The 72,089-nt window shown below is 41.2% G+C and overlaps 1 protein-coding gene across 1 annotated transcript; it reads right to left on the reverse strand.

Annotated features, from left to right (window-relative positions):
* Nucleotides 1-3,403: 3,403 nt before the first annotated feature.
* On the reverse strand, nucleotides 3,404-46,313 carry R3HCC1L (R3H domain and coiled-coil containing 1 like). Its single transcript, XM_063306995.1, has 7 exons — nucleotides 46,267-46,313; nucleotides 20,910-22,768; nucleotides 9,633-9,808; nucleotides 9,145-9,215; nucleotides 8,904-8,999; nucleotides 7,831-7,971; nucleotides 3,404-3,954 (listed from the first exon to the last, which is right to left on the reverse strand). The coding sequence occupies exons 2-7, from the start codon at nucleotides 22,752-22,754 to the stop codon at nucleotides 3,899-3,901; spliced, it is 2,385 nt and encodes a 794-aa protein (XP_063163065.1). The 5' UTR covers nucleotides 22,755-22,768; nucleotides 46,267-46,313; the 3' UTR covers nucleotides 3,404-3,898.
* Nucleotides 46,314-72,089: the final 25,776 nt, after the last annotated feature.

The raw sequence follows: 72,089 nt of genomic DNA on the forward strand, positions 1-72,089 counted from the left end.
TCAGCGTGTGAAATCTAAACATGGCTGCCAATGATCAGAGCCTAGAAAAAAATAAATCTGCTGCTGGCACTGCTTTAGGCCTGTGCTGCTGAATCTTGCAGAGGGTCCAGCAGTCCACAAGATTCACAGTGGGGTTATGTTTTTGAGAAAGGATATGGAGCCAGAGTAAGGCCTTTTAGGGAGGTTGTATTTAAACTGTCAGGAAAGGTGGAGAGTAAGAGACCAGCAAGCTCCTCTAGCCCTTTCAAGAAAGTCCAGCTGACTAGGCAATGACTGACAGCAGGGACCCCAACCTGTTTGAGCCAGCAGCCATGCTTGAGTTCTCAGAGTGCATCATGGGACTCACACCACAGGTTGCCGCGAGGGGGAGGAGTGGGTGGGCCTGACTTTTCCCCAAGTGACTGTTACAGCAAGCACGAGCAATCACAAAGAACCCATTACCAGAAGGCAACTCTATAAAATTGCTGATTGTTACCTCCTCCAGCTCCCATGATACTCATACCGTTCCCAGAGTTTCAGCGGATTAGAGTGATTTACAAATATTGCAAAATAAGTAAGTAGCTCTTAGCTAGCCTTTTCTCGGCCAGATAGGCAGCCTTTTAACAAAGTACTGGGCTGCAGTAACCCACCACTTTTATTTTCTAAGAATGTCTATGGGACCCAGAGGAATTACTGTAAATAAAGATGATGCTGGAGGCTGGCGCTTTGCAGGATTCAATGTGTCTCGTTCCTTTCTCGCCTGCCAATTTTTTCCCCCTCCAGTGAGTTCTGCACGCTAATCGTTTATGTGCGCATACACATTGACACCCTAATCACAACAGTGATATCTCTGAATGCAATCTATATGATATATCTGTGAAAGTCGCTGATTAATAAAAATTGGCAGAACCTGCCGGAATTTTTCTGCCATTGGTCAGTATAACGGTCATTAACATATGTTTGAATGTACTCTTCAGTTTCTGTGGCTGGCAAAACATTTTTGGACATAAGATTTTATCAGTAGCAGAGGCAAAAAAGAACAAGAACCAACTCCATTTTCTTTTTATTCTTTCCAATCCAATGGAATATTGGAAGGAAATTTTATAGAGGGACCCAGGACTCTGCTGCCTTTCCTCAGCACAATAATTATCTGAAAACTGAATGGAGCAGGATCAAATTTGGTGATGGAAATGAAGTAGGCAAAGAAAGATTGAGTTCAAGAATGACCCAGATCAGGCCAGGGGCTACAGAAGGAAAAGATCCAGAAATCCAGAAAAACCTACCCCTGTGGAGATGCAATTGAGTAAAAGCTTAGTGTTGTCATCTCCAATTAAAGTCCCACTTCCTGGTCACATATCCCAGAAAAGAGCTATTTTTAATGAGTTTAAAGTATCCAAGAAGTCGTGTCCTGCATGCTTTCCCTGTCTTCTTTTAGAATTAAAAGAAACTAGAGAAAATTGAAAGGCAGGTGAGGCAGGGAACCTGATAAACCCTGATCCAAGGGGAATATCCATGAGCACATGGGTGCTCATGGATGCTTTCAATGCCTCCTGAACTCAACTCACACATTTTTTCTTGAGCATGCAGACTACTATGGAAGACCAGGGAAGGGCCTGTCTCCTTTAAGGAACTGCTGATGGGGGCCTATACTGGATCTGAAGCCTCTTTGCATAGTTCAGATCAGAATACTACACACTTTTTCTCAGGCTTTAAAGCAACACTGAGGAGACAAATCTTAAATCTGATTCTAGAGCTACTTAAACAGTTCTCAAATTCTATGGCATGTTTTGCAATAGAACAACTCTAACAAAAAATGACACAGAGTACAGGAAAAGAGGTAAGTAACAGACTGAAAAGACAAAGTCTGTTTGGAAATAAGGTACAGGATGAACTAAGCACAGGACTAGGGTATGGCAACTTAAATAATTTTTGCCTTAAAGCCACATTTACAAGATAATAAAATCCTACTAACTTCAATTCGATTATTTCTAAGCAAATGTGAAATTGCTTGGATGGCTAGTCTACTCTGATGCTCATAATGCTGGCCTTTCATGCAGGGAGGCTCTGCATGCTGCCAGAAACTAAACAGGAATGGAACCTAATTTAGCTGCTATAGTATATGAGATTTGAAAGTATTTAGTTGGACCAAGTAGACAGGGTTTGTTTCAGGTATCACTTGCGCGGCAGAGAATTAAATACTGGAATTGCCAGGAAAAGCAATCACTACCCATCCACTCCTATTCCAGAATGCTGCCCACATCACAGGCAAGCACCCCACCCTGCTCAAATGGAGACACAACAGACTGCTGTTCCAGGTAGGGAGATGGCTGGAAGTCTGGCTGGCCAGAAACAGGCAGCCTGCCAGAACATTCCAACTTTGAGAGCTGCCTTGGCCTACTGTGGTGTGATCTGACCACAAGCAGTGTTAAGCGGAATGTCCCATGGATAGTCTCTCCCTTCTCCCTCTGACTAAGTCAATGTGGCATGCCAGGCACCCCCCAGTGAACTCAGCCTCCTTCTTGCACTCTCTCTTCCCAAATGCCACTTCCAACATGACCTCTGATGCACTGTTCTTGACCCACAGCCTGGTCTGGGACAGACTGTGCTGCTCTAGTATTTGAGCAGCAATTACGTCTTCTGCTGTGCAGCAGCAAGATTGGGCTGATATGACTAGATCTTGACCCCTGCACCAACCAGGCAGGGATACAAAAAACTCTTGGTCCAAGCTTAGAGAGCTTGACCCCAAGCACAGCTGGGAGTGTCTGACCACAGGAATCTCCGGCCAAGTCTGGCAAAGGTGTGTTGTTGATGTAAGTTTACAGGAAGTGGCCAATCTGCCTGCTATTTGGGTGGTTGTAATACAGCTGCTCAGAACAGAAAGGACCTTGTTTGCTGGTCTCTGGAAAGCATTCCTGAGGGGGGAATGCCTGTAAAGTGAAATCCAACTTTTCTTGCAAACAGGCCAGAGCTGGCTTGCTTTCTACTTGTGCCTGCTTTCACAGGGTGGGAGTGACATGCTGCAAGAGCTGCTGCCAACATATTCCTGCCTCAAGGAGGGGAATCCCACAAGCACACAGAGCCTCTTAGGAATAGTTCTGCCAGCAGGGTCCAAAGTCTGTTTGGGTAGCAGGGCCTCCCAGATGGAGCCCTATTTCCACACTGGGAAGGAGTTGCTTCCATCTCAGCTCTTCAGCTGAACTTATGAGGGTTCTGTCAGCAATGGGTTTATAAAAGAGGTCCCTTTCTTCTGTGCATCTTATGTTGATTTCCATTCTGAAGAATCTGGAGGAAGAGGGTCTCAGTCCAGTCCAACCACAGTAACAACTCACTGAACTGCTGTCACAGCCTCTGCTTACTTTCCAGTGGTGAAGATTCATAGTTACTTGGAGGCAGTAAGGCTGCCTGCATCACACATGACACCAGATAAAATCAAATCAACTTTAATAGCAAACTCAGCATTGGGCACCAGGCCATCCTAGTGGGCCTGATCTAAAAGCTGTCACAGTTCAGTCCCAACCCACTGAGCACAACATGACTCAGTGACCCAGAGCACAGACTTCCTTGCTGCCTTAGACTAACATGGCATGTGCATTTGAGTTACATTCTATGGTATACAGAACAGCACTGGCAGGAGTGTTAGCAGTATAACAGCTCTTCCTGAGGTACTCCAGACTCCAGTCCCACTCTTTCAGGGCCTTCCAGTCAACTCAGTAGCTTGGGTTCACATATCCTATCCTGGCATATCTGGTTACTCCATGCACCCACAACTCCCCACATCTTATTGCTCACCCCAAAGGGGATGGTAGATTCCTTCAATGCTGCAAGCACAAAGTGCCCATTTGTCAGAGTCTCAGTTCCACTCCAGTGAGGTTTTCAAGCAGGTCTGATCGACTTTCCTCTTCTTGCACTGGCTGCTGACTCACTCACGGCCTTCCCAGGCATCTTCCTTTTGCTTGGCCTCTAAGAGCTTCCGCTCTGCAAGAGAAAATGTGATGGGGGAAGCAGCCATCATGTGAAAGAGGTGATCAGAGCAGCAAACAACAGGGCTTTGGAGACCCTGAGGTGCAGCCTTGGTGTGCATGCATTCTCTCTTGATATCCCCTCTCTTTACATAGAAGGCTGTTCTACCTCAGCAATCTGTCAACATGCTAATGTCATTGCACATGAGAAGCCTTTACTCAATTACCCTGCATGGTGCGCCTGAATCCTATCCCTTCCTACAGATTCATGCAACATGTAATGGGGCTGCATTTCATCTGAGATCAGTCTGGAGAGTTTGCTTGTAATCCAGGGGAGAGTCTAGTCAGCAGAGAAGAGTAGCAAACGACTGAATTGGTAGCTGCAATTAAAATAAATTAGCTATTCTTATGCACGTCTTACTCTTACTTTTTTGAAGCTCAGCCTGGCTCCCAGTTCTGTATTCTGTAGTAGTACTAATCAGAACTGGAGCACCACCTAGTGTCCATATCTGAACACAGAAGGCCTGACACAGTCATATTTCTCATATACCTTTTTCCTAGAGCAGTGTTTCTCAACCTTGGCGACTTTAAGATGTGTGAACTTCAGCACCCAGAATTCCCCAGCCAACCCCGTGCTGGCTGGGGAATTCCGGGCGTTGAAGTCCACACGTCTTAAAGTTGCCAAGGTTGAGAAACACTGTCCTAGAGGGACTGGATATACCACAGCTTTCTTCCCTCAAGGCATTTAATTAGAGCTATAAGCTGCTCTTGCTGCTCCAGGGGCATCCTTGTTCTCTTCCAATGCCCTTAAAGAAAAAGGAAAGGAAAATAAGAATTCCTAGTTCTTATATGGATTCGAAGAGGCACACCTGCAAGGATAGAGACCATAGTAAGTACAAGACAGACATTTAATTAATACAGTTACATAAACCTGGATAGCATGTATTTGTGAAATTTGTTGCGGTATTTTCCCCCCTAAAATGTCTTTTGCACAGAGCTTATAGTATCTCTGATCCTGATACTAGTGCTGCAAAGATGACAGTGATTATTGGATGTATATCCTATTCAAAGAGCCAAACTGGTAGAGAGAAGCAATCTTTAACAGCTAATTACAATAAGAGTGTCTGAAAAACTTGCGTAATCAATACTTACACTCCAGTTTCAAAAGAACAATTGAACAGGGTCAACAGATACTCTACCAAAGAGCTGCTTAAGAATATGCCACAGAAAAATGGTGAGGGGGGTAGAGAAAAGGAAAGATAAAGGAGTTGACTTTACCAGAATTATTAGGGAGAAGAGGTAATGCTAGAAAATGGAATCACCTGGAAATTTAGCACTAGAACCGACAAACAGTTGTCAGCATATTCCTGAGGTGCAAAGTGTGTTGTTAAAGACAAATACTACAACTAGAATATTTGCATTGTTAATGACCTGCACTTTCTCATCTGATTTTCAATGCTGCCTGAGGGATCAATGTGAGCTTGAAATATTGCACTGTCTTTCAGAAAGACCATGGCGCCAGTAAAACTTTCAGAGGAGAGGGCCCATAGCTTTTATATTTAATTTTTTCATCTTCATTTTTTATTGTTTATTTATTTATTAAATTTATGTCACCACCCATATCCCCCAGTGGGGGACTCTGGGTGGTTTACAATAAAATAACACTAAAAACATAGCCGTCTAAATTACCATTAAGATATAATAAAATGAATGAAAAATCCAAGTGGAGATGGAACACAATCACTAAGAGGTGCTATGGCACCAGCCATCCCCAGGTGGAGCTATCGCTCTCCCCCTCCCAAGCAAGGCGGCAGAACCAGGTCTTCAGTTCCTTCCGGAAGTCGGAGAGCGAAGAGACCCGTCTCAACTACGGGGGCAAGATATTCCAAAGGGCGGGCGCCACTGCAGAGAAGTCTCGCCTCCTGGACCCCGCTAGATGAAGTTCCTTTGCTGATGGGGTCCGTAGCATGCCCTCCCTGCCTGACCTGGTGGGGCGGGTTGATGTTATGGGGATGAGACGGTCCCACCAGATTATTTCTGGTGATTCTGCTGCATCTGGACAAAATTCAGCTCTGCCTTCATTATCCACCAACTCTGGTGAAAAACTTTTCAGTGGTCCTTCCTCAGACTGCAAGGTAAAGGTAAAGGTTTCCCTTGACGTAAAGTCCAGTCGAATCCGACTCTAGGGGGCGGTGCTCATCTCCGTTTCTAAGCCTTGGAGCCGGCGTTGTCATAGACACTTCCGGGTCATGTGGCCAGCATGACGACTCGGAACGCCGTTACCTTCCCGCCGAAGCGGTACCTATTGATCTACTCACATTTGCATGTTTTCGAACTGCTAGGTGAGCAGGAGCTGGGACGAGCAACGGGAGCTCACCCCGCCGCGCGGTTTCGAACCGCCGACCTTCCGATCGACAGCTCAGCGGTTTAACCCGCAGCGCCACCAAGACCAGGTCAAATTCAATTCTCAGCCCAACCAATTTCACAGGATTTCTTTTTTAAAAATGAAAAGATTTAGCCATGAAAGCCACTATCAGCTTCGATAGAATAGCTGGGCAGAAATCTAACAGATAAATAAAATAAATAATATATTTGTTCTAAAAACTCAGAAACTCTGGTTAAATTGAAAACAAGTGTAGAGCTTAAGTTTCTAGTTCCAATCTGCCCATGAATATGGAATGGAACAGAAGCGCTTCAGAAGACTTATCATTTCACAAGAGAAACAGACGAAGTGATTTGAGGAAATACATTTATGATAGCTTTTATAATCAATACATGTATTATATTATTTTCCTAGTCATTCAACATAGTTGTTCTTTACATCCCTAAAGGCAAAAAGCTGCATTGTCCAACATGTGGGGTTCAATTTCAGTTTCGGCCATCCAGGAGGATGAGGAGTTGGAGCTAAGCTAGGTGGAATCCTATTTATACCCATCATAAAAAGAAGACTGGCAGTACCACAGATACAGGCATCAACTAACCCTTCATTCAAGGGATTCTGGAGCTGCAAGACAGGAGAGTTCATTTCCAAGCATCCACAAGCTATTCTTCACTGACTGGCTGTTTTTGTTTTCTTTCTACTTCTACCAGGCAAACACACAGTACGAATCTGTAAAGACTGTGTTGATCTCATTTTCTCTACAGTTTCCCAGGCAGGGAAAAAACTCTGCTTTCCCCAGCCAGATCAGCAGGCTTTATCACTGCTATCTGGTTGGTACAGATGAAGGACAGGCAGATAGCTAGGTGCCAGAACACCAAAAAGGGACAGAACCATTAGTGGATAGTGTAATCATAAGCAGGGAAGTATACTCAGCCTATGGGATTCCTGTGCCCTGCAGCATAGTGGATAGGAACAACCCTGTGGTTTCCCTTACCTAGTAAGTTTTTTGCTACATTGCTATACCTTAGTAATATTAAAGGAAGGGGACTGAAGAGTTAGGGAACCCTCTTCCCAGAACGCAACCCCAAAACAAGTCGGTTCTTCCTTGTATATCCCTGCATATTTCAGGAGTCACAGTAAGTTTCTCTGCTGACCCAGAGACAGGGAAATTGCTGGCCGTCCAGAAGTTCCCCAGGATACTCAGGTAGATCTGGCAGTGTGATAGCAAGGAAGTTTTAGCTTACTTACTATCCTGCACTGAAGGAGAGACCTAGGCCAGACAGACTCCCCAGGGACTTCCAGAACGTGGACAGTGAGAACAGGGCAGCTTGGGGCTGAGACAGAGAGAAATCATCTAACTTCTCTCACTGCTACTCTACGATACTGCAGCCTGCATCTTTTCCATCTTAGACACTTGATGCTTCTGGAAGTAGAGTGTCCATTCCTCTCTCTACTTCCTCCACATGTGCACACATCTCCAACACCGCAGTGTCTCTACTCCTTTCAGCTTACCTCGAGCTGCCTGTAACTGCTTGCGTTCAGCTTCGCGTTCTGCCTTGCTCTGCTTGCTCCGCACACCAAGGGCACCTGTCACCAGTCTCCTGGCCAGCGCAGCTGAGGTTTCAGGACGCTCTTTGGCAGGTTGCAGGAATTCTAAGGGGAGGGAAGGGCAGATGTCTCAATATCTGGAGTTACTATTTGTTCCCACTGATCGAGTGGGACAATTAGCATATTTAAATATTAATGGATGGCTCTCTTCCCCACAACTTAGGTGTTCCTTTCTGCTTCAAACATAACAAGACAGTGTGAAAGGCTGGCAGCAACTTTAATGGACCTCTCCATGGAAACGAAGAACAACAGATGGACAAAGCGCACATGAATTTAAGAAACCACTGGCCGAATAAACAAGTGCTAGCAGAGCTATATGGTTGCTGTGTCTCCAGATCTATTGTCTCTATTCCATAAGGCTATATTGAAAACAGACCAAGTGACATGGGAGTGTCAACACTGTGCTATTCACCTTTCAGTTTCACAGATGTTGAACAACACAGAACTGGAAAACTAAAACAGTATTTGCTGTGCTTACTCCTGAAGTCATGCAGGAGCACTTCATGTTTGTCTGAGACCAGTCTTGGGAATTAGTTCAGCTAGCAACAACTCAAGAGGGGATGACCCAGCATTTCAGTAGGATTGATCCTTGTTAATCTTAATGTTGCAAAAAGCACGGCTTAATGCTAAGAGGACACAATCAACAGATATCAGTGCAGCTATTTCACTGGATAGCTGTGCACGGGATTCTAGAAACGAAATTTAAGTGGGAAAGATGGAGATTCCAATGGAACAGTTTTCATGACCAGAAGGCATTTTTATCAGCACTAAGAACCAGAACTAATCAATGTATGACATGTGTAGAGCAAAAGTGGATAGGACAGTTGAAGCCTCACTTCTATCTCTGTTCATAATGAGATGGCCTCAGTTAATATCTGTAGGAAGACAAGATGTATTACAGGTATGACTCAGCAGCTGGAAAATGTTATGCATGGTAGATTCTTGACTGGCTTCTCTTTGAATCTTTCTGGACTCACCCGCATAGGCTCTGGCTTTCGTCCTTGCAGCTCTTGTAGCTTGTGACAGGGGACGGGTTTTTACCATCAGATGTTTGGTATTGAGAGCATCCCGTGCTATGGTGAGTAAAGAAGAGGTTAGATGGGAAATGGGAGTGGGTGGACAGGAGCCCTGAGCCTCCCCACCCAATGAATGTTGTCAACCAGCATTTTCCATCCAAGGACCCACCCAGCAGGTATGATCCTCAGAAGCAGGTCATACCTGTGATGGGACTGGAGAAGATACCCAGAGCATGTGAGTCATCTATCCATTTAATGTCAAAGCCCTTTTTCCTGATGAGAGAAAAGAAGAAAGTTGGAAAATTGGCAGTGACCCAAAAAACATAACAAAAGCCACCAAATTATGTGCAGTTTCAAGGAAATACATAGCATGGGAGTGGACGTGTGTTCACTTGAATTTCTCAATGCAGGACAGGAAGAATGTTTAGAGGATGGGAAGGACACAGCATTCCCTTGATGGGCAGCAATAACACACCAAACTTGAGCATCTTTACAGAAAGCTGGTAATCATGGCTTTGAGGCAGGGGTGGCTGCAATAAAGGCAAGCAGCTGCGTCAATGGCTTTTAAATAAACAGGTCACTGAGAGGAATGCTCATTAAAATTCTAAAGAGCTTCATCACTAGCCACTTCAGCTCAGAGGACAGGCTACACTAGAAGATAAAAGTGAGAAACAGAACCAAACTGCTTACTGGTAATGGCAGAAGACACACAGTAGATCCTCAGTGCGGAATTCGGGTGGGAAGTCATAGATTTCAATGACATGTGGCAGCTCAGAGTCACTCATGTCCAGATCAGCTGGAGAATAGTTGTAATAATCAAAATGCGGCTCCTGTAGCCTTGTGCCATGGAGAGTGCAGGTAGACAGCTGGAGGGAGGGCAGAGACTAATTATAAGCCAGAAGCACAGGATACATAGCAAAACACTCTTTCGCTCTGATCAGTTCTTTGAAAGTAGCATCAGCCATAGGTGGATCCCAGATGTCATTTCGAGGATCTGCTCCGTTGTCTAATTTCATATCCCGACCCTGAAATGACAGCCTCTGGCTGTCTTGCCTCATTGCAAACTTTGGGCTTTATGTCAGCCAGGGAATGGGTGCACCAGCTGATCGATGGGGCCATAGGCTTAGCTCTGGAAAAGGATTGATCACCCACAGGAGATTGGGAGTTATTGATTAGGTGCCTCCTGCTGCTTGCACACTTTTTTGCCAGATCTAGGCAGATTCCTCCCTCATTTTTTCCAGAGGAGGAAGCTGGAATGAGCATTTGCTCCAGTAACCATTCATCCAGCAGGAAGGCATTAGTTGCATCCAAACCAGTGCTGAGATAGTTGCAAAATGCAGTTAATAAATAAAATATGGCAAGCTGCATGGTAACTGGATATGGATAGCATAGATAGGAGATAAAATGCTAAATACAAGACTGTGGCATGAGAAGATCTGAGCCTATGTATTTTCTTGGAATGTGTCCCAGTAAATGTCTTTAAATAAATAATGTGTTCAAATAAATTAACACATTAATGCATAACAGTTAATGGCAATTACAGCTAATAGTAATTAAATCTAACACGAGATGTTTATTTTGCAATTGCCCTTGGAAACTACAGCCATTTCCAAATACTTTCTGGGTCTGCTTTTCTGAAGACATTGCCCTGTTCTTGCTTAAACTGCACTGACTTCTGACTGTTTCTGGTCTAATACAAACTGCTTATTATTCTATAAAGCCTAAAATTATTTGAGATCGGAACACTTGAAGTTCTCCTTCCACTTGAATGTGCTTGTTGAGTCCAGTTATTCTGCTGCCCAAAGAGGGCAAATGGTAGAGATGCATTACAGGGTTTTATCAGTGGCAGCACCTGATTGTGGAACCGACTCCTAATGCAGGCTCTTCTTCAAAAAGAGAGTTAAGTTGTCTTCAGTATTTTTTAAATCTTGCCTGCTGCATAAATATTTAACCTGCTTTGTTTTACCTTTTTATATGTGCTCTAGTTTTGATTATAGCAAATTTTTGCCTTGGTGATCTTCTTGGGCAATGCAAAACAATGTTTTGTAAATACATTCATAAGGTGATTATATTTCACAAGGAAACTGTATGTTTGCCATGGTGTTAAACCCTAAATCAGGAAGGTCATCCAAACCTGACTCTTGCTTCTGCAAGAAAGGAACCACAGCCTCTACAAACATCCCTGAAGACTGGCAAGGCTTATCTTAGGAAAACTTTGATACTGTCACCAAACCTGCCACATGATAACCTGATGGACAACAATGATCCTTGCAACAACTGCCTTGTTCTGGCCATTCCATTCTGTTTCAAAGGTATGTCCCTTCCAATAAGGATGCCAAGTCATTCTGGCTGTGTTGAAATTGACAGATGGATGCTGACTACAGCTGCTGGTGATCTGCTGGTAGAACTCCTGTGCTGGGTTTTTAATGGCATACATCAGCACACACCCTGTTGGCAAGGAAGTCTATAACTCAGGCAGATTCCTGTCTGCTTTTCCAAGCACCTGTACCAAGACGAGCCATGGCTCCTCAGGGAGAGCCTATAAATTCCACTCTCTTGAGTCAATAAAAGACAGTAATTCAGATAATTCCTCCGGGAAAGTGGATTTGTGGTAGGAGTATGTAAGAAAAAGATGGCAAACCAGGGAGGAAAAGGTGGAATTGTAGCAATAGGAAGGTAAAGAAGGATGCATCTTGCTGGGTTTAATAAAACGAAGCTATGAACCTGAGCATCCAGAGTTCAAATGAACAACACTACATCCCAGCAGGATCAGGCCTCAGACATGCTTGATAGAGCAGAGTGCTCATAATATCAAGTGGCATGGAAGATTATCTGAGACTGTGTAATGCATACTGCATGAGCACCCCTGCCCTTCACAAACCACTGGGTGCAAGGAGGCTGACAAGTCAAAACAGGACAGTTCACAAAATTCAAAAATTAGAATTTGCCTCCAGGGACCACTGGAAATGGGAGCCAAAGTTTCTTAAAACTTTCCACATGTACAAATTGCAGTTTTAATTGTGAAATATGAGCCAGCCAGCCAGCTGCTCATGCATATGTGCATCAGGCAATACGGTGTGTATCTAGCTTTCTATTATTACAAGTACGTTTAAAAGGGCTCATACAAAATGAGAGCATGAGCGGCTCATACAAAATGAGAGTGTGAGCCCATTAGTGCTGGAATTCCCTATCATGAATTGCTTACAGGAACTGTACACTTAACTCATGCATAAAGCCAGCTGGAGGAGGAGGAGGAGGAGGAGGAGACTGGCTGCATGGCTCAGTGTTCTCTAAAAATTTAACTCTGCTGGTGTATCCAGGTTAGGAAGATGATGCGCTGACTCCTGTTCATTTACCTAACTTTTGAGTCAGAGAAGACAATTAATGCAAGATAGGGGAAAGAATTGAGTAGCAGAGGCTGCAGAAACCTCACTCCCATGGGGAGATTGAAGGTTTTGGTATCACTTGACATAAATTATCTTTCTTGAGCAAGGAAGAGAAGTAATTTTCTGGCAGCCAAAAGAAACAGGGTTGGATTGGATAGCCTTCAGATGACTGTTCTCCAAATTCAGATTTTGTAGAATAATAAAAAAATCCATCCAAAATTTTAGGACTCTAAGGAACAAAGTCTTAATTGTCCTTGCTAAATGAAAACATGGGTCTACCCAAATGCTAAGTGAAGTGAGTAGATCTTGTTGCTTTCACCAGACCGTCACTGCAGCCTTTAAACTCATACTGTACATGAGCTGTCCCTTCCACTACAGCCACTAAGCATGCTGGCTTGAAATGATGAGAACTGTAATCCAATACCACAGGAAGGCTGAGTAGAAGATTGAGAATTGTGTTCCCTCTTTTCACTTCAATACTCACAAAGGTGAAGAATAAGCATGGTGCTTCCACCTCCCTCGTATGTAAACAGTAGAGCCCTAACACACAATCTTTAATCACATGCAAAGTATTTCCTTTGGAACATGCCAAAATCTCATCACTAGGGCAAGGATTTCTATGACCTAAAAATGTTAGAAATATGCAAGCATTTATAACTTTAAAACTGTTTAAATATGACCAATTAAAGCAAAAATATGACTTTTAAAGCAAAAATATGACCTTATAATTTTTCTGAAATCAGCACCCAATTTTTAAAAATCTGTGCTTACACACACACACACACACAGACACAATTAAAAGGTTTATTCTTCTTCACTTCCATTGCAGAAGTGCTAGTACTGAAGGAATCAAATGAACATTTTGAGAGTAAAATGGTCATCCCTGGATTAGTTTTCATTAACAGCACAATTGCACTGGATGACCACGTGCATCTTGAGGTTACCAAACTCAAAACTCCTTCTGTTGTCCACCAGTATGTTCTCGTGTCTTGAGAAACTCCATTCGACATCACAAGAGGTTATAGGAACAAATTTGAAAAAAGCGAACTCATCTGGAGAAAATTCTGGCTTGAAGTCTTCAAATTTTGCTTTGAGTCCATTTAGAACATTACTTATTTTGCAAAGTGTTGAATAACCCAGATTAGATTACAGCACTCTTTGTAGTTTATCACTATTTTTCTCAGCCACTTTCCCCTTTGCTTGCTTTAAATCACTCTCACTTTGTTTTACAATGTTCAGTGCATCACTAAGTTCCATTCCTACAGTTTCAAGGCAAGTGATTGCTCTTGATAATCTGCTGAAGTTAGTTCCTATATATGCTAAGTTTCCAGCCAAGGTTTCAGAAAAGGAATCTTGCACAATCTTGATGGAGGAAGATTCACAACAGTCAAATTCTTTAACTATCTGCTGCAAGGAAGCATAATTTGTGAAATAATACATAGCCGCATCCAGCCAAGTCCCCCCATGTGTCATGACAGGTTGGGGAGGAGGAGCCAAAGTAGAAGCAATTTCTTTGAAATTTTGTACTCAAAGTGGAGCTTTAATGAACATTTTTCCCCATTCAAAATTATCTACATCAGGATAGTTGCTTCGAATCTCTTCGGCCACTCTGTGTAAACCATGTGCAAGGCATGTGATATGGATCATTTTTGGATAAAGAAGTTTAAGTCCCTTGGCTGCTTTAGTCATATATGGAGCAGCATCTGTTACAAAGAGAAGGATATTTCCCCTTTTTACACCATCGGGCCAGAGTAGTTTCATAGAATTGTCAAAGAGCATAGCAATAGTGGAATTGTTTACTTTTTGTAGAGTTTCACATGTTAGAAGAATTACTTCACAGGCTTGTCACATTTCAGAGTGCCAATAACAACATTGGCTACATATCTTCCGTTTACATCACTTGTTTCATCTATTGAAACCTTTATCTTATTGCTGTCAACAGCAGATCTTATCTTTTCTAACACATCTTCATAGCAGGCAGAGATGTAATTTTCTTTACAGTGGATTCATTTGGAATGAGGTGACTGGTGTACTTCTCCAAAAAATGGCTGAGGCTACCACTACTTAATTTCCTTAAGGGAATATTTGAAGTAACCATCATTGTACAGAGATCCTTACAAAATTCTGACTGGATATTTGATGAACCTGCAGTTGAAGAAACTCTCTCGAAAAGGAGACATTGCCTGTTCTCAGTGAAGGTAAATCTTGCTAAACAACTCTTGTGTTTCATGGTGTTACAATGTTGTTGAATATTAAAACGCTTTTGGGCTGATACCTTAACTTCACACAATTTATAAAACAAAATATCACCATCGCTACTGAAAATCTGCTCCCCAAATTCTTGAACAAGATGCCATAATTTCACATTCACTGAACATCTACTTTTCGGCATGTTGAAATCAGATTGCAGCTCTCACGCGACTCCACCACCTCAAACACACACACGCCTGAGTTGGGGAGCAAATAAGAAAAAGAAAAAACAGGCAAATTCTCACCTTTTTTTTCAGGCCTGGTCAGGGGAGAAGCCTTTGTTCCCACCCCTCCCTCCCTCCCTCCCTCCCTCCCTCCAACACACACACACCTCCCTGAGTTGTGGAGCGAATAAGAAAAAAAAAACAGGTAAATTCTCACTTTCTTTGCTGGCTCAAACTTGCTGGCTTATCAGGAGGGTTGCCTATGACCAAAATATGACCAAAATATGATGTTTGTTACAAAATTAAGCAGAAATATGACATAACACCTTTAAAAAGTCAAAATATGACTTTTCAGGCAAAATAAAAAGCATCTAATTCTCACCAGATTACTCTAAAACATGTTTTAACTTACTTATAAATTCAAATAAAGATTCCAGAAAAAATATGACATGTCATAGAAATCTTCGCCCTACTCATCACTTTTCTACCCCTATTTTGCTCTTACACAACAAAATGAGTGAAGACTGACCTTGGTGCAACAAAGTAAGCTCATTGGGGCAAATAATAGCCCGGATCCTGCTTTATTTAGATATGAGTTGTTTTCTGAGGATTTCTTCAGCACAAACAGGAAGATATGGATAAATGCACCTCTGCATTAAAAAGGCTACAGCTGCCGCAGAAAAGCCAAATCGTGCCTTTTAGCCTTTTATGGGAAATTAGCCCATTTCTCTGATATGGGAAATCTTCAATTTAAGGAATCATTTGGGATTAAATGTATAGCATTTTAACATGTGCAATGATCTCCTATAGTAACAAATGTAAAATGTTTTAAAGTAGGGGCACATCCCACAGTGAATATAACAGCAAGGTAGTGCTTGCTAGTGTGAAATCTCCCTTTGTTCAATCAGGTTGCCCACTAAGAATTTTTGGAATGTTTGCTGATGAATGCTGATTTTCCCCACAAGAACAAGGAATACAGATCACACGGATCCCAAGATCTGTCACTGTGTGAAACTCAAGTCCTGCTTTATCCACACAAAATCTTGTACCTCATTAAAGTGATACTATGGGTAATTGGTCTCAACAGAAACCTTACACTAACTTGTTTTCTGGCTATTGTCCCATATTCGCTCTTTTATTAACACAACTTTTTTTTTTGTTAAGGTAAATTTGTGGCATTGCACCCTTTTGTGAGGCACTCTTAAAAGAATCTTTGTAAATCCATCTGCTTCATGATCCTGGAGCCCTGTTAGTTCATAAGCCTGATGGAAGGTCCTTTCTTCTGGTAAGCAGTGGGGGAGAGAAATCAAATCTAGTAACATGGATTGTGAAAATGTCTTAAATATATTGATGCAATCACACACAGAATTCCATGTTCATTAGAGAAAATATGAGAAACCAAAACTGTGTGCGCGCACACACACAGAGACTTACAAACCTATCTGTCAGCAAGCAAGGGTGGTAGAGACACTCAAAGGACTGGCTCAGGCACAGTGAAGTTTACTGCTGTACATCGTAATCTGACAAAAACCCTGGTCTGGATGTACTGCAAAGCAGACTTCCACCATCTACATGTTTTGGGATGTACTTCTCACTCTGTCATCTTTGATGATTGGTCATACTAGCTGGGGCTGATGGAAGTTGCAGTTCAGTTTGGGCGGAAGTTGTCCTAAGTCAGTGACTTCATAGATTCCTCTATGACATCTTTCTAACAAAGAATCACTATACTGTTTTCACTTTGATCCTGCCTTCAAGTTTAAAACAAGATTATGTCCCTGTTTTGGTTTGCTTTTCCTTGAAGTGTCTATGTCTGAGTGCAGTGGTACAATTACTAGTATATTGAAGAAATCTGTAAGCTATAAGAGGAGCCTACTTCCTTGGCAGGCTGCATCCCCCAGTTTTTATTAAAGAATCGGTGTCATATTTCACCTTCACTTTCCCAGCTAGGGAGGATGCACTTTCTGCCAAGCAAAAGAAAGATGTAGAAGAAATTATTCCTAACTTTTTAAAACTGGTGATGTTTAATGCAGAAAGTGTATGGTATAATTTCTCCTATAAAAGCACACACAGACTTCATTCAAACAAGCAGAAATATTCTATAATGCTGAATTCATAATAATGCAAAGAGGTCACTAGCTTTGTGATTAGAGGAAGGGAAATCCTCACCTCCCATTCCTGGTTAAGTTTAGACAACAATTACTTCTGACAATAGCAACAGAACAAACCAAGCCTTACAGAAAACAAAGGACACGGCCCTAGGTTAGACAATCTAAACTGTTTTTCCTTTCCTGATGCCTTCCAGCATGCAAACAATTCCCCTGCTCATTTTTCAGCCCAAAGCAGTATGCGAGCTATCACAGCTGCAGAATAATGTAAAATGGATCCCTTGCACAAGGGTCCATTTGCATTTGCCTGGGCATGGAGGATGTCCTGTGCCTCTGAGCCCTGCCTATGTTGTGAATCAGACGCTCAATGCCACCTATGTAGGGCAATTGCATTCCTGTTGCTCTTCTGGTCCTGAGGAAGAGAGGTTGTGCTAGATGTGCTGGCATGTCTGCTGAAGGCAAAGGAAAGATATATAGTCCTTTTGTGCCATATATGCCACACGTGTGATCTGGCTTGGATTCTGATTGGTGGATTACCTGCTTAGAAAGAGAGATTTAATTTCTAGACCATAACAAAGTGGAATAAGCAGTAGTGAACCTACAGCCACTTCCTGTAAAAGCAGGCCCTATGGAGTTTTAGCTTCCATTATGGGGAGTTTAGGATGGTTTATGAGCTAACCCTTGGTAATGAGCCTGCTTAGTTAATTTCAGTGGTTTGCAGGAGCTATTAGCAAGCTGAATCAACTCAGATCAACCCTGACTCCTGAGCAGGCTGCCTGCACTTTGCAGCAATATTAGGATACTTTGTTACTTTAGGTACCTTTGCGTCACTCCAAAAGTACAGGGCTGTGATATTGATTTAAGCTTTAATAAGGGTCCTCAGCCACCAGCCAACGCTGAGATTTCCTCGTAAACTGATGGCAAAGCTGCACTTTCCATGGCTGTGCTTCTCACCACCACACATTCAGCACTACCCTTACAGGGCAATATGCTAACAAGCCAGAGCCAATTAAAAAACTGCCATTTTCATAAAGCTTCACAGTCCATCTCTCCACGCCTGGCGTTCATCATGCTGGAGCTGCTCGATGGTGACACAGGCCCCGTGCACAGCACTTCCGCCTGCTTGATTACATGCATTTTATATTCTGTCAATGGAGTATATTTCTTTATTGTATTCCAGAGCCTGGCCATGCTGAGCTTTAGCAAGTGTTAGGGAGCCCAGCCCACTGCAGGTGTTGGATTTTTAAATAATCATTCACGTTGCTTCTCTTTAATTATTTCATTGCCAATGTTTGCGCTGGAGTGTTCTACAAGCTAGCCAAGCAGGCTGCAGAATTTTCTTCCAATTTCTACTGCAGACCATATATGACCCTCCCTGCAAATTATCAAAGAGAAGAGGAAGCACCCAGACCAAACAGTATCATTCTAGCGCATATCCTTGATAAGGACTTTTCTGGGTGAACTACTAGTCCTAATGGGTGGCAGGTGGGGGAATAATATAAATCGGTAACCTCCACTAAATGTTCAAAAAATAGGGTATATTTTCATTGATCTACTTGGAGCCTTGCAGCTTTATTATTTCTTTTGCTTCTTGTGGATACTGCAGGAGGACAGCCATGTTAGTCTATGGCAGTGTTTCTCAACCTTGGCAACTTTGAGATGTGTGGACTTCAACTCTCAGAATCCCCTGGCCAGCATTGGGGAATTCTGGGAGTTGAAGTCTACAAATCTTAAAGTTGCCAAGGTTGAGAAACACTGGTCTATGGTAGCAAAAAATCAGGGGTCTTTTCCAACTAGCAAATTTTATTAAAAGGGAACATTCTCGCCCAGTTATCTGGGAACAGTTTGATCCTGTTGGACCCGAGGAAGTGGACAGGATCCTCCAGATTGTGAATGCCGCCACCTGTCATTTAGATCCATGTCCCTCCTGGCTGGTGAAGGCAGCCCGGGAGGTGATGTGTGGTTGGGTCCATGCAATGGTTAATACATCCTTGGGAGAGGGGGTGTTTCCGGCCGCCATTAAGGAGGCGCTGGTGCACCCCCTCCTCAAGAAGCCATCGCTGGACCCAACTGTGCTGGACAATTTTAGTCCAGTCTCCCACCTCCCCTTTTTAGGGAAGGTGGTTGAGAAGGTGGTGGCATTGCAACTCCAGAGGTTTCTGGATGAAATGGATTATCTGGACCCCTTTCAGTCAGGTTTCAGGCCAGGATATGGGACAGAAACGGCATTGGTCGCACTTATGATCTCTGGCGGGAGCAGGATGGAGGCAGTGTATCCATCCTTGCTCTCCTTGACCTCTCAGCGGCTTTCGATACCATCGACCATGGTATCCTTTTGGGACGGCTCAGGGAGTTGGGGGTGGGCGGCGTGGTTTTGCACTGGTTCACCTCCTTCCTCCAGGGCCGTTTCCAATCGGTGGTGATTGGGAGCGAGAGATCCGACCCTCGGCCCCTCCATTGTGGGTGCCGCAGGGTTCGGTTCTCTCTCCTCTCTTATTTAACAACTAGATGAAACCACTGGGTGAGATCATCCGTCACCATGGGATGAGATATCATCAGTATGCTGATGATACTCAGTTATACATCTCCATCCCAGATGAGGTAAGTGACGTGGTGACTGCCCTGCCTCAGTGCCTGGGGGCTGTGGGAGTCTGGATGGGGAGCAACAGGCTTCAGGTGAACCCTGGTAAGACGGGGTGGCTGTGTGTTGATGGCTCCTTGGTTTCTGGGAAATTGTCATCTTTAGTTCTGGATGGGGTGGCACTGCCCCAGACAGACACGGTGCATAATCTGGGAGTTCTCCTGGACTCACGACTCCTGCTCGCAGAGCAGGTGGCAGTCGTGGCCCGGAGGGCCTTTGCTCACCTTCGAGTTGTGCGCCAGTTACGCCCGTTCCTGGAGCGAGAAGCCCTCTGAACAGTCACTCATGCCCTCGTCATCTCTCATATTGACTACTGCAATGTGCTCTACATGGGGCTACCCTTGAAGAGTATCCAGAAGCTTCAGCTGGTCCAGAATGCAGCCGCGAGGGTTATTTTTGGTGCCCCTAGATTGGCACATATAACACCTTTACTGCGCGAGCTGCACTGGGTGCCAGTTTGCTTCCGGGTCCAATTCATGGTGTTGGTTATGACCTTTAAAGCCCTACATGGCATGGGGCCAGGTTACCTGAGGGACCGTCTCATCCCCATAACATCAACCCGCCCCACCCGGTCAGGCAGAGAGGGCATGTTGTGGACCCCGTCCATAAGAGAATTCCATCTGGTGGGGTCCAGGAAACAGGCCTTCTCTGCAGTTGCCCCCACCCTTTGGAACATCTTGCCCTCAGAAGTGAGGCAGGCGCCTTCACTTCCGACCTTTAGGAGGGCCCTGAAAACCTGGTTCTGCCATCTCGCATGGGGCAGGCAGGTGGGCAACCATCCATGGGGGTGGCTCATGCCTTAGAGCCCCTCCCACCTGATCAGAATTTTTAACCTCTTGGATTTTATACTTATTTATTGCATTTTACATCTGTAATTGTTTTCATAGATGTTAATTGTTATTATTATAGTCTTGATTTTATTGATTTTATTGTAAACCACCCAGAGTCCCCCTTTTGGGGGAGATGGGCCATAGCAAAATTTGAATAATGAATAAGTAAATAAATAATAAAGTTGGTTTGTCAGAAAAGGCGCTCTCAGACGCTTGATTTTTTCCTTCCCGTGCTGTCAATTACCAATTTTCCTACTCCTGTGCGCCATTTGACTCTCCTTCACCTCCCAAGAACATGCAGATAATGCAAAAATAAACACAAACAAGATTTAGAAACACTATTAGAATAAATGACAAAATTAAATACATGTATTTTGAATCGTTTTCCAGAATTTACTCTGAGTATCATGGTTTGAATTTTTCAGCAGAGATATTTAATGTTTATGGTTTGATATTCCAGGACGAGGCCAGACTGAGCCAGCTTTGATATAGGCAAATACTAAATACTCAACTGGCTGTATCACATGCCTCTGACATGCATGGTGCTCTTACTGCTTTGCCTTAGCTCTGGAAAAAGTACAGAATACTCACCCCCTCCAGTAACTGTGGATCCAGGCAGTCCCCATCATCATTAAACAGGGCATCCCAGCTCTCATCTGCCATGCTGTCACTGTGACTTGCAGGACCAGCGCCAGTGTTAGTAGTCTCTTCCGAACTAGATGGTCCACAATCTGTGGGTGGTTCTTCTCCTTTGTCTTCAAAGGGATACTGCAAGCTCATACCCAGTTCCCCCAAAGTTGGCTTTTCCACAGAGTTATCAGTGAAGGGTGCTCTTCTTCTCTCCAATATGCTTCCTGAACAATGTGCCATCTTCTCAGAGGCACCCTTGAGCGACCAGCTGGCCGTCTCTTTAGAAGAACTGCTTGGTTCCACACTGCTTCTACTTTCGGTGCTCTGATCAACCAAGTCCAAAGTGCTTTTCCCTGCTGTCGGTGCAGCCTCTGCCTCCAGTGTATCAACTTTATACTGGCCAGTTTCATGAAAGAGGCTTTTCTCCTTCTCACGTTCACCATCACATGCCTGTAGCATTTCATCCTCTGCTACCTTAAAGAAACAATTGGGTAGATCTTCTACCTTCCCAGAAGTCCTATCCGAACAACTAGAACTTATAGACACACTTGAATTATCTGGGAACTGCTCTGTATTCTCGATTAAGTTGTGTGTCTCCGCCTGAATGAAAATATTCCCACTACTATAAGCAGACAAATTATCTGTGCTCACTTCAGCCTGATCAGAGATAAGTTTAACTGAAGGATGGGAGATACAACTCTCATTCTTGTCACCATGCTCACTTGCTTGTGCTGAAGCAGGAACACTCTCCTTTGCATCTTTAACCCTACCACTTTCCTTTGGCCCTACCACAGCATATTCTAAGATGCTACTGTCACCCACTGCTGTTTGACTGGAGTTGCTCTGTTCTATACATTTACCTCTATTATACTTAGTTATCTCCGTAGGAAACAGATTGCTTTTACCAATGTGCTCCAGCAAACTACTGTTACTTATGTATGTTGAATCAGAGTTTCCCTCCTCTGTACAGCTTGATGAACTATCCTTATATTTCTCTATGTTACCTGGAATCCTCTTGCCTGGATTTTCAGCTATACTGTTCTCACTTATTCCAGTTATTTCTGAACCACCTTTACCTAAAGGTTTTGTTCTATTACTCTTGCAAAGCAATTTGCTTTCTTCGCTTAGTTCTTTCTGATCCAAGAGTGTCTTACTGCTAAAATACTGCATACCGCCTTCACCCAATTCTACTTCTTCTGCTAGAACTCCTGCCCACTTGGTCTTGCCAGTGTGGTGACCCTCTGGCAAAGATAAAGTGCCCTGCCTTTCTGCTGGACATGTATGCTCATTTTCCCACAAGCTGTCTGTATTACTAACTTCTGGCTGGAGATCTGCCATTCTCTCCACTGAGATAGCAGAGCGTATAGTACAGCACTCACATGTCTCTGTTTCACTTACTGCAGTAAGAGGTGGGTCCAGCAAGCTGGAGGAAGAGAGCAATTGATGTGATTTGGTCTTCTGTTGGAATTTTGGACTCTTCTCTTCCTGAGCCTTTGTGCCTGTGTTTCTTTGGCAGAATGCATCATTATGACTCCAGTCTTGGGAAAAAGTTCTTCTCTCTTTCTTAGCAGACCCAGCACTTCCCTGATGATTCTGAAGCAGCCCTTTCCTAGCTTTAGGGCTTTGTCCTGTCTCACACACTTTAATGCTCTCCTTCCCTGTGGAGCAGTGACTCTCCCTCCCACATTTGGTGGCCAGGGAGGTGCCACTTTTTGAGACTGCCATCTCACGTCTTGCTCTTGGGACATACAGGACCATGTCTGGTTTCTTAAGTCGTACCCTGCTCTTGTCTGTATCTGGCTGCATGGTGTTATCAATATCTGCAAGAGAGTGAGGCAATCAGTCCAGTGCAGCAGCAGTGTTATGTAAACCCAGTAGCACAATTTATGTGGAATTAAAATAGAATTCTTCAGAGCAGGTTTGAAGTGGTACAACTTAAAAACAGGAATGTACTAAAACCAGCAGAGGAAGAACTGAGAGACTCAAGCAGCAGCTAGTTGTGCATGACATTATACACAAAACAGCATCAGTAACTGACATTTCTCTACAGAAAGCTCTACTGCTTGAAAACTTTGGCATTTTGATTATTCTCTTGATCAATGAACTACTTGAGCATTTCTTATAAGCTTTACATCAGATTTTGATGCCATAAGATCCCCTCTGTGGTTTGTCTCTCTACTGCTAAACACTTTCTGATATTGCTCTCAAGAAAGGAGGATAATCATGCCCAAATAAACCCCAATAATTTTGCCCTAGGCACAAAAAGAGAGAGAAAGCTATATATCATTTTCATATGATGGATCCTTGTATATCTTGTTTTTTAAAAACTGGTGTAAGTGACCTTCAACCTGTTCTCTCCTGCCTGTTGGTACCCTAAACTCAGCTGCTTTAAACTCTAATCAAGCTCCTTTAAGGGTTTTTATCAGCTTTGCCACTATCCTGTAAGAAATCACAGTGGTGTTTGACATAAGCTCAGCTATCTTCACAATATCCCCAACTCTATCCTAAACCAGAAGTTTCTATATTCTACTTAAAATCCACAGGAATATTTTTGTCCAAAAAGACTTTGAGAATAAGACAGAATTACACAGAATAAGTATAGTTCAGGATAGGTGACGCAACAAATAAAATAGGGTTATAATTTTATTCAATATTGTAATTCTAGTCTCTAGCCTCAAGGCTCAAGCTGCTGCAAATATCACTCAGTGTCTCTGCTTTAGAATGGGAGAAATACACTCTTTTTAAAAATACCCAGATGTATTAACCTATACCGGACTGGCATTTTCTTTTTTTATTTAAAGATTATGTGCAAATGTCCAGGATCAAAATCAGTCAAGTCTCTCTTCTGTTAACCAACAAACTAATTCTTGATCAGGTTCCTATAGGACACTATTTACTCCATCACATTTTAAATATACTATATATTAACTGGTTAGCCAGATTAGCACATCTGAAGAAAATTGTTTTTATAGTTCAGAAGTTTGTAAAATATTTCTGAGCAATTAATGATGGGAAGCAGAACTATCTCTAGAGGGTGATAAAGTAACATTCTGCTGGGTCAGAAGGCTAGGGAAGTGTCTACCAATTTCTGCATGGCACAGAACACCCAAGAAGTTCAGGAGCAACACAGAGAACCTGCCTTGTTACATTTTTTTGCTTATGTCCCTGCCCAAGAGACTAGGGGACAGACCACAACTCAATGATAGACCACATGCTTTGCATGCAGAAAGTGATAGGAAAGGGTTCTGCTCTTCTGCTCAAGAGAGTCACTTCAGTTTGAGTGGACAATACTGGCTAGATATAACATAGAATGGCCAGGTCCAGATTCAACTTCCTGTTTTCCTACTTCTGAAAAAGAAGCAATGAAGGTTCCATGCCCAAAGTTTCTAAAATATTGAATCCAGCAGTCTTTGGGGAAAACAGGAAACAAGCTATGGAAGTAGGATACATATTAGGAATAGAGACAACTGAATGAGATATAAGTCTTGAGTTGGAGAAGGAGTCTTCTGTGGCTCACCTGCCTGTTTCATCTGAAGAACTAGATCCAAGCTTTCAGTTGCTGTGTTAGTCTAAGAAGAGCACCAATCTCTAACACATTCTATCCTTGCTGCCTCTATATGGAAATGAAATGGATACTTATTTAAAACTGCTAAGCTTTAAAAAGGGTTCAGAGTACTCTCCTCCTCCTCCTCCTCCTCCCCCTCTCCCTTCCCCTCCAAATGCCATGGAAGGGATTTTGCTGTGCCCTTTTCTTTTTTGCAATTGCATTCCCATGGATATATAAGAAGTACAGTATATATATCCTAAACTGACAGGCTCCTAAGGGACAGATTTAAGCCCCTTAAGCAAAAGATCGACAGACTATGAAATGCCACATCACATGTTCCAAAAATATATAGCATATATGGTATTAAACGATGGTTTACACATTAATAAGGCAAGAGCAAAGATATTGTACTGAACATACCACAGGTATATAAAGAGCTCAGCTTTATGCATTTATCTGTATCTCCTAACAACAGTTATTGAGCGAGACAGGATTTATGGCAGGATGGCTGTATTTACACAACACGCTTAACTGGTTCAACGATGGGGTAAGTGTACTGTGTGAATATTACAGCACAGAAAGTAGCTGGGCAAGAGAAGATTCATTTTAACCCCCAAAACCCTGGGTTTGTTTTGGCTGAAGCAGTTCAAGGTGCTGGATTATCACCTATAAACCCCTATATGGCACAGGGCTTGGTTACGTGAACACCATAATCTAGTCAAAATGGGGAAGTTTCCCAACCCAACCCAACCCAACCCAGTCAGTCCTTCAAGAAAGAGTTGGAAAGACAGTGAACCCTTTAGAGAACTTACTGCCCAGGTCCAGCAGCACAGAAGACATCACCTGGCACTGAGGGACTGCAGTGTTCTAGCCATGTATCCTGCTGCCTGCCAGGCCAATAGAGAAGGGCTAGTATTATAATGAAGCTTTGCTTGCTTAGCTGCTTGGAAACCAGCTAATGGATACCAAGATTAACTAGAATATGATTGTCCTTGCATTCATTTTGCTGACAATGTTCAGAGTAAACAGGTGGTGATGGGGAACTAAGCCTACCTTAGTTCAGCCCAGCCATATCATCTTAAAATGACACTAAGAGGTTCAGAAGCATACAGAAATGTTAGAAATGCACCCATCATGAAGTATACATCCACACAGAATCTTGCTCACCTGCCAGCTATCCATTAGAATACCAGTTGGCATTTCCTATACTAGATCAAGCAAAGAAGAAAACAAGGAATTCTGGACATGCTTCAATAGGGCACCTAATATCAAATGCTCTGAGGATTCTCAATGTGTTGAAAATGTAAAGAAAAGCAAAAGCCATGGGCACAGGCTTGCCTTCTATCAGGAATCCTCATTAACATGGAGACATAATGAGAAGTATCCCATTGCCAGTTTGAGCAGCTGCTACAAGACATATTAGAAGCAAGCATTCAACCTCCTTCCAGCTTAGGAAAGGAACTCACTTGCATTCTATAAATGGAGAAATAACCATGGATGAATGGCCAAATTTACACATGCAGCAAATTAGAGGAGGGTGGAGAGGAGAGCTTAGCATTCTCGGCTCCTCATTTTTAAGTTTAAAATCTTTCTCATGATTCAAGGCCAGGAATAAAGTGCAATGCACAGACTCCCTGTCACAAGTCCTTGTTCCCTTCCAAGGCTGAAACAGCTATATTCGCTTCCTCTTGTTCAACCTCCCTTGCCCCCTTGCTCTAACTCCAGACAATGCACTGTTGAAACCTAACTGCCACCCCAAGGCCCCAGGTATTTGCAGTCCCCTTCTGCCAGGGGATATTTATTTTTCATAAGCTTTGGCACAAACAGCCAGGCTGCTCTCTGCCAGGCCCCAGGCCCTATAAATATGCATCAGGCCACGTTTATGGAGACAGATGTCTTGAGGGGACTGTCCTGTGGTGAAGGCGAAGGAAGAGTTGGAGAAGGGTGTGGCCACATGATTAATCTCTGCCCACTTGGTTTAGGGGTATTTATCACGGCCCGCTGTCAGGTAAATCACTGGAAAAACACCTCTCTAGTAATTAATGGGAAGTGACGGATGGACAGCCCCTGGGCCCATTAATCTGGACTATCAACAGCACACCAAGATTATGAATGTCAGGATGTATAAACTTTATACCAATCAATAGGGCCAGGAATTCATCCAAGGTTCTCATTTCCGAAGCACTTCTGATACATGAGGCTGTTTTCACCTTTTCCACCCTGCTCCTCTCCCCACCCTTGATTTGAAATAAAATCACAACTCAACTCACCCAGGATAACTTAAGAGGTGATGTGAGGTTTGAGCCTGCTTCTGACTCCAAAAATGAAACTTATTTGGAGTCAGAAGGGGAAAACAAAACCTATCAGCAAGGACTAGGAGAATCTAAACCAGGAAGTGACTCAGCAGAGTGGGAGAAATCGCAGGAGATGATTGGACAAACTCCAGAGGGAGATTTGAAGCCTCGAAATCAGTGCTCGAGAGAGGAGAGCAGAGAAGCACGCGAAAGAAAAAGAAGCACCATTGGCTGGTAAGGGAAAACGGTGCAAAAAGGAGCAAATAAAAAGGCAGGTGTGCCAAGAGCAAGCCGTCGGAGACAACTGCTCCTTTGAGCTTAGAGCACCTGTGGAAGAATCCTTACCAGCTTCAGAAGCCTTGCCTGTAGCCAGCATGGAACCAGCACCAACGCCTTCTGCCTTCGCAGAACAGCCTTCTGTGCAGGTCGCTCCAGTACAGCCTCTCTCTGCCGTTCCTGTTGAGCACAGCCTCATGTCCAGCTCCAAGCCTCATCGCTTCACTTCAACGCGATCTGGGTGTGCCTCCAACTCTCAGCCTTGCCTGAACACTCCAGTCCAGTACAGCCTTGCCTCCAGGTCTCAGCCTTGCCTAAATGCTCCAGCCCAGTCTAGCCTTGTCTCCAGGTTCAAGCCTTGCCTAGACGCTCCAGTGCAGTCCAGCCTTGTCTTCAGCTTCAAGTCTTGCCCAGCTGCTGCAGTCCAGTCCAGAGTCATCTCCAGATCCCAGGCAAGTCCAGTCCTGCCTTCAGAAACCAGCCTTGCCTATATGCTCCAGCCAAGTCCAGTCTTGTCTCCAGAACCAAGCCCTGCCCAGATACTCCAGCCCAGCCTTGTTTAGCCTCTGTGTGCCAGCCTGATCCAGCCTGCGTGCCAGAACACCAATCTGAGTGTTCAGCGTCTCCTTTGCCACATACCCTAGCTCCTTCCAGCCTTGTAGCTTTGATCAGAGAATTGGCCAAGTTCTGCTTTGCTGCATTGCCACAATCTGACTTTGCAGTGTTGCCTGGGTGCCCTTTACCACCTGGGTGGACTTGATTGAATTACATGCTCTCATCTATTGCAAGAACTTGCTATTGTAAATAGTTTATTCAATAAAGAATTTTATTAGTAACTCTACCTGGCCGTCTCATAGTCTGAACAAGACAGGTGACAGAGGGTCTGGAAGAAAAGGCCTGCAGCAAAAGAACTAAGAAAAGCCTCTCAGTGTCACCTGGGCACACAGTTGCCCTCAAAGGGAACAGAAAGAAGGTAACTAGATCACCCATTGCGCCTACTGAAGTTGCATTTCAATCTACCACAGACAGGTAAATGATTAAACATCTAAATGGTTAAAAACATGAAGCTGGCCTGTGTTGCTGAGGAGAGGCCTCGTATCAAAGAGTGCCATGTTAGAAAAGAGCATAGATATAGGGCAATGTGTTCTCTAGAGTCCAGTCAATCTTTTGAACTAGAAAGGCATCTCCATAAGAAAATGTTTTACTTAAAGCTCTAAGTAACCAAGGTATATATGGAAAACTTTATAAAGAGTCTATAAATTGTTTCCTAACCAAGACACAGATAGAACCACTGGATCTTTTCCATTCTCCAATAAGCTAATTTAACCAACAGAATGGTTCCCTTCATCTTTATTGACTCAGTGAGAAGAGAAGGTATCATTTAGACAGCTTCAGCCCAATGGAGTCATTTTTCAGCACAAAGTATAATCTATTTCTTTCAAAATAGTCACACCCACTGTGAAGGAGGAATTGTGTTCCACAGACTGGGTGCTCTAAAGGTATCTCATGGCAACATTAACGGCAGCAAACAAAAGCTCTCTTCATAATTACTTTTCAAATATCATATGAGTAACAAATATAAAGTAGAATAACACATCACAAATTTTACAGTAAAAAGAGGCTGTAAAATCAGCACTAGGTAAATAGCAGTTATTCCTGAGAAGGAAATAGAATAATGCAGAAGTTAAATAGGGACTCCAAGAAGCACCACAAGAACAAGTAGGCTCTCCAAGTGTCTCTTTGATGACTCCACAAAAGAGCATTCCCTAACCTGGCAGTCTAAACTTTGATAAGTCAGGTTACCACCTCCATCACTCATAGTCAGCACAGCTATGACAGGTAAGGAAGGAGGAGTTATAGTCCAATGTATCTGGGAGGTGCAAGGTTGGGGAAGGCTGCAATAAGCAATTTACTAGAAAATTAACAGGACTGTGCAGATAATTGGACTGATGTTGGGAAAGCTGAAAATATGCCCTTGTCAATGTGCCCACAAAATGAATACATATGTGAGTCTTGCTGAATATCACATTATTAATTAACTAAAAGTCTTAACATTTTTCATGGATAGGGCCAGGGAGTTCTAATTCTTCCTCTCCAAACTTTTATCAGCTCTAGATCCCTGTATTGCCTTCACATATTTCCCAGCATTATATACGATAACCCTACAGCCCACTGAGCTTTTCTTCAACCTACTTTCCATAAGAAGTAATCAGAGAATCATAATAACATAATGCTTCAGGCATCAATCTCTTGCAATTAACAATCCTTTGAGAAGCTTGCTATGCATGGAATATATTTGTTCAGCCTTCTCTTACAAATCCCCAGGGAAGATTCTACAACTTCCTTTTTCTACTGAAGCCTCCTTAAAGCATTTCTGTAATGGTTGCCTATTCTAGAACACCATCAGACTCATGAGCAGGATCACAAAGATATCTGATTTATTAAAGAATAGTATGCAGGGTCACAAAGAAAGCTGAGAATGAAAAAAGCACGCCAAATGCAAACTAAAAACCCTCGGTACAAATGAGATCCCTCCCCCCATAGAATCTTCCCAAGCTCACAATCCCAGGTGCTCCTAACGGCTTCTGATGGTCCGTGGGAAAAGTCCTTGAACAGAGCACATAACCCAAACACATTCCATTGTAATGAACATAGATACAGAGCTTGGTACAAGGTTTCACAGCAGCCCCCTCCCAAACAGAAACGCACGTCAGCGCCATGGCATGTGAAACGTTAGGATGTACAATGCACATTGAAACAGTGAACATGTCAATTTCCCAACATGCAACTTACATCTGTTCTTAAACCTATCAGCTCTTCTCCAGTTCCAATGAACTCTTTTTTTCTCTTTAGACAGAACAGGAATAGGCAACTCCTGATGTCTCAGACTATAAGGCAGCTCAACCCCAGCTAGTCAGGTTAATAGTAAGGAATTCTGGGTGTTGTAGTCTAAAAACACATTGAGAAAACCTAAAATCTTAAAAAAAAACAAGTTGCCTATAATTAGCTTTGCACACTTTGAGTGCTACAATTCATTTCAGAGTTAGGCCTACTGAATTAATGGTTGCCTTCCAGCAAAATTGTAAAAATCCCACCCATCAGTTGTCTTGGTTCCTAAAAAATTATATTTGCCCCTAGAAATTCATATCAGTCATACATTAAAATGATAATAAACTATAAATATACCCCATTCATCCAGCTAAACTTGCTCATGAGTAAAAAAAACTAACAAGCCATTTGTTGTTTGATTAGCCAAGCTTAGCATATCTGAATATGGGGCTGAAATTTCCTATATTCAAAAGAAACAGAACACAACCAAACCAGAATAACCAACAAGTTATTCTTGTTGGCTGTATCTGCTCACAAGTGTGTGTCATCACATCCACCGCTCAGCCAACCCCACACTTAGTGTGATGTATAGCTGGTTTTATGCAATTTGGCTTCTAAAAATATAATTGCAATTTTTAGAATTGGAAGTTTACTGAGCTTGAGTTCAAGCCAGTCAGAGTCCAAAACATGATGGCAACAATAAATTTGGGGATATTTATTATTGCAAAGCTGCTGACATTTGCAGATTTCAATGCTTCCTTTCAACCACAGTTGCTGAAACAAAGAGGTTCTCAGATTCTGTTCAGTGCTTTTTAGCCCATGATCACAGATATAAAAAAAAGACATGACTTAAATGAATCTGAATGCTCAGAAATGCACACCAGAGACCCTGGAAATAAAAACTCAAGTGAACACAATACATATTCTACACCTCTGGTCTGTGTCAAGATTTTAATCAATTTTAGGGGCAGTTTCTCTTGCCTAACTTGGAGTTAACCAACTGGCAGACTGAACTGACCAAAAACAAACAAAATTTATTTATTAGATTTATAAAACCACCCATCTCACAGAACGTGACTCTGGGCACCATACAAACATATTAACAGTTAAAACAATAAAACAGACAAACATAAATAAAAAATATTAAAAACCCAAGAATGTGGGAGGACAACAATCATTTGACGTCATATAACCATCTTGCAGACTTATCATGGGATCCCCAAGGTTGATGGAAAAATCAGGTTTTAAGGGCCTTCTGGAAGGCAAACAGGGATGGAGCCAGTGTTTCTTAAGATACCAGGAACATTGCCAAAATTTAATAGTGTGTTTTAAAAAAAAAAAGAAAATGTAAAAACTTTTTCAAATGTACTGACTTCACTGCCAATCTGTCATTCTTAATTGCATCATCTGATGAAGTGTGTGCCATATTTATGAAGCCCTTCCTATCAGATGATGCTAACTTAATTGACCAGGCATGAAGAAGCCACAAGGCCAATTGAATTAATCATTTGGAGCAGACTTCCCAGTCTAGAGCCTTCCATTTGTACAGAACTACAGTCTCCCAAGTTCCCAGATAACATGACCAATCTTTACAGGAGATTATGGAAGTTGTATTCCAACCTGATTTGGACACATTGTGTGAAGACTTGATTTCTAGAGAAGGCTGTAATACTGGGAAAAGCAGAAGGAAAGAGAAGAAGAGGATGACCAGCAGCAAGGTGGAGGGACTCAGTTAAGCAGTGATGGATACACTGCTGGAAGACCTGAATGACCAGGTTAGGGACAGATTGTCATGGATAAAATCTATGTGGTCACTAAGAATTGACACACTGACTTCATGGTACATAATCAATCATAATCAATTCCAACCTGAATGCATGGCACTGGCTTGGAAAAGGTGAGCCCAGAGGATATAGTCCTAAGGAAAAGAAGTTTCCAGACTCTTGAAGTCCTGTGTTGAGCAAGACTGGATCTGCAAATTATAAGCCTTCCTAAGAACAATTTGTGTGTCCATTCCACCTCCCTCCCCTGACAGCTATTCAGCCATCCTTCATCTGTGCTGAGACAATCCTTCCACAATTTGTCATCATGAAGCAGCACAACTTGCACTGTGCCACGGTCTGAAAAGCCACAGCCAGTCACACTTTCTATTAAACCTTCTTGCTGTCAGAATTTGCAGCCTTTTCAACAACCTCTGATTCTCCTTGCCACTCTTAGAAGATCCATACTTTCTACAGGAAACGCAGTTGTTGCCAGGATGCTGGTGTTTAAGGTGTGAGCATCACCTATGTGTGAAACGCATACCCATGAGTAACACAACATTCACATCCTACATTACAGTTCTGTTGTCAAGATGATACAGTCTTTACATAATACAAACTGTTGTGTTTGCTCTGTAAAGCACGCAGTTTCTCTGATACAAGGCTTCAAAGGGAACCCAGCTCACACTATGCCAAAGATGCTTATATGGGTTACATGTCAAAAATGGTATTGCAGGACTAAAAGGTTGCAGAACAGCAAGAAAAATGACTGATGATACTTTTAATTTTGAAACATTAATGCTTTAGCAAGGATATAATTAAAGAGTTTCAAAGATAGAGAGATGAGAGTAGATAGACATATTTGATTATAATTAAATAAAATAAATAAATAAATAATTAGCTGCAGATTCAGAACACACTAAATAAATTCTTTATTTATGCCATGTCATTTTATTAAGCCATAATATTCACCGTCACAAGATGCAAGATTAGTCAGTAGATTAGTTGGCTTTGAAAGACTAGACCAGCCTTCCCCATACAGGTTCTAGATGTTTATTCCCATAATCCCCAAACAGTATAGCTAGGCCAATGGCTGAGCTGGCTAGATATATTTATCACATCTAAGGTGCCAGGTCGAAAAGCCTGAAGTAGTCAAAAATATTGAGGAAAGGTGATTTAGAAGATACTGGCCAGCTGCTGTAAGCTACAAACAGTGGAGAAGTAATGTGTCTCTGAGATTATGTCTGGGAACTCCAAACAATAGACAAGACTAGATGTGCCTTTGGTCTGATCCAGTTCTGATCTCCTTTAAAAGCCTTGTTCTGTGATGTTTTAAGACTAAGTAGGCCCTAACTACTGCATCAGCCCCTGCAGAGATTTTGGTTTGGCTTGGTTTTGTTTTTAGAACAAGATGAGGTACAGCTCACAAATTTTATTTCTCAAGATCTTGTATCTCCCTTGTATCCGCAGTCTATTACACACTCCATCAGATGCCTTCCCTCCCCCACTGCCACGCCTCGGCACCAACCCATTTCATGCTCAGAGGATTGAATCAGTGTCCCTTGGCGTGTCTCCTTTTCACACTATGCTGAACAACACAACTTCTAACTTGCTCTCTAAATTCTGTAGTAAGCCCCTTAATCTATACTACAAGGCAAGGAAACTGAAAAGCTATACAAGGAACCATGTCGCTTCCAAACTAGGCAGGCTGTCAAGCCAAAAGCAAAAGTCTGGGACTAGTGACCAGATAGACAACAGCTCCTAAAGGAGAGACCTAATACTCAGGTTATTCTGACGAACATTTTCAGTGGCTTAATAAAGCCAAAGTGCTACATAAAGGTTTGATTTCAATTTTAGCTGTGTTTTATTTTTAACTCACTATTTCCTGGGTCCTTCTTCCTATCTGCATTGTGCAGCAGGCTCACTTCTTTGTCTGCATGATTATGTTTCTTAAACCATCTATGTTAGCTTTTCTTTGTTTTCTTTCTCCAGCATACAGCGCATGGTCTTTGACCCTTCTGCAGCATACTTTTTCCTGTTCCTTTTTTTTTCTGTTTCAAAACATGTAGCTCTTTTTACAGTTTCTCCCTCATACCCTCTTTTTCTTTCCATCTCCCATACCACTTTCTCCACTTTTTCTGCACCTGAAATAAAGTTCCTTTGCTCCGTATTATTTCTCCCCAAGTCCACAGTGGTTTTTTCTGTCCCCTTCATTATTCTTCCTTCTCCTTCCTTGTCTGAAAGATCCCTCTATGGACCCATCTCTCCCCCCCCACCAAAAGTATCTCTCCTCCCCTAACCCTATTTATTACCTTTCTTTCACTGTTCTGTTTTATTACCACTTTTCTAGCAATGTATACAACTGAGGAGCTGGGTTTGCACAAAATGTTAAACCCTAAACCTCGGTTAGAAAAAACACAACAGCTGTATTTACATAACATGCCATGTCCTCTCCCAAGTTAAACCATATTATGGCTTAATTTGATGCCAAGTTCAATACTATGTTAAGATAATAACTTGTTAAGATTTGCACAAGACAAGGAACTATAAGGTAATCAATTTAGTCTAGTCCAGCATTTTCTGCAAACCTAGCTAGCGTGAGATGGTAACAACTCTTTCATGTACATCTGAATCTACAAAGAAAAGCACAACTTAAGATATTCTACATTTTCATCTCCATCTTAAAACCTTATTGTAGATATACCTACAAAAGGATGGGAAAGGACCTTCAGCAAATGAAATCTGGGAATCCCTCAGTTAGTCACAAATGGTCAAAGAGAGGTTTCCAATCTGTCCTCAGATCCAGATGTTGTTCTGCTTGATTCAAGAAAAAGTGCAAAACAGGAAGCCTACTATACTGAGAAACAAAAACCCAGAATGGCTATAGTGGGATGACGGTAACAGGTAGGAGAGAAAAATATCCCCAAACTGTGCTAGAAGAACCAATCCATCAAAATGTACCCTGCCTTTTTTTTAAACTATAGCTGCAATTGGGCTCTTTGTATAGACAACTTTAAAATATATTCCTGGTGGAGCTCTAGTTTTGACAGCCATTCCTGGCATTCCATGAACTGTGCAATTAGCTATGGGTAAGGTGCCCATTCCTTTATGGGAAAACAGAGAGAAGTGAGATGTTAGAGCATCCTAAGAGCACGAAACTCTTCTCCCATAACTGCACAAGCACAGCTGCCAGTAGTAAAGGCTGTAGTGGCACCCATGAGCTCCTAGCAGCCGGTATTGCTTCCTGGCAGCAAACTATATTTTTAGCCTTTGAGGTTTCCGATTCCACTCAATCCATAACTCCATCAATAGCATATCTACCTTAGAGCCTTGATCGCAGGAGAGAAATATCAACCCCTTTGGCATGACAAGAGTGCTAGATCTTTGCCCCAAAGTACTGCAGAGGTAGGGCCTATGCCAACTTCATTACTGGCCCTAGGGATTCAGCTTCTACCCTCCCTAGGGTTGGCAATGACCAAAACTCATCTCTGCCTCCACCTGCCTTCACTCTTTTTGCACAAAGGGAACAGCTCTCAATTGGTGCTTAGGGAGCAGCAAAGTGCCCTTGCGTGACAGCACCATGTGTCATTTAGCACTCGCACATGCACAATGTCATTCTTTATGGCCTACTGTAGAACTGGCACTTCTCACAAAATAATAATATTAATAACAAGAGAGAAGTGCAAGGAGACTCCAAACAACTTGAATTAGAAACCCCTTTGGAATGGTCCACTCATTTAGTCTCCAGGCACATGACAAGAGTGCCTCTCCCTCTCTGCAGAGCATCAACAGAAGCACCTTGCCAACAGAGATCCCCAGTCTGACTGCACCTTTTTCTCTAGGCCCCTTTCTGTACACTAAAGGGGCACAATATGACCTGGACTGCACCTCTCCCAAATGTCTCTGTTGTTCTCAATTATATATATAGCTCAAATGGGCAAGTCCTATATCTCTTCCCAGAGACAGATACATAATCCCTCATCTCCTGCAAATTAGGGATTCTTCTCCAAACAGCTACGCTTCAGAAGTTGGGACAATGAGCCATATACATCCAGAGTAAGCAACTTATTATAACCAGGTCTGCACTTTAATTCTGTTTGACTTCCTAGGGGTCTTGGGGGGGCATGTCTAGATGTTTTAGGAGTGGGCAGCACCATGTTCAATTTATTCAGGAGGTGGGACTTGTAAGTTGCTAAGAGGCAAAATAGTTGCCTTAAGGCAGCCTTTCTCAACCTTTTGACCCTGGAGGAGCCCTTGAAATATTTTTCAGGCCTCAGGGAACCCCTGCACATTCAGGCTCAAATACAGGCCAGAAGTTACAAATTTATTATATTTGTTTCATGTGTAGGCCTATATATATATTACAAATTTATTATATTTGTTTCATGTGTAGGCCTATATATATATATATATATATATATATATGCATGCATTAATAGTGTTCTTAAACTAAAAATAAGGAATGAAACTTACCTCTTTAGTATGAAGTTGCCAGAATTTGAAATAATTTTTTAAATAAATTGTGATCTCCCAAGGAACCCCTAGTGACTTCTCGTGGAACTACAGAACCCTGGTTGAGAAATCCTGCCTTAAGATATCTTTTCATCCCAAACAGTAAAATGTGTTCCAATTTAGGAGTTGGGGATGTGGTTTTAACCCTGAAACCTAAAAAAAGGCCACTTATATGCCATTGCACTGGTACTTTGGGAGCTGCACACATGGATAAAACTCCTGGTGCTGAGGTCTACGTTGCTGTACGTAGAACTTAGAGTTCTTCCTTTGTTGTTAGACTCCAACATATCAGCCACAGTCAGCATAAGCAGTTGTGGGGAACAATATGAATTATAATCAAACTTCTAGAGAGTCATGAGTTTTTCACCCTTGCTGTACAGGACAGAAAGTTTATTCTGAACTGTTATTAAAATCATTTTCCCTAGAACTTAATGCTAATCTGCAAAGCCACTTATATGTAAATCTTAGTAACTGATTTGGAACTTGGAACTGCATCCAAATTTTTGTATCCATCACCATATACTGAAACTGACTTACAGCATCTCTCTTGCATAAACTACAATGGTAACCCTGATGTCTAAACCATTTGCTGTTGGAGCAAGAGAGTATAAAGATTCTCAAGCAGCAGTAAGGCCAAGCTGGTTTCCTCTAAGAAGTAACCAGCACACCAAAAAGCAGAAAATATTGCCTGGGGCTCTACTATGCTCCTCGGCTCCTTAACTGCACCTTAAACATGCTTGTAACATTTGTCATAAGTAGCTTTGAATCCAGCCAGCTGGATAGCAAGAGATTCATATCCCACCCTTGCCCTAATCCTCCTTCATCTTTTAGAGCCATACAAATTCACATCTATTTGACCAATGACCCCTTCCCCAGTCCAGTAACTAAGGATATCTAATTCTATAGCCCCTACTTTAAAAAAAACCCCAAAACCCTTTCATTCAATGTTTTTCTCCCTAATGGAATATTAAGACCTACACAAAGAGCAAGGAATCAACCACCCTTCGCAAGGCAATCCCAAACATGCAAAGATAACACTTTTTTAAAAAAATAAAAAGACACAACAGAAGAAACAGTTCATTTTCTTCCATTTCAGATTCTTTGAACTAAGCGCAGTTACTAACACCAGTTCAATACCAGGAGGAGGCTTGGAGTCAATGATATTGTTTTAAAGTTGCAAGAAAAAGACAAGGCAACAAAGGAAAAAAGTGAATTAATGTCTGACCAAAGGACTAAGGGAATTAGGCAGGATTGTATAGATATATCAAGGGCAGAAGCCCTGCTAGAGAGCACATCAATAAATAACGAGAGAGATGAAATTAACAAGGAGTCCAATAGGAATAAGATTATTTAAATCTGTCTTGAAAAGAGGGGGAAAAAGATGAGAGGAATGGCCTTGAGAAAATACAGCCATATTATGAGCATGCTACTAAAACTAGTCACTCACACCATAAGCATTCCAGACTAAACCAGGCAGATTTAACTAATCAATGTATAAATCCTGTAATGAAACTTTAAAATACATTTGGTGAGGACAGCTTAGCAAAGGGCTGGTTATCTTGTTGACTTTATCTCCCTCTTTTTGGTTGCTTTTGTGGCAGCTTGTCCACAAATATGGTCTGATGTCCAGCAGTAATAGTCATGCAAGTTGGAAAGTCTCCTCTGCCAAACCCAGCATTGCTCTAAAGAAAAAGCCAGACCTGGGAAAGTGAACATAAGGCTGCATTCATCTAGACAGTGATGGGATTGTCTATGATCAGGATTTAAAAAGCACATGCTTGACTTTCTCAGAAATTGCTATCAAATGATGCTGGGGGGAAAACAGCATTAAACTCCAGTGCCACTGATCTTCAGGGAAAGTTTCCCAAATTTTAATTTCCAAATGCTTGGCAATTACATTTGTGGATGATACTAAAGGGGAATTTGCACAAAGAACTGAAAGAACAAGAAAATAATTCAAAGGAAGTGAGTGAAGCTAGAAATAAAATACAATTCAGGCAGGCAAGGCACAGCTTGTAGAGACAGGAAATGCAGACGTTGAACGGGGACAGAAAGGATGAGAGTAAATCGGAGATGAGCTGACAATGATGAAAGAGCTGCAGAAATATCACGCCCCAGAGGAAGGGGGAATGGCAGCCAGGACACATCCATGATCAGGAAGATCAGGTTGCCCAAGGCACCCTGGCTGGAGCTGGGAAAGGGGGACATGACAGGGGGTTAAAATAGGTAGAAGCAAAAGAAAGCAGCACTGGTCTCCCCCAAACAGCTGACCCTCTAGGAATCAGTAAACAACACTCTCTGATCTCCGTTCCTTCAATTCAGTTCAGAGTAGAATTCCACAATCATGGTGCCTCCTCCCCTGCACCAGGAAGAAGCCTCTTTGTGGAGGTCTGTATAAACTACAAGCCTAAACTGCATCACATAGGCCTCAAACAGGGCAAAGAATACAATCAGTGGAAGAGCTTGTAGGACAACTAGCAAGCTTTAGAGTAAGAGGCTGGATGACTACATAGCTGTCCTCTCCTCAGTATTAATGCTCATGAAAACAATTTATATCCATCAAATCAAAATAAAGTTCTCTCTGCTTTCAGCTTGTCACATCCTGGTAGCCCACCCTCAGAAAACAAATCCTTTAGTCTTTTCTCAATAATTGGAATTCACAGAATTCTATTGATAAAAATGTAGCAGAAAACTGAAAATACAGATTTCTTAACTCCCTTCTGCCACTTCACGTTCTCCAAAATCTTCCTGCACTCATATCTTTCTCTAATCATGTGATTTCTTCTACTGAACGGCTCTGTCTGCATGACCGATACATGTAGGTGCATATAGTGTGACATATGATTACACAGCTCAGTCAGTGGCAAGGAGAGGGTTAATTTTAGGCCCAAACTGATTCTCCTTTAGGAATATAGGCAGAATTCTCCTTGCTGCTAATATGGTGACAATGTCCTCAAGCAGAGTCTTGTGGACTCAAGCAGAGTCAAGCACACGAAGTCCACAAAAGAAGGCTTCTCTAGGAACTCTGACTCCATGTGCCTTTTACATGTCAGATCTTCTCTCCACAATTATGGGGGGGAATAGAAAACTGGAAGAGGGAGGGGGCTAGGTAAGCCCCCTTCCCCAGAGCTGTCTGCTGTAGTGCTGTCACCAGTCTGGATTTTGCAGATTATTTTTTTCCCCCTCTTCAGAGTGGAAAAGCTAACAACTGGAAAGCATCAGTCTCCGTCTCACTCTGCAGCAGCTGGAATGGCTTCAAAAATGTCACCTGGATCATATGCTGCTGGTGCAAAAGGAACAGAACCATTTTCAGGTAAAGCTACCTTTTGCTCCTAATCCTGCCCCAACTCCTCACACCTCTAAATCCAAGGACAAATGCTCTTCTTGCCCCAAAGTGACCCATCATACAACTGATCACTAGCAGTAATATGTGCACAGGCAAGGAAACTGAAGCACCATGATGAAGAACAGCAGTTATGGCATTTGCTGGCAGTTGACAGCAAAAAACACTGCTGGGAGGCTGGAAATGAAGGGATATATGTTTTATGAAGCATCGAGTGCCTGGGACAGCAAGTTTGCCAAGAGAGGAGGGAGGTGCAGCACAGTGCTAGCAAGGGACACCGTATCACTTCCCTCCTGCAGGGGCTCTGATAAATAGAATCTCTTTGTAATTCAATAAAGTCCCAGCAGTTACTGTGGTTCATCCATCGTACCCAGAAGACTACAGCTGCTGCTCACATAAATTTTTCCAGACCAATATGCACAGGAAAAAGACTTACTGGATAGTAGGCACTAGTGATCCTCCCCAAATGCAGCATCAGCCCCCGGACTCTGAGGGCAGCAATAAAGCATTACCAGAACTCAAAGAAAGCCCTCTACATCCTGCCAAAACTTTATTCCAGTCACCATTTATTTTATCCTACAAATAATGTTCTATTACATGGGTTTTGCTTATTCATCTCGTCATTTTTACAGAATGCTGTAATACTTAATCATTTTCTTTTAATTGCTTTAGCCCATACTGAATGGTGTTCAGGCATTAGAGGGGTGGAATATAAACTATTTTATAAGTGTAATCTGCATAGGCAGTGATAACAGGTTGATACTGTCCCAGACAAAGTGACATCTTAAGCCAGGGCAGGGATTAACAGTGTGGGACCATGTGATCCCTCTGAAAATTTTTGGTAACATACTGTTTGCACCAGTTATGCAAAAAGGCACATTATGGAACCTAATTTGCAGGTATTAAGCACTATCAATTTGGCACGAAGATATCCTTAAGTACTGCCTTCACTTGTATATCTTTGCCTGTAATCAGTGCTGGTATATCCACTGGTTAAGTCAATTCTGTTCACAATCAAAGAGCCAGGACAATTTACTGGCACTGTCCATTGTGGAATGCCTTTCTGTTAAGGTCTTTTAGCACAGGACTAAGAGAACACCCAATCTGTAACTTTTTATTGCTCCCTTTCTTGGGACGGCTGTACATGCCAAAGCAGTTTCTTCATACAGTTGCTTCTGAATATTTATGCAGCTGTCTAAGGTATCACTGTTTCATTCATTCTGTATGTATCACTTTGGAAGGATTTAATCCTAAAATGCAATGTATAAATAGCTTGATTAATTCATGTAATCTTATACTAAACATCTTGTATCCTTTTCCTCTAACAGCCACATAGGGATGGATTATGACCTATAAGAAAATTTTCCTCCCTATAACAGAATAACAATTAATATTTAGGATTGTTTCACAAATGTTAGGAGGAAAGAAAAAGAAAAGTACGGATCTTTCCAAATTACTATATTGCTAGGTTGTCTCAACCCTTTTCCCACTGGAACATTTGAGAACAAGAATTTGTAAAATAGCACAAGGATTTTCAACACCAGTTCATTACATCTAATATATTACAGGAGCTGGCCATAGATGCTCATCTTTTCATATCCCATACAAAATGGAACAGACAAGGCTGAGGAAAGAGCACACCAGGCAAATACTAAAATGTGGAGAGAGAATCTTATTTATCTTTCTTATACAAAATGTTTTTATCCAGTGAATCCAAAGTGTGTATGTGTACTTAAACAGAATGGAAAAGTGATGGTTATAACAAATACAATCAAATATCACTTGACTAAAAATAAAGAAAATTGGGCTTGGCTCATGCAGTGTACAATACATGGTTTTGTTCCTGAATGCTGTTTAGAAGATTCAGGTAAAACTGAATTAGGTGATATTGCATGTTTACTGGTTACAAATACTGTTCTAGACTGATTTATGCTTATAAAGCCTTTAAAAATTGAGCCCACATCTGCAAAGGGTTACATATACTGTATTCCTATTCATTATTGCAAATTATCCAATATTCTTTAGTATTTATCCATTAAACAACACAACTAAAGGATGAACAGGCATTTTTGATCCTTTCATCACAGCTACAAAATGCCTTTTCACTGGGACATGATTTCAATGGTATCAAACTAGTGGACTGCTAGATGCAAGAGAGATGTAATTGTACTTGTTAACAGGGCAGAAAGTCATATTAAAATATGTATTGATTATATAACAGGAAATAGTATCAAATATTATCCCTTTTTTGCTCTAACAATAAATGCAAGCTTATAGTAGTCCTTGAAGAAAATGTCAAAGAATAGGAGCAGCGAATGCCTACATTTCAGCTGATGAGAAATCAAGGATTTATCAATTCAAAGGCTACAGCAGAAACTGACAGTGGAAACAAGTCTCCATGAAGAAGACAGCCAACAGAGGAGTAACCTCAATGGATCAGAGCAACAGCAAGGGATGTAAAAGATGTACTGCTTGCTAGAACTCAGAAACCATTTTCAAGCTCTTGCAGATGAAACAGCTGAAAGAGATACTGAAGAATGGAAGACAGGATAGTGGAACCCTAAAGGGCAGAGAGGATGCAACTGTGTCCTGTAAAAAGACGAAGAGAAGAGTCAGAACAATGAGTAACTGAAACATACGTATGCCAACTAGACCCATCAACTTGTGAAATGTGCTGTCTGCCTCGAGTAAGAATCAGGGATGTGACAGACAACTTCCAAGCTTCACCAGCTCCAAAAACAATTATTTTTTCTGATAATACATGTGGGGACAAATAATACTGCAAAGAATGGCTTTGAAAACCCTGGAACAAAACTCAAAGCTCTGGGAGATCAGGTGGTATTCTCATCTATTCTTCTAGTTTATGGAACAAGGCTAGAGAAGGAAAGAAAAATACTACAATTCAATAACCGGCTACACAAATCGAGTCAATAAGAGAGGCTTGGTTTTCAGGACCATGGTCTCAGTGATCTAGATGATAGACCACTGTCATGAGACAGATTGCGTTTCTCCAGAGAGTGTTTGGCAAAAGCATGGGAAGCTTGTTTAGGAGGGTTTTAAACTGAATCCTATGGGGAACAGAAACAAAAGAAAGAACTGGAAAAAATGCATTACAGAAAGTGGGAGTGTTGCTGAAATAGGGCCTCTTAAGTCATTCAAATAAATGCCAGAAAGAGCACTGGCTCGTTCATGACCTTCACTGACTATACACTAATGCTGAAAATACGGGATATAGGCAAGGTGAGTATGAACTCTTGTACAGAAAGACAAATACATTTTAATAATTTTAATGGAAACCTGTGGGATGACTCCCAACTGGAATATATCAGTAAAGGAAACAATATGTTCAGAAGGAACAGAAACAATAGAAAGGGGTGGGGGAGGAGTTGCACTGTATGTTAAAAATATCAACTCCTGCTCAGAAATTTAAATAAATCAACTTAACAATGCTGCAGAGGGCATCTGAGTTAAAATATCTGGAGGAACAAATAAAAACAATACTGTTGATGTTTGCCATTGGTCATCCAGCCAAGAAGACATGGATGATACCTTTGAAAAGCAACTGTTTTCTTTCAAAGAGGCAAGAATTATGGGAGAGATCAGTTTTTTCTAATATTTGTTGAAAGAAAAATCCAGCAAACTACAGACCAGCCAGTCTGACATTGATACTAGGAAGATTCTAAGACAGATAATAAAGAGATTGCTTCCAAAGTTCTTACAAATCAATGTGGTAATTACAGACCTTTCCAGACTAACCTTATCTCATTTTTGAGTAGGTAACTTCCATAGCAGATTGTGGGAATGCTGTGGACTTAATATATCTTGACTTCTGTAATGCATTTGAAAAATACCAATTAGCAAAGTACTTAAGTGTGACCTGGATAGCATCACAATTAAATGGGAACATAGCTGGTTCAAAAATCATACTCAAAAGTTATATTTTGTATTTTAATTATACTTTGAAAATTAATAAATTAATTAAAATTAATAAAGTTCTTTAAAAAATAATACTCAAAAGGGTGCTCACCAAATTGAAGAGAGATATCAAATGTGGTGTCACGCTTATCATTCCTGGGCTTTATACTCTTTAAGACTTTTATTAATGATATGGATGAAGAGATGGAAGGAATATTTAAAACTGGGTGAGATAGCTAGTTCCCCAGAACAAAGAAATAAAATTGAAATTGAGCTTAATTGGTTAGAGAAATTAGCTGAAATTAGCTGAATAAAATTTAACAGAGACATGAATGAAGTTTCTTCATTTAGAAAACAAAAATCAAATGCATAGATGCATGATATGGGGAACCTAGCTTAATATTTGTGGGAAAAAAATTAAAATAATAGTTGATAGCAAATAGAATATAAGCAAACACTATGATGAGCCTACAAAAAAGTTAAGTGCAATTTTAGGCTGCATCATGAATAATATATTGCCCAAGTTACAGCAAGTAATAGTACTTTTCTGGTCAGACCCCACCATGAAGTATTGTGTCTAGTTCTGAACACTGATCTTTGACAGGGATTCAGAAAAACAGGATCGGGTTCACAGAATGTCAGTGAAGTTGGTCAGGGGGACAGAAATTAATTTCTATAAAAGACATTGAATGAACAGGGTACATTTCATCCTGAGAAAAAGTTAACAGAAAGAGAATATGACAGCACCTTTGAAGTACCTGAAAGGGTGTCATATTGAAGATCAAAACCTGTTTTCTCTTAATTTAGGGTACAGGACACAGAATAATGTATTTAAGTTACAGGAAGGCAGATTCTGACAATGTTAGAAAACACTTCCTAGTACTAAATGCACTTTGATACTGAAACCAATTATCTGTTGAGATGGAAGGCTTCCTGTCACTGAATGTATTGAAACCTCCAGACAATCATCTGTCTGGAAGTTTTACCTTGAATATCTGCACTGAGCAGGGAGTTAGGCTCTATGATTTTACTATTCTATTTACTATTGTAAAATATTGCAAAAAACCCTCCATTTTTAATAAACTGTACATTGTTAGTTATTTGACCTTCTATATTTAATTTAGAAAAATGGGTAATGTAAAGTTCTTAAATTTGTATTTCAACATCACATGTTGTTTACAGCTTTTGGACTTATTAATAACTTGAATATCTGCAATCAGTGAAAAGAACTGGAATAGGTTTTAAGAGTCTTAAGCTTCTCATGTTAATGGTGTTTTACTTGAGTTTGAACTGTATATCTTTACTTTTATGTATACATTACTTCACTCAAACCTTCAAACTATGGAAAGTTAAACATTCATTAAATTTTAAAAACTGAAGCCTTATCCTTGAACCATAAGAAAAGTTATCCAGTTTCTCTCTAGCTCTTGTACAGATTGGTATTTGCGAGGTTCTTTTGGCCAGGGTTCCTCAACCAGCCAGCAAAGCTGGGGAATTCTGGGAGTTGAAGTCCGCACAGCTTAGAGTTGCCAAGGTTGAGGAACCCTGCTTTTGGCAACCAAAAGCACTAGAATGTACTACAGTATATTAATATTATGCATTAATACTCTGAAACTTTCCTAGGGAGAAAGTGTTATAAATACAACTGATACTAAATAATAAAAAGTATCAATATTTAAAGCTGTAACAGTGAAGAGCTAATTTGGGTCAGATAATAGCCTTGAAATGAGATCAGTGTGTCAGGATTCATCCCTAAAAAACCTGAAGTATTAATAAAAGACATATTTAAGAGCTCTTTGTATTTCAGCATTCTCCATCAACCATACTTTTTTTTTTACTGCTTCATGCAGGCTGACAAGCAATGCAACATTTCTGAAGTGGAAAGCAGACTTCTTCACAGGATCTAACCACAATGCCTTCTCAGTTAACTTTCATGTAATTATGCATATGATTAGAGCTCTAGTTCTGTTACTGAAAGTGGGATGGAAGAGAGTAATTTGTTGACTGTTTTAAAAGAAAGAACCAAAGCAATCCAAATTTTATGGATGATGTGGTTCAGCCAGCCACCTTTAGACTAGGATTTCTCAATCCTATATTAGCCCTTTTGAAGCTTGTCATAAAAATATGTAACAAAAATATTTGAGACTACCCTGTAAATATTGAGACTACTCTGTAAAACAGCGTTAGCATTAGAGAAGTGCATCCTTTACTGTCAGTGACGATGCAGGCATTATCCAATTTCCGTTCAAAACTGCATTTTTCAAAATAAGTATTTAAGAGGTTTGAAGGAAAAAGGATGAACGTTCCCAAGGACATGAAAAAATGGAACAACCTCGCAACCACACTGCGTTAAAGATACTAAATGGTTTTTAAAAATTGTACATTTATTGCACAGTATGCTGCTTTTCCCCCCAAAGTCAACAAATCCGCACCACTAATGTACTTCAGACTGAATTACAGAGCAGGGTTGTGCGGAGTTCGGGCAAGCTCAGACAGATTTATAACATGATTATACAGCATTATCTGATAATGAACTTTAATTTTCTATATTAGAAAATGATATAGCGTCTTTCTTTCCAAAAATCAATTGCTGCCCACCTGTTGCTTGAATATGAACTACTGTACCGGTAATAATCACCAGCCCAAGAAGAGCAAACAGAATTGGTGGGAAGCACCAACTATCACTTCGTGGGTAGAGAGGAAGGGGAGCAAGCGAAAAGGAAGAGAACGGCATTAAGGACCCCCTCCGTCGCCCAGAAAATGAGGGGACGAGGATGGAAGGCAAAAGAGGAGAAACATCTGCAAAGACCCAACACGGGAAGGGGAGAAAGGAAACAATTACCAAGCTCAAACAGGATCACTCCATCACAGCCACTTCCGCCTTCACTAGTTCCGTCCGCCCCTCTCCTGTTTAATGCGTCCTCTCCGCAAGGGCCGCTGGGAAATGTAGTATAGCGAGTCACCCTCTTAATTTAGCAGTTCTTCAAATATCTTCTCCCGATCTAGTTGTCCTAAGAACAGACATAATCACGCCACTTAAGAAATTCTTTTGGATTTGCATTGTCTGCTACGTTCATCCAGTGAATATGGGACATGATCTAACTTTGTTGAAGAGCCGCGCGCTGTGACTGCTTAAAGCTTACAGGCTACTTTCCTCCTGAATTTTACCAATGTTACTTAGTGGTAAGAATAAAAGCTCTCTGCTCTGCACATTCTCAACTATATTTTTTAGTTATTGAATTGGAAGGAAAACACCCACTTAATTAGCAGTGATAAAGTGCCACATTATAAATAACTGCAGACATATTTTAATTTTGAGAAAATTTGACAAGCGCATGGATGCCAACACCACACTCTGGAGCAGCTCACCTTATCTCCCCACCCATTGTATGACCCATGTGAAATAGAAAATGCATTTTTCACATACGTACTGCTCTTCCCTTTATTTGTCCTTTCACAGAGCAATTCCTGAAAAAGTCCACCTCCATTTCTGTGGACCGCTAGTGGGGAGAAGATAACCTCTGAACCCTTCAAGAGCTAGATGACTTCAATAAATTAGGATGGGAGCATTAATATAAATATAATCTTTTGTTCAGCAATCTGCCATAGGGAAAAAATACCTTGCCTCCCATTCTGAAATGAACTTTACATGTTCTGTGCATTTTTCTCTTTCTCCTAATACTTGAACCCAAGTCAAACTGTAAAATTCAGTACCACAAACAGGTCCTCAACAGATTTATTGGGTTAAAATTATCAATTGCCCCCACCACCTCTTATATTCCTATGCATTTTCTTTCTTTAAGAAACTCACATTATCTTCAGGATCAAAGGCAGCATGCCCCAGAACACTGATCCTTAAGGAAAATGAGTGCTAATCTACCCAAGCTTCACCTGTATTCTTCCCATAGATTACTGCATGACTTGTGTCATGGAATATAGGTGAACTTGCACCTTTTTGCTAGACCTTAAAACAACATAATAGCTGTGTTTGTCTATACTAATAAGCTCTCAATGTACCCTTACTATTTGCCTCAGTACTTTCAAATGAGTAGAATGAATATGCTTTTGTCTAGTATATCTTTTGAGGTGTCTCAAGTTACTGAAGGACATTTGGTTAATCCACTTTACACTGATATTAGTGAATTGACATATTCAACTCTGTGATTTTGAGGCATAACTTAGAATCCTCAAGTATGAACAAGAGCAAATTGTTCATCAAATCTTTAGTCCTTACTTGTGTTTGCTCTTTACTAAAAGAAGGGAAACTTCTAGATAATATTTTTAACTGTTAGAAAAACTTCTTAACTACAGTATAAGAGTAGGCAGCAGTGGAACCAATTTTCCACAGAAGTTGTGAGGTTCAATACTGGAAATATTGAAGTACAAATTAGATAGCCATCTGTTGAAGATGTTTTAATTTATACAATATGTACCTTCATATCATTCTCACTAAACAGAGTTGGACTCAGTGACCAAAATAATCCTGCCCAATTCTGATTCTGTGATTCTAAGTGGATGAATATCTGGCTGAAAAATTACACTCAAATATATTAATCAATGAATCCATCAAACTGGAATGGGGTGCCACATGGTTCAGTCCTGCATCTTGCACTCTTCACCATTTTTAATGACTTGGATGAAGTTGTAAACAGATTGCTTATCACATTAGTATTTGACCCTAACTGGGCAAGATTGCTAGTACCCTGTAAAGCAGAAATAAAATTCAAATTATCTTGATAGGTTAGAGCAATGTTTCTCAAACTTTCTGCAAGCCTTTACATTTTTTTGGCAAGCAAGATAATAATGATGGTAACATTTGTGCATGATTTCCCATTCACCGCATTTTAATGGCTTTTCAAAACTAAATTTTATATCAATTATTTAAATCCAGGATTAAGAATTTATTACCACTTGAATAATTTTATGTACACCATGGTATATTAACAGTTCTTAGAACAACTTGCTGATCAAGAATATTCTTCAGTAGAAATCTTTGAATGGTGAAAAGCTGGGAATTGAATGGATCTACATCCCATTGAAACTCCTTTTTTAGATATTCATCATCATATTTCTTATTATCAACTTCTCCTTTTGGATTATTTGTGTGAGATATCTGTGTGAGAAACAACATTTATTGTACATTTGTTGATAAAGTGAATGGACTTGAATTGTAGAACGTTTGCATAAAATATGGAGCTGAAGGTTGGTTACTGAACATGATAGGGACAGTATATGATGGAAGTAAAGCATGCATCAGAATACATGGAACGCTTAGTGAATGGTTGAACACTGAGCAGATGATAAGACAAGATTATGCCTTCTTGGTTGTTTAATGTATTTATGGACAAATGTATAAGGAATGTTTGTGATAATGTTAGAGGTGTGCTGTTGGGGACAGGAATGTGTATGTATTTTTGTATGCAGATGATGCCGTATGAGAATCCAAATTATTTGCAGCAAAGGTTGAGCAGAGTATATGATGCAACAAGGAGTATGGATCTGAAAAATGCAATTGCAAGTTATACATGGATGGCAAAAAAGAGCAAGTAGGTGGATTTGGTTGAATGCTTAATAAGAATAGATTTTAAGCAATGAAAATGCTGATAGAAAGATAGTGAGTAATACACAGTCTGTTACAAGGAATGAACATTTGTGGAAAGAAGCAAAATGGCTGTGTTTTAGGGTGTGCTTTTTCCCACTTCGTTATATGAAGATGAGAGTTGGAATCTCAGGAGAAATATAAATGTAAGATGGATGCAGTGGGAATGGGGTACTGAAGACATGTGTGAGATAGAACAAGAGGATATGGAATCAAGAATGAATGAGTGCTGAATGAATGTGGACTGAATACAAAAGTAAGTAACCAGGCCAAAAGTACATTGAGGTGATTTGGTCAAGTAAAGAAAAAGAATGGCAAATGAACCTCAAAAGAAATATATGAAGGAAAAGTAAATAAGCTGAAAAGAAGAGAAAGACCATAGAAGTCATGGTTGACTGGAGTTGATGAGATCTTCAGAAAAACAGAGGAAGTTTAAAAAAGAAAAGACAAGGTATGAGGCAGTGTATGGATATGGTGGAAGCAAGATGGTGTTCAAGAATAGAAATGGAGAGGGATAGCGAATGGTGTTGATATCAACACCATTAGCTGAGTTTCCCTTTTTTCCCCCTTATCATATGTCTTTAATTTCTTTTCTTTGCTATTTCTTACCCTTTTGACTGCTTTAAGTAATGTTGCTTACCCTGAAATGTGTAGGCAGCAAGATCACCCGCTAGTCCCAGGGCCCCACAGCATCTGCCTACAGCACCCCCTGCAGCACCTGTGCACCCACTGGCCTGCTTCCCTGGGACTTAATGACCCACACTGTCCTGGAATTATGACAGCAACCAGGACTGCCGGGATTGCCATCACTAAGCAACACAGTCACGTGATGTTGCACTTTACGACCGCATCACTTAGCAATGGATATTCCGGCCCCAATTGCCGTTGTAACCTGAGGACTACCTGTATGATTCAGAAGTGTGATATGACTGAGAAAAAGACAATTCCATTTTAGGTTCCATCAACAGAAGTATAGATTCCAAATCACAGGATGCAATATTTTCAATTTATTTTGCATTAGTCAGATCCTATTTTGAATATTGTGTCCAGTTACAGCCATTACACTTTGAGAAGGATTCAAGCAACATGGGTTATGTTCAGAAAAGGCCAATTAGAATAATCAGGAAACTAGCGATTTGGTCCTATGAAGAGAGATCAAAGAAACTGAGGGTATTTAGCCTTGATAGCAGAAGACTGAGGGAAGGTGCAGCATTATAGCAATCTTCAAATAACTGAATGGATGGAATGCAGAAGATCAAAATCTGTTTCACATCGTTCCAGAATTCAGAATATGGAATAACGGAGAAGTTAAAGGAAAGATGGAATAATAAGGAGAGACTTCCTAATAATAAGAGTAATTTGGCTGTGAAACTGTTTACAAAAGAGATGGTGCTCCCCCTTCACAAAAGTGTTCCCTTGTAATCTAGGCAGCCATGTGTCTGAGATACATTAATTTGGATGATGGCATTGAGTAGTGACTTGGACTCTTCCAACTATATGACAAAGGCTGGTGGTTCTGTCTTTTGCAGGCAATAGTCTAGATAGTTTCATGATAGTGTGCACGGGTGACAGAAACTAGGATATAAAAGATTGACCCATCTGGGTTGTTAAATCCCTAGGTATTCACATTCAGAAGAGGAGTTCTGTCTGGACTTCTTTTCTTTCTGAATGCTTCTGTTTGATGCTGCTTATCTGATTGTGATGAGAGTATTCATGTGGTACTGAAGAATGGCAGTACCACATTGCAGTGTCAGAGAAATACCAACCAGCAGGATCTCTTGAGAAATGCCAGAGCTAGAAGGCTGGTGCTGATAACAAGACACTGACAGAATTGAAAATGCACATATTTTGAATAAAGCTTGAGCTAATGGGGAGGACAGGTAGAGAAATAACGTTCAGTGAAGATTTACTGTCAGGGTCTTACTGTAGTTAGGACACTGGGTAGGAGAGTTTTGCCATTAAGTCACTAGAACGTTACCATATTATTTGCCCAGAAGTTCTAGGAGTTATAAATAACAATGTTAAGACTGTTAGTCTCACACTGTAATTTGCTTAACCAGTATATGTGTATAGATTGGCTGCTCTGAGAAGTATGTTAATATATCTGATCAAATGTCTACAGCCAGTTAAGCTGGTGTTAAATGTTTGAATGCAATTTGGGAATGCTCACAAGTAGCAAAGCCTTTTCTGTAGAATTTGGGATAGGCTATATGAGATTTTTCCTCCATTATCATAATATGGCATGAGCTTTGTATCCACACGAAGTTACCTGTTGTGTTTCTGCAATTTCCAAAAGTTGTGTCATTCCTGAGTGTATGAGTACACTGCATGTTCCTCCCAGTTGGTGGGATGTGTGCAATAGTATTTTGCTTGCAAGACAGTGTCTAGATTGGAGTTGGTAGCTTGCACAGAATAGTGTGAAGTTACTTAGGGTAAAACTGGGCTTTGCTTGCATTTGTGGCATATTAGCCAAAATGTTCTAGAACTGATAGGTATTGTGGGCTAGGTATGACAAAACTGTAATTTTGTTTACTCTTTATGTAGCTTAATAAAAAAGAGTTATGTTAAAGCTTCATTTACAAAAGCCACGATAGGTGGTAGTAGACAAGATCTATGGGCCCATCTGGTGATGAGCATGATATATGGAAAATTATGACTTAAAATATCAAATGGTAAAGAGGGAAGGGAAAGGAAGGGAAGGGAAGGGAAGGAGATATCCGTCCATGAGACTAAGAGAAAGGGAAAGGTTGTAAGAGATCTGAATGAATGTGGTCTAATCTTGTGAAATAGAATTGATGAATACATGCAAGGAAGTGAAGCTGCAGATTTAGTTATGAAAGAAAGAGCTAAATTTATGTCAGAAAGTACTGATTGTGGTCATCTACATTATTGTGGGTGTCCATGAAAGTAGGAATCCATAGGTCAGTGATAATTGCATGTTATATTCCAGTGAATGGTCATAGTGGAAGAACAAGGGGTGAATTTGGGGGGAAAACTGTTAAATGATATAAGTGAGTCAAACCCCTAGCTACCAAGAATCTAGATTCTTACTTAGCCAGGTGCATTGCAAGGAAAAAGGGGTTAGGTTATAGAATCTTGGAAACTGGAATGTATACTTTAGCCTGCATTCTTCAGTGAGTACATTAAGATGGGGCCTCCTGGATGCTACCTGTTTGCCTATTTATTAATGGCCTAATACCTGATTAGGGACATGGTGGCGCTGCGGGTTAAACTGCTGAGCTGCTGAGCTTGCCGATCGGAAGGTCGGTGGTTCGAATCCGCGTGACGGGGTGAGCTCCCATTGCTAGTCCCAGCTCCTGCCAACATAGCAGTTCGAAAACATGCAAATGTGAGTAGATTAATAGGTACCGCATTGGCGGGCAGGTAACAGAATGGTAAATCATTATTATCCCAGAATGGTAAATCATTATTTTCAAATTCTATGTGAATTTCATGGACTTGGTTTGTTCATTTACTGTAGGTGGTCTAGAAATTTCATCAGCTCTCCTTTTCCATGTTGCTAGACAAAAAAAGTAACACCATTGTATCTACAGTAAGCCAGTACTTTGGCTGTAGATGGTTGCATTCCAAAGCTGACTGCTCAAAATCTTCCATGAAGATATTGGTAGTGCCATTGGTGAAAATGGCAATCCCATAACTGTTCTAGATTTCTGCTCATAATATTCTTCATACCATGGGAAATGTGTTACTCAGACAGAATTTTACCAGGTGTGTGATATCTTTATCATGTGCATATCTGGTGGATCAGGGACACTGAATCTGCTGGTAAATACAGTGTAAAATCCAAACACATCAGACTGTCATTATATTGTTTATTCTCAGTTTTATAAAGATATCACTGAAATGCTGTGAGGTTGACTGGTTTTTTTTTAAATGATGCTATTTTTCCAATGAAATATTAGAGACATTTCTCAATATACTGTGCTGTCTGTAGAAGGGTGATTTGATGTTACTGACAATGGGTGCAATGGAGAAGGTAGATTTATGAATCTTGGGATTCATGTAGTCCAGGTGACTTGGATGATGAAGATAGAGGAACCTGCTGTTTGTTTCTTGGAAATATGTGAGTATGTGATAATATCACCTGCTTATTCCTCAATCTTTGCAGTGGGTTGTGAGGCTGCTTTTGGTGGGGAGGTGACTATGTCATGCTCCAGAAGTTTTGAATTTTTTCATTGTAGTTTGCCCTATGCGTTATGACTTGCATTTGAGAATGAGTTGAGTGATGCAACCATCAAACCAAAAGAAATTCAACATCTGTGCCCTTACAAGTAATGGACACACTTAAAAGACATTACTAGACCAAGAAAAATATCCGAACCACCAACCATCCACACATCTCAGGTGTGTCTGACTTGATAAGAAAAATGCTGTACAAAAAAGTATAGCAATAAGATTTGGGATGATGGACAAGATATAATAACAGTTGCCTCTAATAAGGATAAATTCCCCAACTAAGAAAGAACTGAGGGAGTATGTAAAATAACTTAGGGAGAGTATAAAATAAAAGTGGGAATACTTACATTGGACAAATGAGACTTAAAGAGTTAAAGAACATGAAAGGACATTCAGCTTAAAAACATAGGAGAATCCAGGGCCGCAACTGTGGGGCGGGGGGAAGCAGGGCATGTGCCCCGGGCACCACACTGGGTGTGTGTGTGCCAAAATGAGTGCTGGGGGAGTGCCAAAATGAGCGTGGAATCCATGTTTGCCTCAGGTGGCACAGACCCTAGTTGTGGCCTTGGGAGAATCAGCATTGGCTGAACATCAGCCACAAGAGCCAAATCACAAAATAGACTTGGTGAACATCAGCATCTTGGCATGCTGTAACAAATCCACGTAATTATTAGGCAATAGAAATATATAAAGAGCCAAATAATTTAAATAGAGAGACAATTATCAACCATTATTTATATGGTGGTTAGCAAATGTTTATTGGTTGTGAACATTATATAAGAATATGCTATTTATTGCCAAGTTCAGTTTCAGATCTGCTTTGAAAATGGTGGCAGCATGGCTAGGGAGACTTCAGCGCATGTTCACTATCTCACATGGCTTTACCTGGAAGTATTTTCACCAATATGGTGGAGGGCAGGAATTGGTTTATTAGGTATGCCTGAGAAGGGTATGAGAGGCATCATTGAGCAATGTTTGGGAAGTGCACTGTGGCTAAACGCTAGGCAGAGGTATAAACTAGATTTTTGCTTTTCTGCTGCTCATTAAGAAACCTATAAATATGAGAAAGAAATTTCATTGTATATTAATTGTTTTGGAGAAAGTATATGAGATACACACACATACACACACACACAAATAATGCTGTATTATCTGGGAACTTGAATGATTTGTATCAAATGTTAAATAGTATGATGCAATGAGAAGGATAAATCTGAACATTAACCTATCAAAGACCAAGGGAGCTTTTTTTTACTAGGAAAATGCAAATTATGATTATATGTTATGCATCAGCTCCAAAAAAAACTAGAGTAAATTGCTGAATTTGTGCATCTGGGTACAATATTAAAGATGGGAAAATTGACAAAGAAATTTTAAGATGTACAAACAGTGGTGGAATGGCAATCATAGAATGTTTCTGTTGCAAGGTATCCATTGAAAGAAGTAAAAATGGTTGTCAATAAGAACATGCAGCTAATTGCATACCCATGGGATGACAGGTTGTTATGCCCCAGAACAGCAAGTCAAGGAATAATTCAGCTCAGTGCAAAAAAGGAACTATGTTGCACTTACTACAAAAAAAGTGACAGCAGCTGGTTGACCTTGTCTGGGATCAGAAGCTAGGTCCAGGCCTGGTAGGAGTTGAATAGGAAACCCCAAAACAATTCTAGGGATGCAGCTAGATTGGGAAGTAAAAAAATCCCAGATGAAGGAAATGGAAATCCACTTCTATACTGTTTGCAAGAAAACTGCCTACTTGTGTCCATGGGGTTGCTAGGAGTTGAGTTCAACTCAAGAACAACTCCTTTTCGTCTGTGTAAAGATTTTACAGCATCACAATGAATAACAAGCCCTGATCTTGAACTTTGCTTGTTTACATATATACATGGCAACAATCCTGGGTTTGATCATGCTGTAGGAGTCTCTAATTTGTGGCAGAATGAATTGGTAATATGTATGAGGTCCTAAATTTCGGGCTAATTGGCATCTCCACTTAATGGTTAAGGAGAGAGGCTGAACAAAAATCTCTGTGTTAGAACATAGGTGAGCATAAATCAATTTATGGGCAATATTGGTTTGCCTTTAGACTGAACATGATCTACTAGACTGTGCTTTGTGTTGTCACCTCTCATTTCTCCCTTATAGTCAGGGGCCAGGCTTGTGTTGGGCTTCTATTCTTGAATCTCTCTCAAGCTGTTTGTTTCTGGAGAAACTGTCTGACATCTTCATCAAAAATATCACAAAGAGGAGGCAATAAAAATGTCATTATATCATAATTCATTTACTTCTACTTTCTGGCAGCAGTATCCTGGTTCTGGTGCCTGCCTTGATGGGACATTTTCCTATCCAGAGATTCAGTTGCCTCTAGAAAGAAGCCGACATGCATTGGGATATCTTTTGAAGCCTGAGCTTTTCTTATCTTCACCTTTGTCCATCACAATCACTTCTAATAGTTTGTAAATGTATTAATTGCCCTATTGCCAATCTTTTGAGGCATCATACAATAGCAACAGATTTTTAAAATTTGCAGTTCACTTTATCATAAGCATCGCAAAAGCATATGCCTTTTAATAAAATTGGTTAATTGGAAAAAGTGCTACCTGACTCCTCCTGATTCCTTGCTTCTAAAAGAATGAAAGAATTTTGCTTGTGCTGGACTGGTCCTGCCATTAAACAAAGTGAAGCTATTGCTTCAGACAGCAAATATTGGAGGACAACAATGGAATCTGCCCAGATGATTCTTCTGTGGTCTCTCTGTTGTCTCAGGCCATTTTCTTCTCTTGGATCACCAAGCAGTAAGTACCACATGGTCTATCTATCCCCTAAACTAGCCTGCTATTATCGTCAGATGTGGGGAATTATCCTATTCTTTAGTTAGAGTTGAACTCTAATTGAGCTGCCAGTCTAGCTGTCTTCTGGATATGGAATGGAAGGAGAGGATGCCATCTTGTCCTTTCCTCTGGTAGCAAAGTGTCTTGGATGAACCTTTGTGTCTCACAGTGTCTGGAGTCAGACTAATGATGTCTAGAAGAAGGTCAGTAGTGACTTATTTGTGCTAGTCTAGGGAGCAGTGGGACTTACCTGAAGCTAAGGAATTGAAGGGCTGTATTATGGGTAACATTTACAAATCCAGGGATGATATTTCAGTTGCAAATAAAAGCATGGTTAAAAACCCTACATTCTTTTCAGCGATGGAGTACAAGCATGGTGGGATAGGCATTTACAGCATTAGAAATCCTAGCTTTCACCATTTCCTCTGTCAGCAGACCAGAAGATCTTCATACTAGTCCAGTTCTGGATTTTTATTTCATTTTACATTGCAACTTAATCTTGTTTTTCCCTTATCCTATCCAATTAATTCTCTATCATCAGAAAACTAATTTTAAGTTACAATAATTGGAAACAAGTGGTACATGATTTAAGGGTGGGCTGTAGGTTTGAAATACAAATTATGTGGGGAAGGAAGGGCTTGGCTCTCAAAAAAATCTTGCAGCTCAGATTGGAACAGGGGTGGGAAACTTATACCCTCCAACTATTGTTGATCTATAATTTATTTTATTTATTTTTATTTATTACTCATATTTAGCCACTGCCCATCTCCCCCAGAAGAGGGACTCTGGGCGGTTTACAATAAAATCTCACATAAAACATAAACATTAAAATCACATAAAACAATTATAATAAAACACAATAAATAAATAAAATCCAAGAGAAATGTAAAATCCAGGCTGGTGGGAGGGACTCTAGGGTGCGAGCCATCCCCAAGAATGGTTAGTCACTTTCCCACCCCAGGCAAGATGGCAAAACCAGGTCTTCAGGGCCTTCCGGAAGGTCAGGAGAGAAGGGGCCTGCCTCACCTCTGGGGGCAAGATATTCCAGAGAGTGGGGGCCACCACAGAGAAGGCCCGCTTCCTGGACCCCGCCAGATGAAATTCTCTTATGAACGGGGTCCATAACATGCCCTCTCTGGATGAACAGGTGGGGTGGGCCAATGTAATGGGGATGAGACGGTCCCTCAGGTAACCTGGCCCCGTGCCATGTAGGGCTTTAAAGGTAATAACCAACACCTTGAATTGGACCCGGAAGCAAACTGGCACCCAGTGCAGCTCGCGCAGCAACGGTGTTATATGTGCCCACCTAGGTGCACCAAAAATAGCCCGCGCGGCTGCATTTTGGACCATCTGAAGCTTCCAAATGCTCTTCAGGGGTAGCCCCATGTAGAGCACATTGCAGTAGTCTATATGGGAGATAACCAGAGCGTGAGTGACTGTTTGGAGGGCTTCACGATCCAGGAACGGGCGTAACTGGCGCACAACCCGAAGTTGCGCAAAGGCCCTCCTGGCCACGACTGCCACCTGCTCTTCGAGCAGAAGCTGTGAGTCCAGGAGAACCCCCAGATTACACACTGAGTCTGTCTGGGGCCATGCCACCCCATCCAGAACTAAAGATGACAGCTTCCCGGAAGATGAAGCCCCATCAACCCACCACCACTCCGTCTTACCAGGGTTCAGTTGAAGCCTGTTGTTCCCCATCCAGATAATTCCCATCAGCCTTGGCCATTATGACCAATAGTCAGAATTTCATAGATATCTCACCTCTCAGCTAGAACAACTGATAAATACAGAAGAATTTTAAGGGCAATGAGGGTGAATCTGATGTAGAGCAATGAAAAATATTAAGGTAACACAGTGAGTTGCAGCATCTACTGTTCCTCCCTCCTTCCCTCCCTCCTCCTGCTCCTGCTCCTTTTTCTCTTTCATTCTTTTTCTACACAAAATATGTTGATATTTCAACCAGAAGGATTGAAAGCCAATAAATGGGGATTCAGCTCAGCCTTCCTTTGTAGTAAAATATTTAAGGTGTACATTTGAACTGGAGACCAGGACACATTACACTGAAACAAATAAGTTTATTGACAGCTCTGGAGGCAAATAGAGGCTTAAAGAGGGGTGGAGTTACAATCCCTCTTTATAGACTAATGCAAATTAGAATATACATGTGATTACATAGAGCAGCCTGGAATTTAATTGGATATAACACAACATATGCCAAATGAGGTTGGTGAGGCCATTAGGATGTAACTATGACAATACAGTTTTGAAAGAACAAAGAGGCAGTATTTCATGAATATGGTTTACTTCCAGAGAGTTACTTTCTTCTGCTTTCCCAGAGCTCTGCTCACCTCCCAGGATCTTTTCCAAGCTTTTCAGCACACTTTGGCCTTCTAAATGTTCTATGGCTGAACTAAGTTTTAGTTTCCCGGGGAAGCATTTGTAGAGGAGGTAGTTGCCCACCCTGACACTGCATAGCTGAGCCTGTGCTTTGTTTCCCCTGGGAAAATGTATTTGAGTTAGGGGCTTTTAACTTGGCCCTACAATATTTCTGGGTCTTTGTGAAAAAGGGCTTCAGATAGATTCTCAGTATTCAGCAACGTATTCTAGTCAACCACAGTGTGTGCCACCTTCATTGATTTGAAGGCAGTCTTTAGCTCAATATCTAGGGAGAACCTATGGGTGAAATTGGCAGAAAAAACTATAAAGCTTCTTTGATTAATTGTGATATTACCTACATGCAGGTTGAATGAACCTCCTTTGGAGGACTCTCTGTTTCAGTACGAGGGTTATTAATAAGAGGGCTCTGGGTTTAATATTGGAAATGTTTATTTATTAATTTATTCATTTCCTAACTCTATTCATTTTATTGTTTGGCTCTTATTATGTTAACTTTTTGTTTGGTGTTATGCAATTGTAATTTTATTAATTTTGATTGTAAATAAATTAACCACAACTATAGTATTTAGTATTTATGTCAAAGGTGGTGCTGGCAAGATCACATCAAAACTAGTAAGAAAAGGATGGTGGAGTGATGGAGGAAGAGAGATTGCCTTGTCCTAAGCAAAATATATGGCTGCTGCTACATGGTTATGTCTGACAGCCTCTAAAGTGCCCAGGACCCCACAAAGTCCTCATGCTCCTTGAAACTAGCATGAGTCAGCTTCACCTATGCTTAATTACTGGGCCTCCAAGATTCCTGTGTTACAAGAATAATCTTGTATCATGTTGTTGATTCATCGACCAGAAGCAACTGCAAGACAGTAGCTAAGGTCAACAATCATTAAATTGTAAAACATTTCTCCCTGTTTCCCTTCCTCATGAGAGAGGATAGACAAGTACAACTCTACATCTTTGTTATTACAAGTCATTCAAGTATTCTAATGTCAGGTCCCCAAACTGGTCAGTCCAGTTACACAAAGATGTGAAAAAACAGCCAAATGATGCTTGTTTATGTACATAAATAAGAGAACACTGAGACGGAAAAACAACAGATTACTACAAGGTCAGTAATAAATATATTTACTGGTTAAGGCAACGGGCTAGAAACCAGGAGACTGTGAGTTATAGTCCTGCCTTAGGCATGAAAGCTGGCTGGGTGACTTTGGGCCAGTCACTTTCTCTCAACCCAACCACCTCACAGGGTTGTTGTTATGAGGAAAATAGGAGGAGGAAGGAGTATCAGGTATGCTATTTATAAATATAATAAATTCAGGATAAAAAGTCTAAATATTATATTATATTATATTATATTATATTATATTATATTATATTACTTATCATTCATATACATACATACATACATACATAATACTCAGAAGGAGTATGAGAAGCTGGAGAAGTACCAAGACCTGAAAGACAAACTAGAAAAGATGTAGAAAGGGAAGGCCAAAGTGGTCCCAGTGGTGGTAGGGGCACTCGGGGCTTTGACTCCCAAGCTGGGAGAGAGGCTCCAACAGATGCCAGGAAAAATATCAGAGCTCTCTGTTCAGAAGAGTGCAGTGCTAGGAACAGCTAAGATACTGTGCAGAACCCTCAAACTCCCAGGCCTCTGGTAGAGGACCCGAGGTTGAGGAAGACACGTACCACCCATAGGGGTGAGAAGGGAATTTTTAAAATATATATCTATATATAAGTTTTACTGGCAATTTTTAAACTGTTGGGAATCAGGAGCTCATAGACTGCAAATCACTCTAAGATCAAAGAGGCTGAGGTGAGCCAGAAGGAACAGTATGCAGGAATCCAATATCCAGATCCCTCCTGAACTGGATCACTGAAATCTAAGGACCCATTGAGAAGAAGATGTGTGCATATTAGTTTTCTTGCAGGCAGTAAAGTTAATTAATCTGTCTCTCAGGTAATGAAAGAGTAATTATCACAGTCCTGAGCATGCCACATGTATCCAACACTGCTCAATACTTTTCTGCAACTGTACTTTGTGTCTTCACCTTTCTTTACTACCAGGAATTTTACCAATGATTTGTACTGGATATGAGTTAAGGTAAAACTGAAGATAATGCAGACTGTCATACAATATCCTTAATTTCACATGCTAGCAAAACAATGCTTAGGATCATCCAACATAGATTAGAGCATGGAAAAAGAGATGCCAGATGTTCAAGCTGGCTTTAGAGAAGGCCAAGAAACACAAGACATTACTGCTGATGCATGCTGGATAATCGAGAAAGCCAAAGAATACCAAAAAGAAGTCACTGTGTGCTTCATTGATTATAGAAAGGCCTTTGATTGTGGCAATCATTTCAAGCTGTGGAAAGTGCTCAGAAAAATGGGAATCCCAGAACATCTCATTGTTCTCATGAGAAACTTATATACACGTCAGCAAACCACAGTCCAGGCATAACATGGTGAAACAGACTGGCTCCAGGTTGGCAAAGAAGTGCGACAAGGCTGTATACTCTCCTGTTATTTATTCAACCTCTGTGATATATATTAAGGAAAGCTGGATTGGAGAAGATGAGAAGAAAACTGGAGGAAGAAACATCAATAACCTGCACTATGCTGATGATACTAACCTGATAGCCAAAAATGCAAAGGATCTGCAAGCTCTAGTAATAAAAGTCAAGAAGCAAAGTGAAAAAATGGGACTAAAATTAAATATAAAGAAGACCAAACTAATGACAGCAGGTAGAACAACCAGCATTAGTATTGATAATGAAGATATCAATGTGGTGGATAGCTTCTGCCTTTTAGGTCAACCATCAACAGGAGAGGAACAAGCAGTCAAGAGATACACCACAGATTAGCACTTGGTAGAGCAGTCATGAAGGCCTTGGAAAAGTTATTCAAATGCTGTGATGTGTCTATATTTACAAAGATCAGAATTGTGCAAACCATATAGTATTCCCTATGACACTCTATGGAAGTAAAGGTTGGACTTTGAAGAAGCAGGATAGGAAGAGTATTGATGTTTTTGAACTTTGTTGTTGGAGAAGACTCCTGAGAATACTGTGGACAGCCAAACCAATGGATCATCAAGCAAATCAACCCAGAGTTCTCACTTGAGGCACAAATTATCCTACTTTGGACACATTATGCAAACACTTAGCTCTCTGGAGAAGGCTGTAATGCTGGGGATGGTGGAAGGAAAGACAAGAAGAGGATCACCAGCAGTGAGGTGGATGGACTCAGTTACAGCGGTGATGGGTGCACTGTTGGAAGACCTGAAAGACCAGGTTAGGGACAGATCACCATGGAGAGAATCTATCTATGTGGTCACTAAGCGTTGAGAATGATTTGATGGCACATAATCAATCAATTTATCAAAACTGGAGATATTGGCCTGTCCTATTTTTTGATTGGGATAGGCAGAATGCTTCCAAGTCATGATAATTTCACTTTCAGTGGGACGAGCTAATCTAGAGCAGATAATTAGCTGAGACAACAAAAACAGTATCATTATGATAGATTCAGTGATTTCTTTTGAGTTGCCAATCTAACACTCCTTTATGGTATTAGAGGATATACAAAATATGCACAAGGGGAGAAAAAAGCTTCACACTGGGCACACAGCAGTAGGTACCAGGTGCTGTGCCTTGTATTTTGGCAAGAGCCAGCACATGTGATGCTAGTTGGTGTGTTGTTCTGTGCTGTGTTTAATTTACTAAGGAGGGAAGTTTTACTGATGCAGATGATAAGTGCCCATTCTTCTACCCAGAGAAGATGTAATAACAGTGATAATTCCCACCCTTCACTCCTGGAATATGAATATTCCTCCAACCTTAATAACTCAACCTTGCATTTTCAAATACTTGTCAGGACACATGGATGCGTGCCTGTATGGGGAGTGGGGACAGAGAGAGAGAGAAAGAGTATTCCAATCACCCATGTTAATTTCAAACTCATTCTTTCTCCCGGCTCCCATTGTTACCAAATTCTGCACTAATCTGAATGGGTCTGAAACTAACCCCCCAAATATGTGATTTGGAGCTTCTGGTTAGCTAGGAAGAAATTGGCACAGAATTAATGGATCACTTTCAGTCCATATCATCCTCCTGCTAGTTGTAAACATCCTTAACAGCTCCCAAACAGCAGCAGTCAGAAGGACACCTTCTGTTCTCTAAAACCAGGCTGAGTTTATAAAGTAGGAGGTGGACTGAGTTAGGAGAACTCAGCTTCCTACTTTGGCCATGATTGCAGAATTACCACCTACCCTGTAATTGGAGCTTTGTGCCTCCAAAAAAGCAGAAACACCTGTTAATGCTACCCCCTCAAACATATATTCTTGGGCACCATTTAGGACGGCATGATGACCCACCATTTAACAGATGATGCCAGAAAAGAGTTGTGTCTAAAATAATGATAAATGGTTACATCTTTATTGACTGTGTACTTCATTGTTCACATTTTTGAAGGGGTGGTACTACAGGAACATACAGCTAATCATGGGGTACAAGACTTGGCACAGCTTGAAACACATAGCACCTGACCCCTCTAGATCCCTTTGCAAGGCCCAACAAATACTGCTTGTGCCTTGGTTGCACTTGCTGCAGAGGGAACCCTGCTGTTGCTGGGATTGATTTTCCCATTACCTTTTAATGTTGCATATTAAAGGTATAGAGATTCACTCTGTTATTCTCCTGCTTTATTAGCTTCCGGCAGGGCTGAAGTGACATTGCTGTAACATTCTAGGGCTCTAGATGGACCTGGGCTGGAGGGGCAGGGGGAAGAGCCCTCTGCTAAGTAATGACAGAATCTATGCATGGCTGCACTCACAGGCACACAGACATGAATGCCGGGACAAATGGATTGAACCTTGGGGCCAAAACAAACAAAACATGGCAGCAGATGCTGCTGAATCTTCACAAAGCAGGAGGTGGAGGATTCAAAGCACAATGTGAGCAGGTGTGTATGCATGTAACCTCTCCACCCCCATAATCACATATCTCTTTCTTTTCAATCTCCTATTAAAATTATTTTAGCCATTAATGACTGAAAATAACTAGCTTCAAGAGAGAAAAAGCAATTTAAGGAAAAAGGCCCAGGTAGAGCTCCCCACATACCTGCCCACCTATGCTCTGCTTTAAATCTCTCCCTTCCCATCTGTCCTGTTTGCATGACCCTGCAAAGGACCAAATTAAATGGGATAAGGATACGCACGTGCTTTAAAATTCATATAACTGCTCCATTTGTGGGTGTTTCTATGTCTATCTGCAACAACTGCTGCTTCAGTACAACATTGTGATGGGTTTGTGGGGGGGAGATTGCCTGGAACACCTAAGGAAACATGGTAGCCATATATATGCCTGACATTTTTATCCAATTAACCCAGAATATAAAAGAGGAACATCTCTAAATCTGAACTTTAGTCAATGTGAATGGATCAATCAAGGCAGGCTGAGGTAGAACAAACAGCAAAAAAAAAAAGGGGGGGGGAATAGTCAAAACAGCACTGTCAGATGGTACACATTTACACCAGCACTGCATCCTCTTCCTAAGAGTAACCACATGGAGCATGCAAGTCCACCAGAACATGTATCAGAGCACTCCTAGAACACGTTGGGATATTGTGGCTCCACAGAGAACATTTATGAGGCAGATTGTGAATCTATAGGATCATGGAAGGAAGGAAAATCCCCCATGAAGGTTTTAAAATTGATCTAAAGGTATTTGTAGTTAATGCAGAATTGCCCGTTGAACCTGTGACAGTTGGATGCTGCAAAGGAAATAGGAAAATGTGTAAAAGGACAGGAATAGTCAATGAAGCAACTGTCCATGGCTGCCATCTTCTAAGCACACTTTGTGTGGAAGTACATTATAATGAGATCAATAGAATATGCCATCTGCTGTGCATTTTTCAAATGATTCACACTTTCTCAGGGATCTTCATCCAAGCTCCTTGAAGCATACATCTCTTTCTCCTTGCTTTGTGCTTGTCTTGTGCTCATGCATGTGTGTGCAGAAAGGATGAATTCTGCTGAGGAACCATCTTTAGAACATATCTTTGCAGCAACTGTGGAGATTGCATGCGGTTGCTCTGTTGATTTATTATAAGGATTTTGAAGCTTTAAGGTTAGCAAACACTTTGGAACAGGGACAGGGGACTGGAAATTCCTCTGCCACACACTATCCATTAGCCAGCACTTTTTATGGCACACCCAATTTTTAGTTACTGTTAAGGGAGCACGCTGGCAGGGATGCTTAAAGATGTGAGAGGTGAGGTTGTGCAAGGTTCTGCCCCATTGTCCATTCTCACTACTAGGTCTCATCATGTGAAAATTTGAAGTAATAAGCAATGATGCTACCAGTCATGGGCAGAATTATCTTTCCACCATAAATAAGAAGCCACACAGCCCTCAAACATGTGGAATTAAAGGGTAAAGTAGGTGCTTATTTCCAAACAGAAGGAGGCCCTGATAGCGCCCATTTTATAAACCTCAAATTCATGCTAAAGAGAAATCTCCAGAACTGAACCTAATTTGAAAAGCCTTCTGCAAGAAGTTCAGACTTCCAGCAAAAGTCATCTGGATGGGGCAAAGGAGAGAAAGAAAAAGGGTGGTCAGGCTTCTCTTACTGCTGGCTATGGCCCCACAACCTATGCACCCACCCACCCCAGCTTCCCCATGGAAGGTTCCTACCCCAGCTATAAAACTAGGGCAGATCCATCTCTCAAGACAAGTATTTTCCAAAATAAATTGTCAGAAAAACAAGAAATGCAAGATCTCTTTTCGTGCTACAGTTCCATTGGGCATCCATTTTTTTCCTCCTGGAGAATCTTGTCCCTTTAAACAGCACGTGCCTAGAGAACTGCAATGTGTCCCTGGCCTAGCAAGATCTCTCCTCTGTCTCCCCACACATTTGCCAGCAGTACTGCAGGATGAGCTGGAACATGAATTGTGGGTAAGAGGCCCTCTGCACAGGTAATCAATAGAGGGAGCCCCAATCACTCCAAGAGGGATTATTATTTTCTTATGCATGTGTGCATGGGAGATTTATCGCTGAGGCTGCCACGGCAAAATCAATTATTCATGTTATAAATTAGAAAATGATTTATGGAGGTTAAGGGAGTGGCTGGGAGCCTGGTCTTGTGCAAGATGCATGAAGTTTAGACATCCTTGTGCTCCCATGCATTGCTCCTTCTGCTAGGAGTTGGCCTCTGTTCTCTGCCTGAATGAATGGGCTCTAACTTCTGGCCATTATGCCAGGAACAAAGCCTTCCTGTCACCAAAAGGTGAAATAACAGTTCCTTTTCTCTGTGAGACCTGATAATAGATGTCAGAGATAGAAGAAACTTTACCTTAGTGGGACAGCATTCAAACATTTGTTTAAATCAGGTTGTTTCAGTTCTTCATGCAACATTAGCGTGCTGGGGATTCTTAGTCTGGATAGATGGTATGCCAGTTATCAGAGAGGTAAAAGGGCTGATCTTAAATGGATTATTAGTTTAATGGGCTGCTGCACAGGTGTGCCCTTCAAAGATGCTGCTGCCATCACATTTAAATCTGACTTGCCACATTTGAAGATAGAAAGTGTATATTATATGGGTGAGGCCAAAGAGGTTGGGTGACCTTCAGGTGATCCTGTCCAAAAGCAACATTCTCTCACGTGTGAACAGAAGTACATTTCAGCAACAGTTTCTGGTAGATTCCTTAATTTGATCCTGCAAGGGAAACACCACTTCTTCAATACTATTTATCAAGATAGCCCAACTTCCTCTTCTAAGACCACTTTTGGCCAGAAATGTTGCTGCAGTTCCTACATATGGAATATTGCTGAGGACTGCTGGTCTAAAAGAGTGGGAAACCTTTTGGTATCGACGGAGTCACACTTCAACGTTTTTGAAAGGGCTACTGTGGGCAGAGCAGTGATGCAGAGGGAGTGGAACTCTGTCATGCATGTGAATAGGGCAATGTTGGGGCTTCCCCCCCCACCCCATGGTTGTGGGAGGGGGAATTTGGGGATTTTAACTATGTTATACCTATAGTACTTTAGGACTTAATGTTGCAATTTCCATGTATCTACCAACACAAAATAGGGACGCGGTGGCGCTGCGGGTTAAACCGCTGAGCTGCTGAGCTTGCTGATCGGAAGGTCGGCAGTTCAAATCCGCATGATGGGGTGAGTTCCCGTTGCTAGTCCCAGCTCCTGCCAACCTAGCAGTTTGAAAACATGCCAATGTGAGTAGATTAATAGGTACCACTTCGGCGGGCAGGTAACGGCGTTCCGTGTAGTCATGCCGGCCACATGACCACGGAAGTGTCTACGGACAAATGCCAGCTCTTCGGCTTTGAAATGGAGATGAGCACCGCCCCCGAGAGTCGGACATGACTGGACTTAATGTCAAGGGAAACCTTTACCTTTACCTTACCAACACAAAATGGCAGGAAACCATGCTCTTGATTTTTAGCAATTGTGACTGGAAGTGGCTATGAAAACTGCAAGAAAAAAAGAGGTTTTGTGGCTGTAAGCCACCTACCTTTGCTCTAACACCAATACTGGATGGAATGGACCTGGTGAGCTGAAAAGCAGGCAATCTTGGGGCTCACTCTTAGCATCACCCAAATGCTATGCAGGACAACCTGGCGTGTTGGAGGAGAGCATGAATTAATATTTACCAGAGCTCTCAAAGCCCCCAACAAACCTGGGCAATTCAGCCTACACTGTGGGGTCTCCTGTCAGTCCAACTATGGACATTATTCTGATTTTAGCAGCTGTTTCCATAGCAGCAGTAGCAGCAGCAGCAACATAACTGTTTACTACCAAGTTTCTAATGCAGATTCCCCCCTCCTCTCCCCTCACATTTTTGAACACTACTGTAGCATCCTGAGTGCTAAACAGCTAGTGAGAGGGGCAATTATACTGCTATTGGATCCTTCTTCAATCTACACAGGCCATTGTCCTCCTTCCCTGATCCATGCTCACTCACTGGAATTCTTTTGCTTCTAAAGAATCTCCAGAAAACTTCAAAATTCATTGTCATCCAGACACAAAGGAGGGTGAGGAGCCTGGAGCATGAGAATTTTTAAAATAAAATGACCGCTTGGGTGAAGGATGATGCCGTAAATCTGACCACTTTTGGTACTTGATAAGAAAGGCCTATTAAGCAGAAGATACTGCAGAAAGGAGGGTTGATGCCAGTTTCTTTTCCTATCCTCATGGATCCTGGAGAAAACTCTGCTTGGATTTATGTAGCTATTTCAGTCTAGCAACAGAATCTCCTGCGGCAACAAGGCCTTGAATTAGGAAGGGGGAATGATATTCCCCATTCTATCAGTAGAGTTGCCAAATCCATCCACTAAGAAGACACCTATCCTTTTAGGAGTTGCACAAAACTGAGACTTCAGTCTAATATAGTTTTCCCTATCAGTGGTCTGCCATGATATTTCAGAAAAGAGGATTTTCTTTTTTAGGCAAGCACTGATTCTAATATGCTTCCTCAGATGTCAGTGATTTCAAATGATGTATTTCTATATAATAGCCTTCCAGTTGTTCCAGCTGGGACTGCTTCTCCCAGAATTCCCAGTTGGAATGCAGTCCAAGAACATCTGGAAAGTGCCAGATTGGAAAAGTGTGCTCCAAAGCATGTTTAAAATAATAACTTAGGAGATCTCTTGGCTTCTACCCCTGGAATTCTAGTTTTCCCATAATTGTCCATATCCATTGGCCACAATTTCTTAAGCATGTCCTATCTGTGCTGGTAGGAATGTTCCACCTCAGCCACTGCATGCCAGCTATCTTGAGTGTCTCTTATAGAGCATGTGGCATTCTTCTCTAGTGTCTTCTTGCTGAATCTCTCCACAGAGCACAAAACACTTTCTGCTCAACACATGGTACTTGACTCAGTTTTGATGACATTTCTGGGTCTGCTGGCTGTTATCTCTCCCCTTATCTGTTGATCTGTAACTGCAGTTGGAAAGGCCTCAGGGACCTGGTGAGTGAAAGGATGAGCAATCGTGAGGAAGGAGCTATCAGTCTTGTTATGCTGTTTGAGTAGGCCTTTCATGACCAACCATTGCCCCACAATGCAACTGGAGCCCTTGTTTTTGGAAAAGGAACAGATACCAGATAGCCAAATCAAAATTGCTCTAAGTTGAGAACATCTATGACATTGTGCAAGACAGTTTCAGTGAAGTAGAAGTGCCCTGAAATAAGAAAAAAACTGTTTAAATGTAATACAGCAGTTCTTTGTGTATGGCAGGTAAGTTTTGTTTTTTAAAGGAACAATCTGGTGAAATTAAGGTCACTCCTTAAAATAGAAAACATCTTATGAATTCCCATGTTCAGACTCAGGACATGTTTATTCTTCTACTGGTCTGATTGCTTAAGGCCTTTCTTCTCATCAGCCTCCTGTCAAGCTCCCTTGGATCCTCAGAAGCAGCATCACAGAAAAGTGCAACTTTAAGATTTTAGTACAGATCAGGATGAAGCATTCAGTACAGAGCTCTGTCCATCATCGGCAGTATTGTATCTGATGAAGTGAGTTGCAGACTAAAAACCCATGTCACAGTAAATCTGATAATCATTAAGGAGCTACATGACTGACAGTTTTTATCATCTGTTTGAAACTAGGAGTACAGTTTGGATTCCAAACCATCATAGCATTTGTTTATATTTATTAAAGAAAGGTTTTAGTTCCTATGGCTGTATCAAGAGGACTTTAAAATGTATAGACAATGTCTGAGAAATCTTTGGGGTTCCTATCTCTCTTTCATTGCTTTCTGCAAAATTATCATCATATATGCCATGCTTTTTATCTATGATCCTTTTTACGTTGCAGTGAGGGAGCAGAATGTAGGACTTTTTACGTAAAAAAAAAATGGGATTTTTTTGACCCAGCGTTTGGAGAGAGAGACTGGTTTAAGTTATATTTTAGAAGTAGTATATAAACAGGCCTAGAACAGGTTATGTAAAACCATGACTGCATGTAACTTTCTTTTTTTCCTCTCTTGAAGTAGATCTGAGTTTTCTTATTTCTAAATACAGTACCTCAGATTATGCAGCTGAATTCCACCCCTTGCTTCTGTAACATGATTGTACTCTTTTATTTTGTTTAAGCAAATCTTAATTTAAAATGTGAGTTTCATCTGGAGCTGGCAAATCTAGACCACTTTCAACAAGGATAAAATAAAACAACAACCCTTTATGAGTAAGGTCTACAGGGATTAATCTGCCAAGATTTGTTGTAACACAAAGGCCTTCAATTATTGTTCATTGTTACATTGATGTTCTGATCATGGCTCTTGATAAAGTAATGTAAAAAAGGACAGATCCTTGTCTCAGGATGGTTGCAAGCTAAATTTCAAAGATACAAAGCAAGAGAAGAGTAATACATCTGAATTTTCATAATAAATTGGTGACAGGTCTAAATCAAAAGCTGAACCTCCAGTTGCCAGGCAAGATCCTAGCCATTTTGTTGTTGGTGACAAAGATGGTGCCTGTTTCCCATCCCGCATGAAGATATTGGCAGAACTGGTACTGTACAAGCAAAGGAGTGAAATTCACCATCATGCTTGAAACAGTGGGCTGGTTTGGAGGGCCCAGAACAAGATGTATGACATATATAACTGTGTTGTTCAACAAAGGAAACATCATAAGAACAGCTAGGAGCCTGCCACTGCTGCTCTCCAGCACTCATTGCCTAAGATGGTCATCTCATTCCGCTTAATAATAAGGCCCTGTATGTTTCTGGGTATATGAGAGGCATCATGCCTTTAAACAACGCTATCACTTTATATTCATTATAAAATACTTTTTTTAGTGCCATGGAATGTTCTCAGACACAGTTGTTGCTGTTGTTGCTGTTATTCACCATGACTGTAAAGAGCCATTCATCCTTCTGTTAGTACAAACCATGATGCTTAGTTCCTATTTTTGCTTTAGCAAAGAGTTTCCCTTTTCAGACTCCTGGGGTAAGTACCAACTGGTGGAGCTCGAGCAGATTCTATGAGCAAGGCTAATTATCACTGTCTCTAAGTAACATCACGGCCAATACATCCCTAGAGCATTTTGGTGGATACAGACGTGATGCTGCCAAGCAAATTCAAATTGTGCTTGTGACCCTGCTGCAGAAAGGGTTAACTCCCAAGCTCCTAGCACATGACAAGATGGGAGCAGCAGCTGTGTAGAATGACACAAAAGCATGTACTTTGCCACTCTGAGTTCACGTTTCAAGTCTCAAAACAGTTCCCATATATGGCTGGGCTGGGCTGGGATCAAGAAATAACAATAGGATCTTAAAATAACATTAATAGTGACAAAGAAATTCTGTACCAAGGACTACATAGCCCACTAGCATAAGTAACTAAGCTACCAAGAGACACATGGCACTTGTGGGTTTTCATCTCCGCGAGATCTAGAGCTAGGACCAGAAATATATTTGCACTTGGAAACTGGGCTTTAGGAAATGTCTTCTCTATCTGAAAGAAACAAGTGCTGCTCAACTGGCAAACTATTTCTCAGCCCAGACTTTACGCTGTAGCACAGATCTTTGGACTCTACTTTTGGGAGGGGATAGGTTAGATTGTTGCAATGCATTGTGCCTAGTATTTGGCAGTGCTTGGAGAAAGCACTCATTTCAGTCCAGACACTGGTAGAAAGATGCTCCTTATCAGTGTGCACCGGCCCTGACTGGGAGGGACGGTTGTGTCAGGTGGCATCCATTTGAAACCCAAATATTCCTGGTAGACAAAGATTGGAACTGATTAATCCACAAGATCTCTTTTGTGCTAATTCATCTTTCATGAGGATCAGTAAGGGGAAGCTGAGTAGGTCTTTTCTATCCTCCTTTCATGGTAACTCACCGGTCTCCTAGCTGTGCCATTTTCCAAAGGTTTCTGTAAGCCACATGCAGTTCAAGTCCTGCATTTCTGTTTTAATCGCCACAAGCTATTCTGGCATCTCCATGGAGCAGGAAACCATTACAGTTAGAAGGGGGGCTTCAGAAGCAATTGAAAACACAACCTTAGCTTGCTTTTTTGATAGCTTCTTCCTGTGCTAGTGAAAAGCAGATTTCAAGACACCAAACCTAATTTGCAAAAGCTTGTCCATACCTTGATAAATCTGACAAACTGAATCTAAACTTAAGATGCCAAAATGAGAAGTGCTACCCATGATGCAGCATGACAGCACACATACCATACATTTGGCACCCATCTTTCCATGGCAAAAATGTCCTGCATTGGGCTCCAAACTCTCTGAAGCTTAATGGGATTATGGACACTATATCCAATGCTGATTCTGAAGCAGCAGAGCAGCTTGCCACTAGCTGCCCCTTATTCCTAGTATCCTGGAATGAATTTGCTACCCTTGGCACCAACTAACCATGCACTCCCATAATTTCCTAAATGTCCTAATAAACAGACTCTTGATGGAGCAGCAGTCCACATCAGCTCATTTTCATTGCCCTTTTGGAGAATTCCATTTTCATGCTTAAGAACCATGTAATGTAGTAGGGCTATGTTGTATTTTTGGCATAGGAATCAGGCCATCCAGCACTATAGAGAGGTCAGTGGGATATTGAACTTTGTGACTACATATGTATATATGAAGAAAAAGTAAATGCACCCTCTTTTCTAATATCCC

Source organism: Candoia aspera, chromosome 6 (genome assembly GCF_035149785.1).
Source record: "Candoia aspera isolate rCanAsp1 chromosome 6, rCanAsp1.hap2, whole genome shotgun sequence".
Taxonomy (NCBI): domain Eukaryota; kingdom Metazoa; phylum Chordata; class Lepidosauria; order Squamata; family Boidae; genus Candoia; species Candoia aspera.

Excerpts from the sequence above, each read along its gene's own strand:
- R3HCC1L (XM_063306995.1), bottom strand. The coding sequence starts at position 22,754 with ATGCAGCCAGATACAGACAAGAGCAGGGTACGACTTAAGAAACCAGAC. Across the intron at positions 9,809-20,909 it reads ATCCACAGTTACTGGAGGGG|CTGTCTACCTGCACTCTCCA; the intron begins GTGAGTATTCTG and ends CCCTCCCTCCAG. Across the intron at positions 7,972-8,903 it reads GAAAGCCAGAGCCTATGCGG|AATTCCTGCAACCTGCCAAA; the intron begins GTGAGTCCAGAA and ends CCCTCCCCTTAG.